Raw genomic sequence first — 59,952 nt, 5'->3', positions numbered from 1 at the left:
AAAAAAACTTTTTTGAAAATTTGTAAATTCGGTTACAAGCCAAATTATCCAATTTTAAATATGTTCGGTTTATGTAAACGGTCCGGTCGATTGGGAGTCGATAATTGAAACAATCAAATTTGTACATCTACATATAGTCAGTCTGACATTAATATTTCAAATTTGGGATCAAGACCCAGTTGTAAGTTACAAGAACCCTACTAACTCGATAATCTCAAAAATATCATTCTTTTGTTTTTTCATATTTTCAAATATGAAAGTTGAATTTTTTTTTTTATCTACTGGGTTGGGACAACAATTACAATGTATCTATTTTATTATCACTCTCCAACAGATGCTCGATACTAGTCTGTCTTCTTCCATAATCTCCTTCAATCTTGTCGGAGGATTCTCGATAATGCTCCAACCTCTGTCGTGTTCAAAGAATGTCGATGCCAAGAAGTCTACTGCTATGTTCTCCTCTCTATAGATATGATGTACTTTTAACTTCCTATTCTTTAGCAAATAGGTTCTTGCATCTTGATACTAAGTTGAGCGATGACGAACATGGTGTCACTGCACTTTGTATCCATTTCACGACTATCTCTGAATCACACTGTAGCACTAACTTTTTGTGTCCTAATTCCCAAGCTATTTCAAGTCTTTTGCACACAGCCCATAGTTCTGCTTCCTCGCTGGTACAAATGCCAATGTTATGGACCAAATTCGCTTGGTCCAAAGAACTTGGGCTATTGGACTTTGAATATACGGCCCATATTCATTATACCCATGTGGGTCCATTTTTTGGCCCACAAACCTCCTCGTTCCCAATCTCGTTCTTCACCTCAACTTCCAAGCCGATGCTGCTTCTGCCCCTATTCTTTCCAAATCTTTTCAGCCCTCATCTGAGTATTTAATGAATCCTTGATTGACGAGTGAAGACGAACGAAGAGTTATTTCCTGGTTTGGATTGGGATATTTTACCCGCGAAAGTGAGTTATGATTTGGTTGAATTTTGTTACTATGTGAATTGTATGGTTTATGTTTGAGCTAAATTGCCTTCACTGGTGTTTCTGTAGATTTTCTTGATTCATGGGTCATCATCTTCTTTGTTGAGTCCTTCTGTAAATTGTCTCCTGTACTTTATTATATTGAGATTCTGCGTTACGGTGAAGAGTGTCAGCCGTCGTGGTCTTTTTGTAGTTTTTACTTCACATGATTTCACGTCGTGGGGACAAAATAATCATCGTGGGATATTGTTTGCTGTAAGAATGCCTTGAGTAAATGGATTGTATAATGAACATATGTTATTGAATGTAAGCAGCAGACTGATTCTGGAGCATTAATGTGTAAATGTGAAATTGGTGGAACTCAAACCCATGTATCTCTATGTATGTATATGAAGGACTGCAAACGGGGTGATAAACAAATTAATAAGCTTGCCTTAAGTTAATGTAAAAAGTTAAAGGACCAACAAGATCTTCCGATGTGTTTTATTGAACTCGAAAGTGAGAAATGGGTATCAAGAAACAGGGTGGGTTTTGCTGTTTAATTGTATCGTGTGGCATTCTGAGGAGACAGATTTCATTTTCTTTCATTTGCAGTTAAATTTGTTCTGAACTAAATACAGACGAGTTGCTGTTTCAAATGTCCAAGGTTGGTGTTTCTCGACTATTGCGCATGTTTGCTACTGTTGCGGCTGCGGGTCTTGGTGGATCTTTTGCTATTGGTTTTCTGACCTCTTCCATGTCTGAACAAGCTACCTTGCGTAGAAAGGTTGAAACTGCTGGGATGGAGTGATACTCTAACTACCTTTTTCCTTTAGAACTCGCCTCTAAAAGGATTTCCGTTCTATATTCGAACAGGGCATCAAAATCTCTGGTGTCTTCGACTCTTCCCATCATATCAAGTTCTGAGTTTTTCGTTATTTTTTTGCTGCTGCTGCTTCACAATTGTAATCTATTTTAGCTCAACAAAAATAATAGGTACTGCATTTCTTTCCAAGCTATATTGTCATACAGGTTTACTTTTGCAGAAGAAATATGGAAAGCCTTGTGGGAGTTGTAAAGGAGTGGGATTTTACACTTGCAAGCTTTGCAAAACAAATGGTACAATAAAATGGTCTCCTCTCTATGATCCTTTGGTTATACATCCATGTGTTTGCCCTACTTGTGATGGATTCAAGTAAGTGGTTTCCGATTAAAAAGCTATTCATCTTGATTAAATCTGCGAGACAATGAGACTGCAGAACTGTTATTCTTCGTTTCTTGTTATTGTAGGGTTCAGCGTTGTCTCAACTGCTTGGGAGGCGGCATCCAAGGCTAGGACGTCCATATGTTTTTTCTTACCTTCCTGTTTGTAGGATGCAAGGGATATGAAATCTGCCTGTATACTACTAACTCATCATGTTTCAAACATTAATTTCATTTTGTTTTTGTTATGTAAATTATTAACACAGTAGTTTTTTTAAGAGAAAAACAGCACATAATAGTTTTAAGAAATGAAAAAAAAAAATTTATTTAGTTATTTCCTCCCTAAAGATTGATATCTAAGCTTCCCAAGGTTGGAATGTAATTTGGTCGAAATATATAGATTATTCAAACCGTACACACCAAAAAATAAATACAAAAAGTATGGAGATCTCATCCATTGCCAAACAAGACATCAAATATCTAACATACGAGTTTAGTCTATATACAACAAAAGTGGTTCTCCTCTACTCCAATATCATTAGATCATGTCGATTAACCATATTTTTATGAATGTTGACATATATGTTGATGATCTAAGGAATAAAATTTGACCACGTAATAGATAGATAAATATTATAATCCTAACATATGGCACTGATATCAATTCACAGCCTATATTTCAACGGACAAATTCTAGAAAACTTACAATATAATTCTTGCTACCCAAGATGTATCAAATTTATATATTTCCCGATTCAATTTATCACACTCTTGTCAAATTAAGTTTCATGTCCTTATTAAAAAAAAAGACAATATCAGAATAATTTTCCTTTAAGTTTTTTAGTATTAATGTCTAATATCCTTTTCCTATCAGTTGCATGAAAAATTAAGGTAACATAAAAATGATTTAAAATTTTCCATATATATTATTTTAATTTCAATCAAAAATATTTTTTTTAAAGAAAATTTTTATCCAAGTATAGTTTTTAAGGAACAATTGATATGTATTTTTGATATTTTTGCAATTAATAAAATGTCGGGTTAAATGAGAATTAAAAGATTTTTTTTATAGAATAATTGTTCAAATATCTTCTTAATTATTTTTAATTATAAAATTATTTTTTAAAATAGTTTTCCAAACATCTTTTCAAATCTAAAAACAATTCATAAAAATAAGTTGTGAAAGTGTTTAGATAAAATAAGATAACCGAGATAAATCTAATATTATATTTGAGTACGAGGACTTAAAATATCTCAAGATGTAGGATAGTTTAGTTTCATATTAAAGGAATTTAATCCAAGAAGAATTCATCCCATTTGTTTAGACACTCTTGAAATTCATGGAACCAAAAAATTCTTATAAAATAAAATCATTTAAAATCTATATCATAAACCTTCCAGCACGTACTGCAAATTCGATATAATTAATCAATCAACCAATTCAAACGCCCAAAAATTTCATCATGTGGATTTATATCGCGCTCGGATCGATGTATTTGATTTGGATAATGAATTTGATGGATGGATGTGAAATAACACTCATTTTGAATAAATTCATCGCAAAGATTATTGAAAATTACATAATTTTATATACATGAAATTTCAAATCTATTTTAATTGCGTTGTCAAAATAAGTTTTGAAATCGATGAATTTAAAACCCATCCATTCAAACATCTTCACTTAGATGATGATCCATCAATCCAAGCATCCAAGCAAGTCAAGACCAACTCCCTTGTTTCTTCTTCATATATGCATAGATTTTACTCTAAAAATCTGCAAATTCGATAAAAATTGATTTTTCTAAATCAGCTTAAAATTTATTCTTAAGACACAATCGTATTATATTTAAGCATCCTCAGTGTATATCATGTTATCGTATTATGTAGAGTGATTGGATCATGTGGATCTCACATAAGATCCACTTGATCCAACGACCACTAACTCCAAATATAATATTATGATTTTATGGATCTCACACAAGTAATAAAAGTGATTTTCTTTGAATATGTTAAATATAATATTATAATTTAATGTGACATTATTGAGTATCATTTTCTCCTTGTTTGATCTATTTTAAAAAAATTATAAATATTTATTAGTATCTCCAATCATAATTATACAAAAGTTACATAATATTATTATATATGAAATATGCACGATCAATTTAATTAGTGGTGATGTGTGTGTGATACAACACGTGAATCATATTTTGCATGTATGTATTCAAATGTTACTTTTAAAATGATATGATTTTATTACAATGTCCTATTTGATCGACGAGATTGGCTCAACAATTATGATTTATTAGCTTTCATCGTTTCAAATTTAAAGTTTGTATTTGCTTTTGTTTTTGTCTCGATGTAGTTTTCGTTCATACATATTATTTTCTTTATTTGTTCTCTATCTATTTCTATTATTAAATACATTTTAACATTTTTTTATTATATTAAAAGATACATTTAATAAAGATAACATAAAAAAATTCCTTCATAAAATTNTGTAAATATATCATTTATAATTATATAAAAAATACGATAATTGTAAGACGATTTTATAAATTTATATATGTAACATTGATCGATTTGATTAATAATTCTTCTATTACTCATACTTCTTCACCACCGTCCACCTCACTATTATATAAATCAAACCAAATAATCACTTCCAATATAAAAATAAAAANTATATAGATGTCCCATCCTCTTTCGTTGAATCGATGCATTTTCATTTCGTTAAGTGATCCATTGATTGATTCATCGACTGAGCAGTTCAGCAGAAATGATTTCGATTTCCTCAGTCAACCCTGCCGCCGCCGCCGCAGCCACTTCCGCCGTCCTGCCCTCCCTTCAACCTCTCCGCCACCAAAAACGACTGTTATCGTCGCCTCCCCAGAGCCACCATTCCCGCCGCTGCACACGATGTCTTACAGTCCGGGCAATCGATGCTGCCCAGCCGTACGACTACGAAGCCCAACTCAACCACCGATTCACCCAGTCAACCAAGCTCAGAATTGCCATAGTCGGGTTCGGCAACTTCGGTCAATTCCTGGCGAAGGCTTTCATTCGACAGGGGCACACGGTCTACGCCTTCTCTCGATCCAATTACTTCTCGATCGCGCAATCGATGGGTGCAGTTTACTTCTCCGATGTGCACGATCTCTGCGAGAATCACCCTGATGTGATACTCATGTGTACTTCCATACTTTCGACGGAGCAAGTGCTCAAATCGTTACCCCTGCAGCGACTTCGGAGGAATACTCTGTTTGTAGATGTTTTGTCTGTCAAAGAATTTCCCAAGAACATTTTCCTCCAGGTTCTCCCCACCCACTTCGATATACTCTGCACACACCCCATGTTTGGCCCCGAAAGTGGGAAATACAGCTGGCAGGATCTGCCATTTGTGTATGATAAAGTGAGGATTGGGGATGAAGATTCTAGATTAAAAAGGGTTGATAATTTCTTGGATATTTTCAAGAAAGAAGGTTGCAGAATGGAGGAGATGTCGTGCTCGAAGCACGATAGGTATGCTGCCGGATCGCAGTTTATTACCCATACAATGGGGAGAATTCTTGAAAAGTTGGAGCTGGAAGATACTCCGATTAACACCAGAGGCTACGAAACCTTGTTGGATTTGGTGGAAAATACTTCTAGTGATAGCTTTGATTTGTACTATGGGCTATTTATGTACAATAAGAATGCAATGGAACAGATAGAGAGACTGGACTTGGCGTTTGAGGCATTGAAGAAAGAGTTGTTTGGGCACATACATGAAGTCCTGAGGAAACAGTTGTTTGGGAAATCCGAGGAGGGAGGTGTTCAAAAACCGACGCTGGCGAAACTTCCCAAGAATAATGGGACTCCATTGTTGCCATCTCCATCGGAGAGAGTTAGCGGCGGAGGCAACAGCTGTTAGGATGGCAATTCTTTGCTATGTTTGCCTGTTCTTTTTAACGTTGTTTCTGGTGTGAAATGGTTTCTAATAAATTATGACCAACGGCATAAATCTCCTATTTTGATGTCAAGAATGGAACTTGGAATCTCCTGTTTATGTCACTGCCTTTTAAACGAATGGGACATTTTTCTTGAGGATCGGATTTGCATAATAATAAGAAAGATTGTATGGAAAAATTTGGTCCAACTAGTTTGATCACATGAACTTTATTTCCATTCTTGTGCTCTCTTTAGTTTGATCAGATATTGTCTAGATTGCATCATTGAAAAAGATAGCAATGTTCCCATGCTCAATTTAATGGCCTTTAGTTATGCTTATTAGAACTTTCTAGCACTACTAAGGATAGGGGTGTCACAAGAAACATATACATACACAAATATATACATGTGTATCCTTTTTTGATTGTTGATCACACCATTTATGTTGTTATCATATTATCAAAATTGCAATTTTGATAATTTATACTTTGACTTTTTTGTGATCTTGACACCTAAATTTGTCAAATATCAATGTTAATATGCTTTATTTGTTTGTTTGTTGAGTAGCTCTGTTGTGATACGATCTTACAATCTATATTCGTAAGATGAATCGACATGTTTCATACATATAGTGATTAGTGAAATATAATATTTTTTTACTTTTAGAAGTAATATTTTTGTCATAAAAAATATTACTTTTTATGGATCAGATTGGACAAGAGACACGTATCACAAAACTGATATGCAATACATTTTATAAAAAGTTTGTATTGCTTTTTAAACTTTAGTAACTTTATCAGATGAAATTGATACGACGGTAATGTGATATTGATGTGTCTAATATTGCATAATAAGCACTTCAAAAGAAAAAAGGATTAAATTTTCAAAACAAATCACAAAGTCAGCGTATTACGTATCGCCACAAATAAACACGGAGGTGGCTATCGACTTACATTTTGACCGAGTTAGCGAAAACCAATTTTTAGAGCCTCTTTTCTTACATGATTTTGCTTTTTAAAAACCAAAACTATTTTCTTTAATTAACAAGGAGTCCATTATTGCTAGGATATAAATTTATAGAGTAAGTTTCTTATGAGACGATCTAATGGATTTATATTTGTGAGATGGTTCGATCTGGTACATATTTACAATGAAAAGTAGTATTTTTTCATTAGTCGAAAATCCGTTCTGGTAAAATTAATTGGTATTTATCATAATAGATTGAGCTTAAAATATATATTATATTATAGTTACAATACTTTGATTATGAAGTGATACAGCAAATTATGCATAAATAAATGGAATAAAATAAATGTTTATTTCGTTGGATGCACATGATAAATTAGGCCATGTGCCTTCCGAATTTGCCAGCAAGTTTTAAATCAAACTCTGTACCTTTACATTATTATTTTAAAACAAAAATTTGTGTGAGACGATCTTACGAGTCGTATTATGTGAGACGGATATCTTATTTGGGTCATCCATGAAAAAGTATTATTTTTTATTTGCACCAAAAATTTTATGCTTAGAGTATTACTTTTTATTGTGAATATCGGTAGGGTTGACTCGTCTCACAGATAAAGATTCGTGATACCGTCTCACAGTAGACCTCCTCTTCTTTTAAAGTGGTTACCGTTTGTTGGTACTTTTCGAATATATTGTAAACTACTTAAGATTACATACATATGTGTTCATAAACTGCTTTGCAAAAAACTCCAAGAAAAATAATAAATAAAAAAAATCAAACATATTAAAATAGTACAAATAATTGAGTTGGTATCATGTGAGACGGTTTCACGAATCTATACTCATCAGAAAGGTCGATCTTGTGTATATATAGAGTGAAAATCAATAATTTCTGCATAAAAATAATATTTTTCATGAATCAGGTCGGATAAGAGATCTGTTTCAGAAAATTGATATGTGAGACTATCTAATAAAATTTTTGGTGCAAATAAATATGGTAATTTATACATGACTTTTCCCCCACCTTTAGGTAGCGATGTAATCGAGCCGAACATAAATGAGCTTAATAAATAAATTATAAATTTAAANCATAAACAAGCTTAATAAATATTAATTATATTTTCGTTAAATTCATTAAAAAATAAATTATATATTTAGAGAAAAATATAATATTCTTATTAAAATTTGTAAATTTATTTTAATAAATACATTTAATAGACTTTTTTTATATATATTTTCATAAATAAAGTGTACAGTTGTTAAAGTTGGCGCTTGATTTGTTTATCTTAACGAACTAATGAGTCGAATATTGTAAAGTTGAAGTTTGATTCGTTTATCTCAATGAATCGCATCAAACGGATTCACTCCCACAGCCCATTAGCAACATTTTCTTTCTTTAAAAAAAATTAATTTAATTTTTATTTATTTTTTGTTTTTTTATATTCTAATAATTCTTCCAGTTTTCTTCTTTTTTTTTTTTGAAAAAATATTTTCTCCTAGTTTTTATCTTCTCAAATTTTCTTTTGTTATAATTTATACTTCTATACTATATAATCATACACCAAATCTATAGAGTACTCTTCATATCTATTTTTTTATTTTAAAAAAATAATGTATTTTTGATTTAACATAAATTATTTCTTCGTAAAATTTGGTAACAATATGAAGAAGAGTGGGGCTCATGTGAGACCGTCTAACGGATCTTAATCTGTGAGACGGGTCAACCATACCCATATTCACAATAAAAAGTAATACTTTTAGCATAAAAAGTAATACTTTTTAATGGATGACCAAAATAAAAGATCCGTCTCACAAATACGACCCGTGAGACCGTCTCATACAAGTTTTTGCCTATGAAGAAAACTGAACATATAAAATATCAAGAAAATCGAACTTATATATTCGAGCTTTCCCCACTATTGTATATTTTAAAAAAATTGAATGGAAGAAAAAAAAAACAAAAAACGGACGAACCGCAAAAATATACAAAGGCACAAAATCAAAAGCAGAATACAAATCCAATTAAAGGTTAACAAATTTTTAAGCATTTTTCAACAAGATTTATGACTTGAAATTTCATTTTTACATAGCTATCTATTAATTGTTTAATTACTTTATTGTTCCAAACTGACCATTAAAGATTGACACAAAAACTCTTGTGAGACGGTTTCACGGATCAATTTCGTGAGTCGAATCTCTTATTTGAGTCATCCATGAAAAAGTATTACTTTTTATGCTAAGAATATTATTTTTTAATGTAAATATCGGTAAGGTTGACTCGTCTCGCAAATAAAAATTCGTGAGACCGTCTCACGAGAGACTTACTCAAAAATTGATACATAAGGTACCTATCCACAAGATAGGAACGCCCTTTTAATTTAACCTAACCCCAATAGCTAATTATTCACACTAACAGGTAGATTAAATTTTCATTATTCAAGAATAAATATTCTTAATCAGGAAAAAATCAAGGTTTTCGAAAATGATTTGAAATTTGAATATAACATAGAAAACTTAAATATATAGAAGTTTCATGTTTTGTGTTTTGAAAAATTTGATCGTTTGACTGGTCTAAAGGGATATACCGATGTTAAAAATATTAAATATTATATATTATATTATATATTAATATAATATTTTTTTAAAAAAAATATTGAGGCGGTGGAATTGAATTGAAATTCAATTTTAAAGAAAATTTGAGGCGGTCAATTTCACTGCAACAGAAGATATTTAGACAAAGAGGTGAGGCGGAGAGAAGAAAGAAAGAAAGAAAGAAAAAATACACTTCTGAATTTTCTTTTTGATTTTACGACTTATCGGTTTATCCAATTGACGAACCGACTTCAGTTTTGGAATCGTTGATGCGAGATCTTCGATTTGATGTATAAATTTTATATTTTTTAAGATGTTTGAAATTCGCCGATTTCTGGAATAAATCCGATAAATTGTTAAATCATACAAAAATTGAAGATTGTTGGATAGTGTACGATCTTAACGAAGTAGAGAATATTAAAGTGACGTTGTTTTAAATTATTCCTAATTTGTTATAATTAAGAATTTTAATCATTGAATTGAAGCTGAAGAGTTGTTTGCCAGATGTTATTAATTCATATTATATATTCGGAGTATATGAAGTATATGATAGATGATGATATAAAGTTTTTTTTTGTAGTTTAACAGATGTTGTAAAATAACCTATTATTTGAAGATAATTTATTAGAGTGCATTTGATGTTATTATTGATAAATAAATACACCGGAATACTAATTGTTGAAAGATGAAGATGTATAATCGAGTTTTATATTTTTTATTGAATTGATAGTTGTTGGACTATTTAATGTTATATATTGAGCCTGTTATGATTGTGTTGATATGGTGACAATGATCTGATAATTGTTGTTGAATTATTTTGATACATCACAAGCCTCAGGATTAAAGAAATAACCAGATTTTATATATACGAGCATATGTTGTTATTGTTTAGTATTGATAAATACTATTGTGTTGAACGATGGTAAATCACCAGAATTGGGTGATTTGATATCATATTTGTTGTTGTTTATTATTGTTGATGTTGTTGGCTGTCGTTGTTGGGAGACGTATCGTTGCTGTTGTTCGATCGATGATATTGTTGTCGCCGGAGTAAGGGTGCGACGTATCGTTGATGTAGTTCGATCGACGATATTGTTGTCGCCTGAGTAGGGGTGCGACGTATCGTTGATATCTCTTGATCGACCATATTGCTGTCTTCGAAGTAGAGGTGCGACGTATCGTGATATTGTTCGATCGACGATATTGTTGTCGCCAGAGTAGGGGTGAGACGTATCGTTGATGTTGTTGAAGTAGAATGTGAGTTATTGAGCATATTGTTGATGGTTTTATTGTTCAGAAACAACAAAACGGGTATTTATGTTATGATTTCGGTTATATTTCATGTTTTTATTAATATAACTGTTATGCATTACGATGATGATTGTTGTATATGATAACCCTTCAGGGGATGTTTTGTAGGACATGTTACAGAACTATGACGTGAGACAGAATAGAGGTGAATGACTATGTGTGTCTAGTCAAATAGTTTTGTAGTTGATAGTGTATAGATATAATATAGCTTATTGTCTTATTTGAGTTATGTGTATATTTTTTATACTGTTTCTGCTATACTAATATAGATAGTGTGATGATTGCACTATTTTGTCGTATATGCATTATATTATTATGTCGTTGAAAAGAAATTTTATATGCATATGACGTCACATGTTGTATGATTATGTGGCAAGGTTTGGGGCGTCACATTGAGTGTCAGAGTGGCCATGTCGTAAACTCTTCTGGCGTCCCACTGATTTTTTTTTGTTTGAGTTTGTGCAGATTATCTGACCCGAGCTCATCCTACCGGATCAAGAGTGCTCGCATTACAGGCCATGCCACTCAAGCTCACTCTACCCTGTTGAGTACTCACAGTGCAAGTCAGACCATCCGGGCTCAGCCCATCAGGTCAAAAATCTATACATGAAATGTACACATCTCTGCCCGATATATTACTCACCCAGCTCACTCAATCGACCAGATCATCATCAATGACGCTGTATGTGGGAATCAGATCTGTAGACTCAGATAAGATTTCCACTCGAAACTCAACTCAGAGGGATCCCTCCGGAAAGGAGACCACAGACTCAAGGGTCCCTAGGGTAATCCACTCTCTGGTGACCCTCAACCAATCATCATCGTTGCTCTGAAAGAACTGGCCTAGTGGATAGCAGTGGCTGTTCAAGAGGCAACGTCAGACATGCTCCCTCCTCATTGAAAGCATCCACATGATTCAGCTCGAGAAAACAACCAAAATATCCCTGGAGTCATGACGTTTGGTATGATTTTCATTTCAATAAATATAATGCTTAGTTCTTGTATACAACATTTGATTATCAATAAAAATTCATTTTATTATTTTTAATATGAATGGAAGTCATTTATCTAAATCCATGAGATATGAAGCCCCCACACTTGATTCAAGCCTGAGATACATGAGGTCTCGATACTTTATGTAAGCCCGGGAGCATAAGGTCCCTACACCTTATTTAAGCCCGAGAGAGATGATGCCCCGACACTTTATCTAAGCTTGAGAGACATGATGCTCCTACACCTTATTCAAGCTTGGAAGACATGATGTCCTGACATCTTATCTAAACCTGAGAGACATGGCCCCGACACCTTATGCATGCCCAGGAGAAATAAGACCTCGACACCTCAGTTAAACACATGAGGTATGAGGTTCCGACATTTTATTCAAGACTGGGAATCATTAGACATCGATTAGTTTTCAACAGTTAAAAATTTTTACAAAGTATTAGGGCCACTTAGTCCTCTATCAATGATCAAGAACCAGCATTTAGCCCGACTAACTAGCAAAAATTCAAGAAAAAAATGACTTCACTAGAAAATTTGGGACGATATTCTAAAAAAAAAAAAAAAACAGGGGAGTGAAAATTCGAACCTTACACCGAGGACGCATCCATCGACCTAGTGGACTACCGCCTACACCAAGGTCGGGTCGAATTTATCTTCAGTGGAGCATTCATTGGAAATTTTGGTTCCAAATACGAAGCTATGATTATGAAGATGCTCGGGTTTTGAGATCAACCGAACAGGCGAGATGCTTCGAAGGAAGCCTACAAAAATAGAGGTCAAAGTTGAAGACAAAGAGGAACTCGAAGAAGCACGCAAGCGAGCCGCCGCCGCCGCATCTTCATCCTCCTCTGCAGCCACCACCTCGTCCTCCTCCCTCCTTCACCACTTCGACCGCTCCTCCCTCGATCCCTCCTCCAAATCCCATCGTATCGGCCTCTAGTGACACCCCAGATCATATACCCACATCATTTTCTCGTCGTTTTCTTTAAAAAAATAAATTGGTTATTTTTCAGTCAATAAGGCATCGTTACTGAGAAACTTAATGGAGATTGAAGTTAAGCTGCGACTACTGAACAAGGCCTCCTATCAGAATCTGCTCTCGTTGATTTCTCCATTTCATGTCATCACCCATCATCAGCACAATACATTCTTTGACGGCTCGGCTTCTGAGTTGAGCTCACGCCGAGCCATATTCCGTCTTCGGTTCCACGAGCAAACTCACCTCCCCAAATGCTTCGCTTGCCTCAAGGCTAAAGCAATTATCATCAACGGCGTGAGCCGTGTTGAGGAAGACGAGGAGGAGGTGGACCCTAACATAGGGAGAGCTTGCTTTGAGGACCCTGGGAAGCTAACGGAAATGGATTCAAGGGTTCTGAGGAGAGTAAAAGAAGAATTTGGCGTATCAGGTTTCGTGGGGTTGGGAGGGTTTAAGAATGTGAGGAACGTTTATGAGTGGAATGAGGTGAAATTGGAGGTGGATGAGACTAAGTATGAATTCGGGGATTTGTACGAGGTGGAGTGCGAGAGCGTGGAGCCTGAGAGAGTTAAGGGAATGATCGAGGAGTTCTTTAAAGAAAATGGAATTGACCACTCTGATTCAGTTATGTCAAAGTTCGCAATCTTCCGGGCTGGAAATTTGCCATCCTAGTAAGTATTTCTTGTTGGCTGTTGGTTGGTATATTAAGGTGTTTTGTCATGTTCTTGTTTGCGGTTACTTATCTTCGTAGTAGATTTTAGTGTCATCATCTGAAATGATGCCTGTTTGTTTATTGAGTTCGAATATGACATTGTTATTGCAATGTTTGCTAAAATTTATTTTTTGTTTCTGAATTGTCAATTGTTCTTTATCTACTTATAATGCAGCGAACTTTGTTATTAATAGATAATGTATTGCTATTGCATCTGTTTTGTATCTGATCAGATCCTTTGATCAAAAGGATTTTCAAGTAATAACTTATAAGCAACAGTAGGTTCGTTTAGTTATAAAATTTTAGAGTTCTTAGCTCTATGTCTTGAACGGTGCACATATGTTTGTGCGTAATGGATTTGTTATATAGGGATCCGGAAAGCAACACAAGACAAGATTTAGCATTTAAATTATGTGCGACTTTGATATTTTATCCAACATTGTTATGATTCTCAAGATTTTTCATGCTGCAGAATTCATCTGTGATATGGTGAATAATCCATTATCAGTATTTTTTCAACTTAGCTTATCAACCATAGTTCAGGTGTGTTTGATCTTTGTTTTTCCATTCTCCGAATATGCAGTTTCGACTTTCACAACGCATTAATACGATACGCATTGACTTGCAAGAAAGAGATTGTGCTTATGATGTTGACTCCATAAATTTGAATATCCAAGGGTTTTACATCATGTTATGATTGATGGGACTAGTCATGCATTAGTTGCTGGTATAGCTAAGCATTGATGGGGTAAATAGGCTGGTGTTTCCTCTGTCTTCGTTAGTGAAGGCGCTAAGTTAATACTCAAATCACAAATTTGTGTTTTGGGGTTGAAAACTCAAAATTGCCATTCTAGTAAGCATACAACAGTCTGGATTAAGGGGACATGATCACATGATGATCATCGCTTAGCAACTCTATCAGAAATAAATATTTAAGTTGTGAAACACCCAGTGCAAGGTTTACTAACAAATCTTATCATATATAATAAACCTAAATAAATCACATAACATTGACTTACTTATTTCAAGTTTCTAAATTTTCCAAGTGTCCTTAACCCAAAACACTTCAAGAACAGTATAAGATCCAACTTTTCTTCAAATGATTTCTCTTCTATGAGCTAAAGGATTCCAATGTTTTCCTTTAATTTATTTTTTCCTGGAGTTTTTATTTGTTTGCATAATGGAAACAATAAATGTACAAAATCTGAAAACCTCCTGATAAGTAATTTGCAGGTCAGAGTAGGCCATAGACCCCTTTGAGTACTACTGTTTGTTCAGGAATGCTCGTGATTGAGTTTGGTGTTACAGTTCTTCAATGTTAACTGATCGCATTTTGTTAAGAGTCACATATAATTAGGGTCGGGTTGAGTATTTTTGGGTCAGGTACCTGACCAGTCGGTAGTCATTTTGACTACCCGAGCCCGACCCGAAATTTATCAGTACCCGAAAAATTCAGGTAATTTCAGTTAATATACATACTGGTACCCAGAATTTTTATTTAATTGATTCTGGCTAGAAGATCATTGCAACATGTATGCTTAGAAGATCCATCTCAAACCATAAAAACTCACGGTACAAATTCAATAGAACTATAGAAGCATTGAAAAGCATCAAGATTTAAGCATCGTAGATCTGAAGAGGGAAACAATAAATAGAAATTAAGTTTAGTGGCTCCATAGCAGCTTTCCCTAATTAATCTGTTAGTGTGTTTTTCTTCCACATCTCCAGGTACGAGCCTCCTCCCCCATTTGCAACATCGATTCTTGAAATTCTCATAGTCTTGTTCTTGCTTCGTAGTATGTTTTTGACTGGAAATGTGTATCTTTAGTAAAAATGAAAATGGGGCTACTGAGTTTGATGCAGATTCATTGAATCAAAATTTCAGGGAAAAGAAAACATAATGATTTCCGTGGAATTGAAGGAAAGTAGTGATTCTACATTTTAAAGAATTTGACTTAAGTGCCAGTAGTTTTAGTTTTTAAATTTAACTTTATGGTGTAGCCAGTTTATGCGTACGTGGATAAACTCGAAGGCTAAGGATGTTTATGTGCTCTTTGTTCACGGCCTAACTTATATTGAGTGTATCAGAAGATGGTGACAATCAGATACTTTTTTATTCAACCGCATAAAGCTTTCTTTTATTACATGTTCTAAAAATGGTAACAATCAGGTTGTAACCTTAAGATGATGTTTCGACCAATTTTAAATTTGAACATTCAAGTAAATTATTGTAGAAAAGGTTCATATGCCACCAAGATCAATTAGTATCATGCTTGTTCTTGAACTATGTGCCTATGTTTCCTAGAATTTATAAGTTGCTATTTTTGTTGGACAAAAATAGAATAAGAAGGGATCTGTACAAATGAAATTTACCTCTAGAGTTTCCTTGTTCCCTAAACTATCATGTGGAGGTTTAGTTTTTTTACGCGTTTATTAGTTAGTGCTCCATGGTTAACGCGGTCTATTAAAGTTTTAGTAAATAACACGTACAACTATTGTTATCTGGGTTAGGTTGGGGGATTCGGATTTGGATCAATGGGGCACGTTCTTTGTTGTTCATAAATGATGGTTGATGTGGCAGTCCACGACAAAGGGAGCAAGACTTTACCAATTGGGTGATAAAGTAAGGGCTTATATGTTAAATATTAATTGAAAGGAAAAATATGAAAAATTCCCTTCTCAAGACATATAATAAAGGAGGGTAGAATGATTGTTTTCTGGTTTAAAACAGTAAGTTGAGAATCATCCTTGTCCCTTACTTGAAAGCATGCTAATTTCCTTGTGCGTTTTCTTACCAAGTAAACGAGGCATTTTGATTTCATGATTCAGGATATTCGAACGGTGGATATAGAGCCATGGTAGAAGCAAAGGAGGGATGACAAAGAAGTTCCTTTTGCGCAACTGGTTCAGCGGCAATACTTCTACTTCACAACATTTAGTGGTTGAGATATCTTATAAACTTACAGCTACTTGTGGGTGCCTATTTTCTCTGTTCTACATCATGTCCGAGAAAACTGCTGTTTCTTCTCTTTTTCGTCAGCACATTTTCTTGAAATTTCAAATCCTCTCGATTTCATGTCGACATTTTTTTAAAATGATGTGAGAACCTACAATTGTTAGCCACCTTTCAGAACGGATTGAGTAAATTCTTGAACTAATACAATAGTCTACAAATCACGTTAATCAAACAAATTATAGTAGATAAACCCTGTATGATATGTTCATCTGGGAAAGTGTAAGAGGAATCACATGTTGCGTTGTCTCAGCAGTTGGTTTAACTGTGATATAAAACCTCAACTTTAGATTTACACTTTAATTATTGTTAAACACATTAAAATTAAGTAAATCTAAACCAAAATAAAACAACCATCGATTTCTTTTAAATTAATTGACATAGTTAACCGCATATATTGCTAGTTTTAAAAGTATTAATCAGTTCAAGTACAAATTTTTTTAAAAAAAATAGAAACGACTTCTATCAATATTAAGTATGAAAAAAAGAGAGTCATTATCGTAATAAGAAAATGAAATAAAATGAATTTATATATTTTTTAAAATTAGTACTGCAATAAAAAAAAATTAATTAGATCTGAACCAATTTAAATCAATATCAACGACATCGGTAGGAGTGAAAATAAGTGATTGACATAAAAGATTTATAAAAAATAACTTGCTAGACCTTCAGGCCTGAAATATAAATCTATATAGTAATTAACAAGTGCAGATGCGGATTATGACTTAAGCTAGGGATGTTTGTAATATTATATATATAAGATTTGTCGTATAGAGAATATTTCTGACTCGGAAAGATATTCTAGGTGACCTCTCTCCCATCGACATATTTCAACCACCCTTCTGGTTCTACATATCTGTCACTAGATTTGACGGTGAAGTTACACATTTTTTATGCATGGCGTTTTGATTTATCTATGATGAACATGCAGGTTTGGAGAGAGTGCTGATGAGACAATAGAGAATGCACTTGCAAATGAAGGGCATTGTGCAGGAGCTGCTTGGAATGTATTTGGACAATTATTTTATAAATTTCTTTTAATTTTTGTTTGATTTGTGTTATTCCATTCTAAAAACATTTAAAAAAAGGCAAAAACTTGTGTGAGACGGTCTCACGGGTCTTATTTGTGAGACGGATCTCTTATTTGGGTCATCCATGAAAAAAGTATTACTTTTTACGCTAAGAGTATTACTTTTTATTGTGAATATGATTATGGTTGACCCGTCTCACAGATTAAGATCCGTGAGACGGTCTCACATGAGACCCACTCTTAAAAAAAACACACAATCTTAATTGTTATTTAAAAAGTATACTTGGAATACACATTAAAAAAATATTTAAAAAATGTTTTACAAAATATTATCAAAACACATACTTTAAGTTTTTTTCACTTACAAAATACCGTCGTTTTTAAAGTGTGTTAAGTTTTTAATTTTTTCCATTCGTTTCTATATTAATAATCATATGATACCTAAAAAGTCACAGAAAATATAAGTGATTTTAGAATTTCAATTGAAATAGAAACATGAGAAGAAAGAAGAATACCAGGGAAATAAAAGTATGAGAAAGAGGTTGAGGGGGAAACCATTGTCTTTGTGAATGACAGGCACTTTGTTGTATGAGTGTGATATTCAACCCGTACTTGCAATAACTAACCTTGTGAAGAGGTGGTTTTCACCCCTATTTCCGACAATATCAGATCATATGTATCCTTCGTACTTCTACGAAGAATCATAAATACATCGGAGATTCAAAAGATCCTTTATATCTTTTTGTAAAGGATTATACATACATCAGAAATGCAGAAGGCAGGCTGTCGGAGACACTCGTGGAATGGCAAAGACAATACCATAGTAAACTTTTTACATGGCTGTTGGAAGTTATCCAAACAAATCGAGATCTTTTAATTTTGATATTAGGATTAAAAATTGCACAAGCTCCAAAATATGTTCTCTCTATGAACTTGTATGATGTTTCAAATGAAAGTTGCCCGTATCGTTCATAAGCCACTTCCAAAAAGGCTATCTCCGAGTGGCAATAAATAGTGTGGAACTTTTCCGAATGCAGGAAGGATGATATATTTGACCAACTTCAATATCAGAATGATACACAATCCCATGCCTTGTTAAGACACATCGTTGTCGATGCATAACCCTCATCGAAAACGACTGACGAATCGGGAAAATAAATTATAGAACTTGTACCCGAGTCACCACGTGCTGGATACAATCCATGGAAATGAACTAGCGACCAAGTAATTTCAAACAGGCAACTTACTATTCTAAACACAAATATGGCATTAATAAATCATACAACTAACATAAGATCCAGAATTATCATCTCTCCACAAAAGGGAGCAGATGAAATTCTATCAAATAACAAAACATAGTTTAACCCAAACAAGTACGATCAATTTCCTACTCGCTTATAACAAACAGAGCTAAATTATCCTCATTCTCTTAAGCACAGCCAACCAAGAAAAAAGGAACTAAAGAAATATCATCTGCAGCTACTTCACTTCCTCTTCTTGGCCGGTGGTTGATCCTCCTCTTCCTCCTCTTCCTCATCTCCCTCATCCTCATCGCCGTCCTCATCATCATCCCCATCATCATCATCCTCCTCCTCATCATCACCACTACCTCCGTTACCATTCGCTTCTGGTTCGTCTTCTGGATCCCCTTCCTCATCATCTCCACCTTCTTCGCCAGCCGAGAAATCTTCGTCACCAGCATCATCATCATCGTCCAGCTCATCAGCATCATCGTCCAGCTCATCATCCTCTGTGTCGGATGCATCTTTGTTTTCTGGTCCAGGCTTTTCCAATCTATGAAGATCGTCAATCGGGAACCTGCCAATGCTCAACATTTATTCACTTCATACACGGTATTTTTTTTGGTAAGAAATATTGTAGCGAAGAAAACAAATATTACCTTTTCTCCGTCAAGTCAGGTAGCACATCAATGTTGTTCAACAGAGCTCCCATCTACAGAAATCATTTAGTTAATTAAGAAAGTACATTGTTTCACTCATTTCACTAGATCAGCTCCATGCTTAAAAAACACAAAACTGGAAATAGTGTGATTCAAGATAACAACAGACATAAACTGTAAGTAGAGGCCATACAGCCACAATACTCAGCGAGAATGCTAGGAAACAGTCAATCGGAAGATATTTCAAAATGAACATATATTTACTTGAAAGAATTACTGAAGTACAAAGCAAGGGTTTTGAAGTAAACTGTAAATTACGAATGAGTACCACATCCAAGGACAAAACCAAAAAAAAAACAAAAACAAAATTTTCCTTCCAGAGAGCGGCTTTGTCCAGCCTTTCCTATCCAGACCCCCTGAATTTGTTTTCTAGGGTAATAAAAATTCACTCGAGTCAGCAATATCGCCGAAACTGTGGTGTGATGTTTACCAGTTTGGATGTAAACCTCCAGAGAAGTGTTCAAACTCCATATATAGTTTAGTCACTGGAATGTGACAGCAAAGTAATTTACTTAATTCGAATATATTAACCATATCTAGACTGTAAAAATCCTCAAAAAACAGATTACACGTGGCAACAAATATCTTTTTTAGAATAAACCAGCCCAAGGAAAGACATCCTAAACGTAAACACAATAAAACTTGCAGACAAATTCAATAGTCACAAAACCAAATCTTGAGTTGCAGTGTTCCTGTCACAGCCGTGGCTCAAGAAAGTCCGCTTTCAGGTTTAACTCAGACAAAAAACAACAAAATAAGAAGGGATTAACAACATATCAAACCAAAGCAAAACAGTCAAGTCAAGCTCTTTACGAAAAAGGATTCCATAATTCGACAAGAAAAAAAGATTCAGACACCATATACAGAGAATACAAAAGATACTAAAAAGGGAAACAAAAGGGAAAACATAGACTCGGCCATTTAGCTAAAAGAAAACACACAAGAACAGCACCACCGAATCTCAAAATTCAAAACTAAAGCAAAGTTTCAGAAACCCAAAGCACCAAATCCGAAATCCAAAATAGGAAAAAAAAATGCAAATCAAACTTTAACTAAAAAAAAAGATCAGAGTACCAGCAAAAGCAAGCAAGCAAGGGACTTTTGAGCAGCCAAGATAGTTTGAAGCGCTGCAGCCTCAGCAAATCTGCACACTACGTCAGAACTCACCACCTCCATGTGACCAAATAAAAGAAACTCCCCCTAAAAAAAGTCACTGAAAAAAGTTAGAAGAACAATGGAGAGAAGTGCAAGTTCCAAGAACGAAAGAGAAGGAAAACAAACGGCTATCGAACCAGGAAGTAGACGCAGACAGTGAGTGCTTCCTCTGTCTAGGGTTGAATTTGGCTGTCCAAAAGTAAGTCGATCACATAAAAGTACTAAATACGTTTGACTAGGGTTTTGGTGTGATGACTCTAGGGTTTTGTCAATTGGGGGTGTCGTTGATATTTTATCACTTTAAGGGGTTGATTTGTAATTATTTGAAAAAATTTCATTAAATGAGAGGGGGTGCGTGGGGGGGTTGTTATAACTTTATCCAATTGTGGATGGAAGAGACTTTGAGCAATCATTGATGAATGAGGATAATTGCAATTGGGTCCTCCATGTTTCTACTTTAGTCAATAGTGGAATCTATTTAAAGAGTGTGTGTGTGTGTGTTTTTTTTTACATAAAGTAAAAAATGCATGATACTATGTGTATAATAATTCTTACAAAATATAAACATATAAATCCAAGACCGGAAGGCGCTATGTTGGGTGCAATAATTGTCCTTGCTTGGTAGAGCGATCGAACCGTGGTGCTTGAGATGCTGTACGGTTTAAACGATTTGAGTTGCACCATTACTACTAGCTATAGCTTTTGGTAAAGCGGCAAGCGCTCGGTCCTACACGCTATGGGGTGATCTCGTAGTTCTTATGGGTGGAGATTATTGGCTTAGTATGTGGATTTTCTTTTCTTTTCATTCGATGCTTCTTTTTTCGTACTCTTGTTACAATAGATCGATATTTTTTTGGATAATTCGTCCAACAAAAGACAACAATAATATATTGGTGCAGAATGAATGTCTATACGAACGTTTATTTCGAGTTCTGAGATTATGAAAACGATTCGATTTTCTCACTTGTTTCCTTTCCATATGTGTGAAATAATATTTGTACTTTTCGAGAGTGTTGTTGAGTGATAAAAAAAAAAGTTATAATTGAGGTTTTGAAGTTTAGAATCTAACCCCCACATTACCATTTTTTAAGCTAAAAACATTTCTCAAGGTAAAAATATATAAAAGGATGTCATATTTTTATAAGAATTTTCATAGATTCAAATCAAGGAAATAATATAATATTTTAAAAATTTAGCCAAGGAGCACATTTTACAATAGAAAAATTTTGTAATAATTTATACGCCAAATTTCCCTTTTTTAACCCAATAAAAAATCTCTAAAACCTTACACAAAATTTCTCTGGACAAGTTAATTAGGTGCTTAATTAGGTTAAAAACTCACTCGCCACTATTTAATTCTATATTCACGAGCACTGCTATACATATCTTATTGATTATTTTAAATATTTTGAGAGTGAATTTTTAAATTTGGTTTGATATGATACATGTATGGCTTAATGTTATTTAAAACAATGGAAATAAATTTATTCAATTGCACAAATTAGATTTTTAACTTTTTTAATGCTTTTTTTTTTAAAAAAAATATAATTTTACGGTTTCAGCTCTCAAAGAAAAAACAAAAACTTGTGTGAGACTGTCTGGTCGTATTTTATGAGACATATCTCTTATCTGAGTCATCCATGAAAAAATATTACTTTTTATGATAACAATATTACTTTTTATTGTGAATATCGGTAGGATTGATCCGTCTCACAGATAAAAATTTATGAGACCGTCTCACGAGTGACCTATTCTAAAGAAAAATGTATGGAACCAGATTGTAACAAATTTTTTTTTAATCAAACAGATGAATTAATTGTAATGACACAACGTACCGTCCAATTAATGATGATGGTAGGGAAGAATAGTGAAAACCAAGGAATGTCATTTTTGTTTTCACTTGTTTCCTTTTATCAGATGCAGAAGATGCAAGATTCGATTTTAAGCTATGCATTGTACTACCTTTAAACAAAGTGAGTTTATGTCATATAGATGGTTCTGCTCTCGATCTGTTTGTATAAGATGATCGACCAATCATTTCATTATAAAATAAAAAAAGTATTAATATAGCCCATATTTTTGTTTTTAAGTTAGATGATCAGCCGATCATCTTATACAAAACAAAAATCGAGATATCTACTTCCTATATAGAATAAACTCACCTCTATGAACAATTGAATTCTGTAATCCAATGTATAAGTTATCAATGCCAATGGATTTTAAGCGATTACTCGTATGAAACGGTCTTCTGATCTTTTAAAAGAGGGGTAAATACAAATCTTATTGTAAAAATCCAAAAATAAAACCTCGTGGTATTAAAAAAAAAGCATTGTAAATGGAGTAAATATACCTGATTTTTAAAAATACATGGTCTAAAAAACATTTAATTTTAAATTACGTCTTTTATACTCTTTATAAATTAAATTTATTTCGAAATAGCTACTCTTATCATAGCATGAATTTCTCTCCAATTTTTTTTTAAAGGCTATGAGTAATGTGTTTATATAATATATTTCATAAAAATAAATTGCATTTATAATTAATTATCTTCATCGATAAAAACTTGGCCTTACAGGTCATCCGTAATACATATTTTATTTAAAGTCAATTTCAATTTTCAAATAATACCAGCTGTAAACTAAATCAAATAAATTAGCTCTTTTGAATTCAGAAGTTATTTAAAACTCAGCTCTTTTTAAAATCATAATTAAAGTACAAAAATTCCCACAAAAATAGATTTTTTTAAAAAAAAATTATTTCCTAACTCAACCAACCACCAAAATTGAGAAAAAAAATATGTTGACTTTATTTTTATTTTTTGACACAAAAAAAATTATGAAAAAAATAAAAAAAAACCATCATAGTTCTATCTCTCTTTTAAAAGAAATCGAGATTTTGTCCGTCCTTCTCTCGTTCTCGAGATCAATGATAACAAATTATGATCATCGACCAGCTAAGAACAAAAAAAACTTCAAGAGAATGCTTGAGTTAGTGAAGTAAGTGAACATATATAATTACGAGTTAAAATTTTTTTTTATCAATATTTTCTATTTTTCGAATACAAAACTAGTAATAAAAAAAAAAAAATGACATCCGAGGGCCGTACAGGCTACAGCCTAACCTTCCAAGAAAAACCTTATAATTGGCAGAGAAAACCTTGTGATAATTGGTCAACAAACGACGCCTTAACACGCATTGTTGATCAATTCGTTATATTGAATCCAACCGATTTCCGATTGCGCAATTCGATTTGCAAATGGCATCGGAGATCGAGGTGGTGGAGGAGGTGGAATCCGGAGATATTTCCTCGAATGGTGGGAAGACGGCGGCTGTGGTTGTGGAAGATGAGAGCTTGAGGAACGACGTGTATACGGCGGCCGCTTATGGTGACATGGAGAAGCTGCAGCGGCTGGTCGAGAGCGAGGGTTGCTCGGTTTCGGAGCCCGATAGCTTAGGTTATTATGCACTTCAATGGGCGGCACTCAATAATCGGACTGCCGCCGCGCAATACATCATAGAGGTATTGGAGGTTTTGTGCGCGTTTTTGTTTTTTGGGGTTTGATTTGCAATTATTTCGACCTTGTAAATTTTTGTTAAGAGTTCAATTGGTATTTTGGTATTGGTTTTGCATCATTAGACTGTTGGATATGGTTATTCACAATAAATATGAGGAAATGATTTGATGAAGTAATGGGTTGACTTTGCTTGGTATAGTGAGTTTGGGAAACTGTTTTCGAGGATGTGAAATGTGCTAGTTATTTGATTATGAGAAGGTATATACCTTTGCGGGGAGCCTGAGGCATGTTTAAAATCATGATTCGGCCTTTCTGTCTATTTGCATTGATTGCAAGAGTGTCTGTAAGAACTTGAGGCGTTCTGATGATTTTTTGTGGTGTGATTGACAGCATGGAGCTGATATTAATGCCCGTGATAATACGGGCCAAACTGCTCTGCACTGGAGTGCTGTTAGGGGTGCAATCCAGGTTGCTGAACTTCTGTTGCAGGAGGGTGCTCGGGTCAATTCAGTTGATTTTAATGGCTATCAGGTGTACTTTGAATCTCGTGGTTTTCATTGCAAGTATTTATTGGTTAATTTGTTTGAATAGTTATTATGAAGGGTTGTTCAGGCATCAAAATATTTGTCACAGGAAGTCTTCACATCCTAGAAACATTTGGAATTACTTCCACATACCAATGTCTTTATCTTTTATTTTTTAGAAAGTGGTCTTCAGAAGAATTTATAATGGTTGACGTGTCAATTATGATGAGAGTCTAGTATACAAGTGAGAACTTTTAAGGCACACTTTCTGCAAATTATTCAAGGCGATGAAAGAACTAGAACATATTTTCCAAATCGAGATGTGGTTTTTCCTGAATATTTGACTATTGGAAATTTGCCTGATTTATGCGCTAGTGGGTTGAATATTGTATTGGATTTGGTCTTGTTAGTCTGATCCTTTTGTTTATATTATTTATGCTATTTTTCCAAATAAATTTGTTCTTTTCTAGCTCTCAACCTTTTCCCGTGTATTATGTGCACTTTCTGTATTTGCAGACAACACATGTTGCTGCACAATATGGTCAGACGGCTTTTCTTTATCACATAGTCACAAAGTGGAATGCTGATCCTGATATTCCTGATAACGATGGAAGAAGCCCTTTACACTGGTACTTGACAAATGTAATTGTTATTCTTTTGTTTCAGCAAATATTTGGTTTTACTTTTTTCTTCCCTTTTATGTTATCTCAATCATCCAACTCAATTATCCAACATTTGATATAATTTGTTCAATGGAACATGATGTCTGAGAAGACCACAATTAATTTATGGGGGAAAGTATGTTGTTTGCTTCAATTTTGTAGATCCTGGATTTGATTTCTGTGAACCAATTTTGGTTGTTGAAAGTTTAACATATATTTTACTCTTTTTAAGTCTTTTTATGCTGTAGTTATTTTTAGTTCTAGCAAGCGATTGGTTTCTACGCAACAGATTTTTCTCCTGAACTAGACCCTTTAAAAACACAACTAGATGGAACTTCGAGCCTTGTTTGGTAACAAAGGTACGAGGTACCTAATGATCCCCTTCAGATTATAAACTTGAATATGGTTTACTAACAATCCTAGCTATTGCTTTTATTTTTTTTCTTTGCTTTCTTCTATGTTATTATATGGTTTAATTGTAAGCAGCGACTGTTGGATTAATTTAAGGATTGTGTGGGGTGATGGTCCTAAAGCTCATTTTGAATGTCATTCATCATATCTTAATGTTTCCCTCTCTAACTCTTGTGCCGTTAAGATTTATTTGTAATGTTAAGATGCTAAAATAGCTACATGTAATTATTCTCTAATTCCCCATCTAGTTTTATACAAGCTAATGTTAGTGTGTTTGAATTTGATTGACCTGATTTTTGAGGAATTAATCAATTTTGGACTTCTTAATTTTTTTGGCACAACTATAGGGCAGCTTACAAGGGCTTTGCAGATTGCATACGTCTTTTGCTATTTCTAAATGCATACAGGGGACGACAGGATAAAGAAGGTCAATTGAAATGATTCACATGCTGGTGTCGTTTTATGTTTTTTCCATTTTTCTTGTAGTGCTACAAGCACATTATCCTGATTAAAAATATTTTGATGCTTATAGGTTGCACCCCCCTTCACTGGGCTGCCATTAGGGGTAATTTAGAAGCATGCACTGTTTTGGTGCAGGCTGGGAAGAAGGAAGAATTGATGGTTACTGATAATACTGGTCTTACACCTGCTCAGCTAGCTGCTGATAAGAATCACAGACAAGTCGCGTTTTTTCTTGTAGGTATTTCGCAAACTATTTAATCATGTTTTGTTTCGTCAATGCTAATTGTTGAGATATTGATGATGAAATTAATGATTTTGACTTAGTTCAAAAGTTCTCTCTCTAAAAGTAAGATAATTATGAGAATTTTAATCATTTGGGCATCAGTTCATGAATGTAGTCTGTACGGGTAAACAATGTGATTTTCCCTTCTTTTTTTTCTTACTACCTATTTTCAATTTAAGCTTTAACATTCAGGATTTTTGTTTATATTCATGCTTCGGCATATTCTTATCAATTGCTTGAGTTTGATTTGCAGGGAAATGCTAGAAAGTTGCTTGACAAAAAGTGGGACAGCAATAGCTTCCTTGGCAAACTTTCAAAATTAGGACTTGCTCCATTACTTTGGTGTGTAATCTTTTTGCTGCTTGTGACATATATCCACTCAGTTGTTACAGGTATTTCTCCTGAATTGTATTACCACCTGGATCATTGCCCTTTTGTATGTAATTATTCTTTAAAAAAAAAGTTTGTGTTCACAGCTTCTAATTTGCCAAGATTAACTGCTGGTTTTGGTCTCTTTGCTTGGATGGGTGTATTCTTGGCAACCTTTGGACTAGTTCTCTTTTATAGATGTAGCAGGTAACTCTTCAGTTATATGGAATGTTTAAATTTATCAAGATAGTTTTCTAAACATTTTTAATTAACAATATCGGAGAAGTAGTTGACACGCGTAATGAAATTGTTTGTTTAGTTTATTAATTCGGGCATGGGTGGAAACTGGTCCATTTTGCTTACCAACTGCAATATTTGAAATTTGATGCAACAATTAGTAGTTTCATGATAATATAAACCCTAATGGATGAAATTATACAAGTATTGAACCTTCATTAGTTGTGTTGTGTACCATAATTGGTGAGAGAGAAATGATATTGTTTAGAAAGCTTTGATTGGTTGACGAATTTTTGGGCAGTAGTTGTTGTATAAGTTTGCGGAACCTTGTGATCATAAATATATTTTATGTTGGTGCTAAAAAAATTATATAGTTAATTCGTTGTTGACGTGCAGCCCGAAGCTGTTGATTTTGTGTAACTATTTCTTGTTTATCCATGTAAAATTCGAGTCAGTATCCTTTTAGAAGTCATTGTAAACATTTTCGTCGATTGAACTTTTAATCTTGCATTCTTTGTTTAGATGTAGCTTGCGATTTCCATTTGACTGAAATTTTTTAAGTATTCATGTTTCCTTGATAGTTATTGTTTAGTCTGTTTTACCGCGAAAGACAGTCAAACGTGATCATTCTAATTCTAATATGTATTATGTATGGGGTTTGTCCAATAGCGTAACTCTGTTTGGACTTTGTAATTGTAGCAAGGATCCCGGGTTTATCAAAATGAATAGATATGATCAAGAAAACATGAAAGATGATGTAAGTTGCTCCATGTTCAGTTTTAATATCTTTCAAATTACTTCTTGTTCTCTAAATTAGCAAATATTTGAATACATCTCATTGATTTTGTAGGAACCTTTGTTGAAGGTTGAGGTAAATAATCCTGCTTTGCTTGCTGGGAATTGGTCACAACTTTGCTCAACCTGCAAGGTACTATTTCTTTCTTTCTGACTGCGATGCTGCGTAACCCTCCATTAATGAGTCCCTGTATAAATTATTTATATGCTCTATCATACCTTTTTTTCCTTTATTAGATTGTTCGTCCTCTTCGTGCAAAGCATTGTTCCACCTGTGATCGTTGCGTTGAACAATTTGACCATCATTGCCCATGGGTGTCTAATTGCATTGGCAAGGTGCTTCAACACTTTCTTAACTCTGTTTTATGCTACTGTTGTGAATACATCTATGAATTTCTTGTTTGTGGGGTCAAATCATATTGGCACACTTTAATGGAGTGATTGATGGCGAGATTTCGGGTCATTATCTTTATCATTGCAGCTTCTAGTCTCATAACTGCTTATACATAAATGCATTAATTTACATTTCACATGTAGTTCTGTGCTCGTTACATTAATAAGAGAGAGTGGGAAACAAGGTGAGAATTTACTTGTCATGGCCTTACCCATTTTTTATTTCTTGAACAGAAAAACAAATGGGACTTCTTCTTGTTTCTTGTTCTGGAAGTTGTTGCAATGCTGATTACCGGAGTAGTTGCACTTATAAGTAAGATTTTAATTTAAGCTTCTTTTCCCAGTTAGCCGTAATAGACATTATATGCGGCTGTCTCGTTTATGCCTTTTTATCCACTTCTAGCATTTTCTTATCATTGCAGGAGTGTTGACTGATCCAACGGCTCCATCTACCTTTGGCGCATGGTTAAGCCATGCTGGTAATCAGCATGTTGGTGCTTTATTATTTTTGGTTGCAGACTTTTTCCTCCTTTCTGGTGTGGCAGTCTTGACTGTTGTACAGGCCTCTCAGGTACACTTCTGGAGCTGCTTGTGTTTGATGTTTTGCTTGTCAGTCGTTTTTCTCATGTTGCCTTCTTCTCCATACACATCTGCATGGTCAGCATCTTTGTCGTGCACTCTGCAGACTTCAGGATCAACAGATATGCATTGTCTAGTTCATATATTGTGTGTTTACATTTTTTTTCAGTTGCATGGGGATTGTCTTGATTGCTATGTTGATAGCAATTGTTTGTCCTTCGTTGTACTTATTTCATATGCATTTTCTCTAATTCCCGCTTTCTTGCATAAAAGCCACGTTTACCTGATAGATAAAAGTTTGTATTTCTGCAAATTTCCACGTTGCCTTACCTTACATGCCCTAGGAATGCCAATTCTTTTCTTACAATCTGACAAGAGGTAGTTAACTTCAGATACAGCCTATAGTCGACTCCTAAATGATTCACTTTCCTGATATAGATTTCTCGCAATATTACAACAAATGAAATGGCAAACATGATGCGGTACAGCTACCTAAGAGAACCAGGTGGTAGATTCCGTAACCCGTACGATCACGGGTGTAAGAGGAACTGCACAGATTTCTTGATAAATGGCTACAATGAAGATATCGAGCGGCGCCCTGAAGAATCGGTGATTGAATCTGAAGGAATTGGGATGATGCACATGACACGAAATGCCATCCATTCAAATGGATCCATCGATCATGCTAGTCGAGCAAATGGAAATGGCCAAGTAGTAATTGATGTGAACAATACCTCAAACTCGCTTCATGGTCATGTCCATTCTTCTCATTGTAGCCATGGCCGTAATCACAATAGAAAAACCGATTCGATTCCTTTAGGTTTGGGAGTTGGTTTAGGGCGAAATGCTGCCCATTCTGCAGCGGTTTCATGATGGAACTTCGTTGTAATAGTCTCAAAAGCTGTATGGGGCAAAAAGGATCAATCTTTGCTAGTACATTACATTAGAAAAATACGAGCTGCCCAGTATGTAAACGGTGATTTTGTTATCTTTGAAGTTTCTTGTATTTCTTATTTCCTTTCTTGTACGAGAATGTGTACAAGGTTAAATTTATGTGCGCTGTGGCTATGTTTGGGAGATGAGAAAGCACGTTTCTATATTTTTCCTTTTTGGGACTATTCGCTAGGATTTGTCGCTTTTTCACCTTTAGTTGAATTTTAAACATCAAAATATGGAATGCTCCTAAACCAATCACGCTTCGGTTAATATAGTTTGTATTATCCACAAGATCTAATTTTCGAAAAGCTAGGACAACATGCTTAAATGTCTTTTGTGTTTGTACTAAACTGGTCACTCGTCAAAAAGTATAATGAACAATTACATTAAACATTTATATATATAAAAAAGAGTATTTCCCTTAAACTTTTCAGACAAATCCGTCTTTTCAAAATTTCATGGTACCACGCCATTCTTGCGTTGGACAAAAACATAAGACATTAACCACATTCTAGTAAATCAAATGATGCTACCATGGAAGTGTTCCGCCTACTAAAAATTACTTGATGTTCATTTGATAAATTCAAATCTAGAGAAAAAACAATGAATAAAAGGACAACCTAAGTCCATGATAACATGAAACAAATGATAACTAAATGCTTCTATCCATTGACAAATATTAAACTGACTTAAAAACCAAATCACGATTACATCAATCTCACAGGCAAAACACTATACATATAAGTCCTTAAAAAAAAAAGAAGTGCAAAGCAAAAATTAATTTATAGCAAAAACAACATACATTCATGTTCTAAAAAATTACAGTGATGGGGAGATGCTAAGATGACGCAGAGATTTGCTCCCTCGAAACTCATCTCATGAAACTTGTAATCAGTTGATTGGTTTTCCAGTGTAATTCATCACAAAATGCCCTGCCAGAAGAAGGAAACCTGCAAAGAGATATATTATCATCTAAACTTTGTCGGTAACAACTGAACAAGAATACAGGAGATTTCCACATAAACCAAAGCCTGTTATGTTTTATGTGTATCTAGTTGCATCCAATTGCTCATTCAAATATTGCATGTTTACGAGCTTTTGTAAAAATATATGATTTAACAAGCACGTTGAATTTAGGTGAACACAAAAATTCACTTTTGATCCAATTCCCTCAAGCTTATAGTTTTCATCATCCTTTCAATTGTGGTCGAAAGCAGACAATTAATAAGACATCCCACATAGAATGAAGCACATAAATCTGAAAAGCCACATTTCTACTATGACTTTCACTATAGGCATTTGAACCACGAGATCAATTGATGGATCAATCGTCATATAAAGTTTTCCCCTTATCATTATATGTTTAATCGTGGCACGGTGCCTTGAAGCTTAACATTCACAAGCTTAAAATTACATCGGAACTAACTTTAGCACAACTTATTACCTACTTCAGATTCGCCATCTAAGCTATATTACAATTTACAAATAACTGGTAGGCATTAGTGATCATTCTAGATCGTTTGAACAAATTTCTGGTTTCCTTAACCAAAGCTGTGGTAAATCCATGAGGTCACATGTCATGTAAATCTTTAACCAATAGAGAACTCAGGTCATTTATACTATTCTTACAGTTGGGATCCAACAGAAAAATCATATTATTAGATCATAATGGCCAATATTTTTATCATACTTACCAGATTGCAATAAGCACAAATTCTTGCCAAGGGATTCTCCATAGTAGGCTTCGATTTCTCTATGATACATCGACCTGAGCTGCTACGCATGTTCAAGAGCATAATAAAGTTTTGAAGCTCTTCTTCGAAGTAGTGGCTCTAATCGGAAACAAGGAATGCTTCTCTGCCACGTTTTAGCTTCATACATCTCATTCCATGCCTGAACAATCTCATCGATATTGAATCCCAAGCCTGAAACCACATTTTGATGTTAGAAGACTTTCAAGTAATTATTTTAATTCAAAATATCCAACATCCTGAGATGCTAAGTCTATGCATCACCTTTCGATGTAGTGTCTATGGAGCAGTGATTCTTTATCATAACAGCAATATCAGTCGGAGAAGCTCCAGCAAGTTCAAATTTTTCAACAGCAACCTCCAAACATTCTTGCCACACAGGAAGTCCTAATTTGAATTCCATAATGGATCTTTCGTAAAGCATGGTACCCCAAAGCACAAATATCTGTGATCTAACGTTTGAAGCCTGTTCCGAGGCCTCATTTGCAGAAATATGTTCGAACAAGTTATCCAGTTTCATTTTCTGCAACAAGGTTTCAACTTTCTTTGGCTTGGACAGTTCATTGACACGGCGTTCTTCCGCATCTTCCCACATGAGCATACCCTTTTCCATGTTTTCCTCAGCATTGTTGTAAAGCTGAAGAACTTCTGTTGAAGGCCATGATTCTAGATCAGTATTAGTACCGACTGCATAATACCAGGAAAGTTTGGCCTGCTCAAACTGTTGCTGCCCACAAGCTAGAACAGCTTCATAGAAATTTGGTTTAATTTTCAGAGCCTCTTCATATTTTTTCCCAGCTTCTACGTACTCCTTCTGTGCCCAATCATACGCGCACTTGATCTGCATAAGAACAGATTCTCTGGAAGAATCATCAGTAAAATAAACCTTCTTTCTTGCCCTGGACATGTGAACATTACCCCAATTAAACAAAGCCAAAGCTGCCAGCTCTTGGAATGTATCTGCCGCAGTGCTGAAAAGGTCTTGAGCCTCTTCACTCGTGATCGCCTCCTCCATAGCTTCAGAATAGAGTTTCATTCCAACCTCATGGAGATCTAGGTAAGCATCAATATCGAACCCAGCATAGTTCTTGAAGAAACGAGCAAACTCAATGATCCAATCACTGATACAAGATGACTCACTCCTTACCTCTTTTCTTCTTCCCACATGCCCATTTTCAGTAACATGCTTCGTGCCAAGCTGGGCTTCTGTTTGAACCCTTTTAACCTTTTGACGCAAGGGATCTTGATCTGGATTAACTTCAACAATATATAGTTTAACAGAACCATGTCCTGAAGCCGCTTCTGCCCACCTCAGTTCTTGTGCCGTGGCAATTGTGACCAGATCACCTTCTTCATCTCTATACTTGACATGAACAGCTTTGGAGCTGGGAAACCGATCAGAAATAATTTCTCTAAGCTTCAACATGTTGCAGTTGACTGGAATCTGAGCCCATCTTATGTCTTCTCCAAATACCAATTTCACAGTTCTTTTAGGCTCTTCACCCACACCATTACTAATTTTCTCTTCCTCCACGACTAATTTGTCCTCAGCCTTCTTTTCATCAATCCGTTCATCATACTTCCTTGTCATAACAACATCATCATTGTTTCTTTCTTCAATTTTTCCTTTCATTTCCTCCTTGTCACTTTCTTTCCCATCCTTATTTTCTTTCATCTTGTCGTCAGCTATCTTTTCCACTACATTGTTGCTTTTCTTTTTCTTAGTCTTCTCTTTGGATGCCTTAATTGGAGGCGAAGGAGGAGGAGGCTCCACGTATTCAGGTAAAGGAATCAAGTCTATAGGAATTTCATTTGCTCTTGAGCCTTGTCTCTCTAGAGTGTTTTTCACCCTTTCTGCAATTTCACTTGCCATGATATTATTTTGTTCCGTCTTCAATACTGTCCCAACATCTCTTAGTGCCAAATCAAGCTTATTCAATGCTTCATAACACCGAGCTCTCTTCAAGAGTGCCTTACTGTATTTTGGCGTGACCTCAAGGGCTAAATTGCATTCGTGGATCGCCCTTGGATACTCACTAATGCCTAACTGCATATAGCAAGCAGCCATATTACTCCGTAGACAGGATACATCTATATGGTTTCTTGGAAGCAATTTTATGGCTTTCTCATACTTTAGCATTGCGCCCTCATAGTCCCTCCTCTGAAACAATATATTGCCATCGTTCTTTAATTCTTGTGACATAGAAATAAATATGGCAGTGTCCTTATCATAAGCTCTCGGACTATTCTCACTAGCTTTAGTTTGCCTCAAATTGGATTCCCCTGATTTATCTCCCAATGTTTTCTTGTTTGTTCCTCCATGTTTCCCCATATTAAAATTCAAGATTTCAAACTACCAAAAGCTTGAATTTTAAAATCTGACACCTATCTTACCCGTAAAGTTATACGAGCTTAATCCCAATCGAATTTCTAAGAATAATAATTTGCTTGAGGTTTCCTATTAAAGAAGGATATTAAAACGAAATCAATCTGACAAAATCTGAAGACTAATTTAGCAATCTAATCCAAGCTTTATATTTCAGACCAAAAACCACATTCAATAACACCTACACACCAATTTATATCCCAAAAAACGAGAAACAGATGAAAGGCAAACCAAATCTTCACCCACAAAGCTCAGATAAAAGCTTCACAATCCCACAAACTACTAACACAAATACGAAGAAATGAACGATCCCACCAAAAAGTATTTCTTTCCCCCCCTCAAATCCCAATCTAGAAATGGTACAGATGTAGAATAAACCTTAATTCAGCTGCAAGCAAAGATTGAGGATTGTAGCCTTTTTTCTTTTTAAAGGATACAAAAAGATTGAAATGATTTGATTGGATGACGCAACTTCTGAAAGGGTCGATCTTCGTTCAAAATATTCTTGACTTTTCCCAGGAAAAAAAAAATCAAGAATTTGGATTGCAGATGAACGGCCCCGGTGGAAACCAATGACATTAACCAAGAACAAGCAAAGAGCTCAGGAGCTGGCATAAAAACCACAAAATGTAAAAGGAATCATCAATAAATTATAACATTATACCATATCAATACATTGGAAAAGAATGAAAAAGGAGGCCTGCAGCATTTGTTTTTCGCCATAAATTACTTCAAATCGAAAGTGGGATTCTTGATATTTGTTTATGGGGAAATTTCAAGAAAATATTTTTGTAACGAGAGACGACAAATAGTACCGACGGGTTTCCGTGTATTCCAAGATTTGTGGGTGAGTTTTGTTGGCAACTGTCAGGTTTCATTTGACTCTCCCTTCACTTGTCAAACACTCCTCCTCTTAAAGGGCCTCACCAGCTTTTTCACCTCTCTCTCATCACTTGCCACCTTTTTTCATAGGAAAGAATTAAAGCAATAATAAATTAAGCCATCAGAATCAAATATCTGGAATAAATGATTCCATTTAATAATAAACATCGGGTTAATTAATTGCACCAACTTTCAAGTGAAAAATAAAAAAATGTACAATTTTCTAATATAATATTAATAATTTGATATATCTTTTATTTTTTAAAAAGTCAAATACATTTAACATAAACTCAGACACATTTAAGTTTAACACATCTGAAAGAGTGTTTTCTGTTTTAGTTTTAAAAAAAAGTTGATATTTATATTTCGTTTATGAATAAATCTGACACATATTTTACGTATGAAATAAAATCTAGATAACACAAAATGAAGTCTAAATATCAACTCTCGTTTAAAAAACACAAGATCTAAAATGCCATTAATTTTATATAAATTGTTTTTTTTTTCAATTTGATACACAAGTTAACACATATGGTAGGGTGTTTTACACATTTCAGGACGTATCTTCAATACTCAAATATTCAAAGAGTAGGTTTCTTGTGAGACGGTCTTACGAATCTTTATGTGTGAGATCGGTCAATCCAACCGATATTCACAATAAAAAGTAATATTTTTTCATGGATGACCTAAATAAGAGATCAGTCTCACAAAATACGACCCGTGAGAACGTCTCATCCAAATTTTTGCCATCTTCAAAACGATAAAGATGTGTTCCACCCTACATTGGAATATATTTTCCAACTTTAATCATTTCATTTCTTACATTTTGATGCACATTTTGATATAATCAAATTTATATATAAATGTATGAAATAGATGAGCGAGTTGGAAAGAGATGGGGTCGACCTATCTATAGTTGAGGATGATACAACTCAAATTTTATTAAAGGTTTACTGATTTATTTATTGGATGATTGGAAAGTAAATTATTAAATCGAGTTTTCTATTACCAAACGAATACGTTTGTAAAAAGAATTTCAATTTGAAATGAATATAGATTCTCTCTTATTTGCTAATGATTTTTTTTTCTAACTAATTTTTTAGAACTTTTGAACATAAAATGGATACGTTTTTGTTTGATACACTTGTTAAGATGTTTGGTTAAACTTATTTAAAATAACTTGTAAACTTCTATATATCTTATAAATTGTTTTAGGAACTTATAATTTGTATAATCTTATTTAAAATAAGATATTAAATTGTTTTGATAAAATAAGATAATGAAGTTTAAAATTATTGATGTGTTTTATATTATAAAATTTTTTGTTACGATAATTAGCAAAAAGTAGAAAAAGTAAGAAATTGTGATCGGATTGCATATCTTGTAAGCCAACTATTCATATGTGCTCTTTTTATCTTTTCGTGTCCTTTTATTTTCTAAATTAATTAAAGTTTGTACCATCTTTCCAATTCTACGTAACATTAATTTTTTGTTTTAAAAAGCAATTCTACAAAAAAAAAAAAATTTTTTTTGACAATTTATTTACAAATACCCTTAATTTTTATATTAGTCAGTTACTATTTAATAATTGTATTTTGCTTTTATCACATTAGTCCATTGTCATTTTTTCAATAAATCAATAAATCAAACAATATTATATTTTTTTTATCATTGAATTTATGAAAAAAATAATATAAACTAATTTAGCTCAGTTATGATCAGGTTAGCCCAAATCAAAATTGGTATACATCAGGTTTGGTCCAATTTTGTTCATTTTAATGTATGGAAATAAAATAGAATAAATTGAATTTATCAAAAAAATAATCATTTTCTAAAATAATCAAAAAATATTAAAATTTTAAAAAAAATGTAGGAAATGAAATTTTCTATAAAAAGTTGGGAATTTAATTTTTAAAAACATTTAACCATTTATGAAATTTATGTGAGAACTTTTTCCACATTTTCTGCAGAATCTAACAATGATGGCCAAGTACTCGTTTATCGCCTCACCTTCTATCGTAACTTCAATATCATAGCAAGAACACGCATCTGTATTGTGCAGTTCTTTTGTAAGCTAGTTCATATCCGAACCTTAAAATCGTGGTCGAGCTGCTGCCTATGGTTTTCTGCCTCATCGGCATTCTTTGGTGGAACAGAAGGATTTACATCTGTTGTAATCGGGGCGTAGCCAAGAAATTTTTTCATCCTGACTCTGATTCAACGGAGCTAGGCTGAAGCTTGAAAGAACAATAAATATTTGGGTTATTAATGGATTTTACAAAAATTTAACCTACTCTATGACTAAAATACATAATAATCATATTTTCTTTTTATTTTTTTTATCATGAATTGGAGCCCACCTCACCCTATGGGGTGGCTCCGTCCCTGGTTGTAGTTATGCATCCGTGGTACTTCCATCGGGTTGATGGTTTAGTGCCTGATCTTCATCGCTAAACTTGCAAAGAATATAAAATATTAGAGAACAAAAAAACAATATATTTTTATGAAAGTTGATATATATATATATATATATTATGACCAAAAACTTAACATTTTATCACATCATAAATTGAAGAAATATGATAGAATATTCCAAATTTATTAAAATTAAAAATTTAGTTAAAATCTATATTTTATCCTTTATATTTAATCCATTTATTTCAGTTCTTTACCCTGTATCATTTGTTTTACATTCGATACTTTTATTATTTCTCGACGATTAAAAGTTGTGGACATATTATTTTATTTCATTACCGGTAATTAATTAAATATTAAAAATGTTCATTGGAATATTTTCGGTATTATGACCAAATAATAATAACCGATTGCAGCAATTAAATAATTCCGGCAGCTGCGAATTGTGGGCTCGCCGTTCACCCACCACTCAGAGTGCCATCAACACCGCGCACCGCCGTAACAAGAATGGCTACCTCCGGCGGAGGCACAGCGAGAACCACCAAGAGATGCCGGAAAAGGAAATACAAGAAGCTAGCCGAAGCCAAGACTGAGTTCATCAAACCCGAAATCACCGACCGTAAACACCTCTCCGATATAATTCCTCTCCTGAGCTCTGCTACCTCCGCCGCGCACTTCTTCCTTCTCCGGAACGATCTCCATCTCCTTCCCTCTCAATCCCTTTCCTTGGAATCCCTCCTCTCCTCCACCTCCCGCTCTCTTAGCCATTTACTCTCCCTCGTCTCCCTTCCCATACCTTCCACCGTCCCGCTCCCACAGCCTCAAACCAATTGGTTCGACCGATTCCTATCTTCTTCTTCTAATTGCGACCCCAGATGGGTTCATTTCTTTAACCTTTCCGGGTCTTCTTTCACTCTCCTGCTGCGCCTCCTTACAGCCTCTTTGACCTCATCTCTTCATCCCTTACCTCCTAATGTCGCCCTAGCTGCAACACTTTTTCGATTGTCTCACGCTGCATCGTTCTCCGCAGTCGCGCGCCGGTTCGGTCTTGACTCTTCTACTGCATGTCGAGCGTTTTACTCCGTCTGCAAGGCCATTGTGGAGAATCTTGGCCATTTGTTTGAACTCAGCTCTGATATCAATCGGATTATCGTTGGGTTTGGCTGGATTTCTTTGCCTAACTGTTGTGGTGTTATGGGGATTGAGAAGTTTGAGTTAGAGGGCCCTTCTGTTGGTGAAAATGGTTTTTTATTAGTTCAGGCTTTGGTGGACTCTGAAGGTAGATTCTTGGATGTATCTGCTGGCTGGCCTGGTTGCAAGAAACCAGAAGATGTGCTGAAAAGTACGAAGCTCTTTTCAGGGGTTGAATGCTCCAAAGAGTACTTACATGGACCGTCTTTCGAATTAAGTACTGGCAGTTCGATCCCACAGTATATTTTGGGTGACTCGTTCTATCCTCTTTTACCTTGGCTTTTGACTCCCTTTAACAAGACGAATGGAGAATTGTCTTCTTCAGAGCAAGCCTTTAATGAGGTGCATTGCAGAGGGATGGAGTTCATTAGAGTGGCTTTCGGTAAGGTCAAAAAAAGATGGAAGCTTGTTGGGGGTAAATGGAAAGGACAGTGTTTTGAAGCTTTTCCTTTTGTTATTGTTGCATGCTGTTTGCTGCACAATTTTCTCATCAAGTGCAGTGAGAAAATGTCTGAGGAGAAAGTAGAAATTTCTAGGGACAGAGAGTTTCCGTTGTTTGATGGACTTGATGATGATTGTGCAAAAAGAAATAGAGACGCACTCGCTTTACACTTGAGCGGGTGAGTTTCAGATGAAAATGTTGTAGAATCTTTAATGAACGTAGTGGTAATGTTCTTAATTTGAATGAGTCTCATTTTCAATAGTATTTCCGGTTTGGCTTCTATATTTTATCCCTTTGTCTTTGATCATTACTCGTTCCAACTTCATGATATGAGAATCGGAAAATTTTCCTTCTCACGGCTCTATCATTCCTTAGTAAAGGGAGTTTGCTGAAGGAGGTGAATTTTGAAGAGACAGTTAACTCTGTTATCTTGTAGTAGATTATTCAGTTCATATGTGACTGAGTTGTCCAAGGATGAAAACCCAAACTTATTATTAATACTAAAAAATTTACTGATTGACCACATGTACAGTGTTGGTTTCCCATCAGAGTTTGTGTGGAAAATTGTGTTTAATCGTTACCGAAAGATAATCTTAGAGACTCGAAGAGAACATTGTCAGTCTGCTGGATGTCATCCTTCTTGCATTTTGTTAGATTAATGTCCGTTTGCAATGGCAACCCCCTTTTGTTGATCGGATATCTACCAAGTAACTGATTACACATGATATGCAAGCCCTTTCAGTTTCTTTTATTTGAGAGTTGAGACTGCTACTTAAATATTGAGCTAGATTCAGTCCAGTGATTTTAACCGTACAAGTTCTCGTGGTTTATTACCAATGAACAGGTCGAGAGAAAGGTCGTGATCTGATGTAAGAAATCTTCACTTGTGTGTTCGAGGCTTTCCGAGAACGCTTCATATGTGTCTTCAAGGCTATTTTCATCGAAATCTAGTTTTTATGAAACAGATGATTATGGTACAGAATATCCATTGTATCTTTCCTTTCTTTGGTGACATGTTTTCACTTGCTATTAATTTCACGCAGTCGTTTGCAGACGCAGATATCTATATCTAAATTTGTTCTAATATTAAGCCATCTCTCTTTCAAAATGATTGCCTTTCTAGTAAAAAGATGTTATCCTTTAAGTGTGGAGATCCATTTTCATGTTAGACCATGGAAATTACTTCCATCACCTGTCTCAATAGGTATAGTTCTCATGTGAAGCTCGAGTCATGGTACCGGTTAGCTTGTTTCTTTATCACAACAAAGACATTCCATGTTGGATGGCCTGAAGGGGGTGCATGGAGGGCCCTGCAAATTAGTCTGTTTACTCCAGGTAACAAAAGTTTAATGAGTTTTGAGAAAGAATGGGCATGCAAGTTAAACGATGATTTCGTTTCCGGAGCGGAAAAATGGTGTTTTGAAAATAAAATCTCACATAAGCTAGGAATTCAGATTTGGATGGTGATGGCTTTACTTTACTTTCTCTGCTTGAGCTCTAATTATTTTACCCATCCATCTCAATATTATGCTTGGTGTCCTTAACCTATAAGAAAAACTTGGGTATGAATTGTTCAAATCCATTTTCAAAACTCCAGCTTAGGTATTTTTTGTGAGGATTGTTTGATATATTTAGGTTAGTACGAGACATGGAAACCGGTCGAGTTCTTTTCCAATGATCCAGAGTTGATTTGAACATGTCCATAGGTGTGAGGGTCCGTTATCTTAATCACGATTTATTAACATACGATAATGATTAATCAATAAACAACGGAAACGTGAATTAAAAATTTGCGTTTTGGCATATAAAAAATTCGGCATGACAGGGTATCAGAGCCAGTTTGTGTGGACGACGCACGTTATGATGTGTTTTAAAGTCGTGAGGTTACGGACCAAAACGGACAATATCACAAGTGAGTTGGACCGTTACAGTATGTAATAACCAAATTAAATTTGCATAATCTTGTACGAGGTTATTTTTTTTTCGACTCATGGACACCAATGGAGCTACATGACATCTATGTTCAGGCAAAAAAAAAACCCATCTGAAAAATAACATATACCAGCATATTAAACTGTTAAAACCTCAAAAAAGCTTGTTTTTAAATAATATTTTAATTTAAAATAAATGTCGATTACAAAGTAGAAACAAAAGATATCGTTGAGTTATACCCCCACCAAAATTTGAGGGGTCGAAGCAGTTGGGGAATAAATGAAATTAATTGCACAAATATAGTTGAAATTTTTATTCCAATCCACTTTTTAAGGAATTTAATACAATGTAAGAATATAAAAAATAATATCATATTAGCCTCTCTCGTATTTTTATGTAGTAAAAGTTGCCCATTTCAGAAAGTGATATCTGCAGACCAAATACTGAGGCAAACTTCCATAATTTAACGAGATTCAATGCGATTTTAGTTGGTCTATTAAAATTCACACCAAACAATTAGGCCCGCATTAAAACCCATTGATCTATTCGTTATAACAAGAAAATTAATAGTCATTGAAGTATATTTCAAAAGGACAAATTGCCCATGATCCTTCCAACGACCTTTTTCCATCTCATAAAGTGAGAAGAGCAAAGAAATTTTAAGTAATCATCTGTATCATCTTACCCACCACATTCATGTAAACAGTTCCAAGCACTTCTCCACCCTAAAAAACCTGAATTTTGTCAAAAGCTTATAACTTTTTAGTTAAATTCACATCGGTATCACGATTCTAAACTTGGAACTCAGTAATTTTTGTGTGACGAATCTATAACTTGACTCAACTCATGAAAAAATATTATTTTTTATGGTAGTTTTGATGATAATTATTGATGAATCGACTCGTCTAACATTTATAAATCCGTAAGACCGTCTCACAAAAAACATACTCAACTTCGAAACATATGGTTTCGATTCTTGATAGTAACGACTTGGTTGTAATTCTTATTGATGTTAAATCGGAATCTACCGTTTTCAAAGCTAAGGACAGATGGATATATGAAGTTGTTAAACTATCTAACTAATAAATTGAATTCGAGGAGACTTTTGAGTTGATTAGTCTATATTAATGACCTCATAAATTATTTAAATCTTTTTAGCACGAGATAAGTATATCATCTTGTTAGAATCAATTCTTTAATTCACAAAGCAATATTCTTGAGCCTCCCAATTAAAAGCCACTATGTTTCCACTCGTAAATCTTTTTTCCCCATTTCTTCTTGTATATAATATGAGCCTCAAACTTGAACACTAGTTGACAAAATTTAACCCAAAAAGAAAAGGAAAAGGAATCCACAAAAGAAGTGGAAAATAGCTCAGCTGTAATATCCATGGATTGGCGCTCTTGGTTATCGAAATCAAGCCTTGAACCCACACTAGTGTACGAATATGCTCTAAACTTCACCCGAAATGAGCTTCAAGAAGATGATCTAGCCTACTTCAACCATGAGTTCCTTCAAAGCATCGGCATCAACGTTGCGAAACACCGTCTCGAAATAATAAAGCTCGCTCTAAAAGAGTTGAGAGGGAAGCCAAATGGGATCTCGAGGATCATTTTGGCCATGAAAAATGCTAAGAATCTCTTCACAAGCAACATTGTGAAGTGGGGTTCTCACAAAAACCCGCAGCAGTATCCGGTCTCCGGGTTCTCGCCTTATCGAACTCCGTGTAACCGTTCAAACCGGAGGATCAACGGTGGAAAAGAGAAGGGAAGAATCCACATGAATATCATGAGATCAGGTCCTTTGGAAAGGAGGGTGCAAGAGAAGTTCTTGGTGACAAGCAAGAGTATGAGTGGATCTGGGCCGATAAATGGCAAGATTCAGGAGAAGCTTTGGTACCCAAATTGTAGCCCAATTGTTACCAGGCATATGGAGGATAAAGGTAGAGAGAGAATGAGCTTTATCTGCAGAAGCCCCGCTGTTTCTGGTCCGATAGATAGGTTCGGGCTGAGCCCGAAAGTGAGCCCCTTTAATGCATATGATAACAGTGAGAACCTTGGTGTTGAATATGGGGATCAATCACTATGGTATCTAATGTTTCAAGATATCAAACCAACTTGAAGTGGAACATAATCTATCAAGAATCAATCAAAGTGTGAGCGATTTACGAGCTTTGGCGCTTGAATGAACTTCAATCAACAACTCGTTGTTTTCTCATATTAGTTTAGTGTTCTATTCGATTTTTTGTTGCTAAGTTTGTTTAAGGTTATTGCTTCTAAGGATATGTTCTGTGTTATGGTGGTGATATATAGATTTTTCCTATATATCCTCATTTAAGGGCCATATAGAAAAACTTGAAGTTCATGCGACCAAGTTTCTTTAACATTTGCTTCAACTTTGTTTCTTTATGCTGTATACACTTCTATTCAAGTTCACAATGGCCTTGGCCCTCGAGAAAATTGTGTAGGTTGTTTCGTAAAATGGAGATGGATGCGAATTAATTGTTAACACAACGAATCTAGTCGGCCCGCCTTATCTTATATGGACGAAAGCCAGTTTCTAACAGAAAACATGACAGAAATGTAGGAGGCAGTGGGTTAATCACATGGTTGATATACAAATGTGTAGGATTGAGCAAAAATCTGTTGTCGGAGAACAACTATTAGCGAGCATACAGCACATTAACATCATGAGTAAAAGAGACCAATCCTATCTGATGGAACATCTCGACGGGGACCCTCCCCCCATAAAATTATTATTACGTCCGTCCAAGAAGGCCAGTTTGCAAAGAATATGATCTTGATGGGGACCCCTCCCACATAAAGTTGTCATTATGTTTGTCCAAGAAGGCCCAGTTTGCTCAGCCACTATACTTTAATCACGGTTTTTAGGCAATTGTCTGCCGAGCCCACCTTTAGCCTCGACCATGAGTTCATATATTCGACCAAACATGGCCCCTACCGAGCTCCTAGGCCTGCCAAGAAACCGAGGAGCCGGGGTTTTAGCGGAGCCAGAAACCTTGTCGTTTAACATCACCTCGACATTCATGCTGTCGTGTATTAGCTGACTTGAGAAGATACATTTTCTTGGGAATGATCAGGTGAGCGTTCATTCTCGTTACATCAACATTGCAGTCGGCTATCCATTTTATGTTTTACAATAAAATGATATATTTGTATTTTGTTAGTATTGATTCCATTTGCTGAGTTTTATACTTATTTCAGTTATGTTAATATGATGCAGGCACAGGTAAGAAAGACTGATCATCCCGGAGTTGTCGAAGCAAGAGAAAGACATATGCCAAACTGATTGGATGAAATTTGTGATATGTTAAGCTTTTCACGTTCAATATGCTTAGAGCGAGTATTGACATAAAATTTCTCCCAAGCTAACAATACATGTCCTCGAGAAATCTTGAACGACCCCGTAATCCCTACCACACATGATGAAGCCAGACTCTCACTTCTCTGGCGCCCCGCGTACTCGAGATATACTGACTTACCCCGCACAAGATACCATATTTCCTAAAACTACTTCTTACGAGTACTTTTGGTCTCTTTTACAAACTCATCGACATCGAATTTGAACCAAAGACGGAGCTGATTTATTGCAAACGTAAGGAACACAAGGAGTTTCAGAGAGCAGTTTTTGAAAAACTTACTGCTAATTCATGCACAACATCACTGCGCAAATCATAGCCTTTCAAGTATACTCACTATCATACAAGCATTACTATTTTTTATGCCAACCATAACATCCAACACAGATAGCTATAATCAGTATTCGCATACAAGGGGGGAATGGTTTTAAACTTTTAGATATGTTGCCAATATTGATGTTTCAGCGGTACTTTTGTTGACACCAACCGAGTAACACCGTTTTCTTTTATAATTTGTAGACCCAAATTTTAGGCTCTATTTTTTTACATATTACACTAGTAGAATTTCCTTGATTTACTTCGCATATTAAATGAAGTAATAGGTAGATAATTGCCGAAGTAGACGCACGTGAAGTAATAGGGTATCATTTTACTTCGCATTATCACCGAAGTCATATCCAAGAAATTAGCGAAGTCTTTGGCCGGTTCAATGAGGGAAAACCGGTCCGGAATTAGACCGATGCCGAAGTAAAACAACGTCTTTTACTTCATCGATTTCGTAAAGTGCAGAAGTAATAGCTTATATATAACTGCATAGTTTACATTGAATGACGAAGTAAATGTGTTGTTTAACTTCACAGGTTTGTATTTTGGTGAAGTAATTGATGCGAACGACTTCGATGCTTTGGAACTATGATGAAGTAGATATAATCTATAACTTCACCATAATTTTTATTTGTTGAAGTATTTGATCTTTTTTTACTTCACAATTTACGAACGTCATACACTTTGATTAACAATCATTCCAATTCATTTTAATTACTGATTCATCTTTCATAATCTCTAAAAAAATCTTAAATGTCACCAAATTTTAGGTTCGTTTTTTCGTTCAATGTTTGTCGATCGTTCAATTGTTTTATAATTTTTTGCTTTTTTCCAATCGATAATGAAATTCATGCTTATTTTTCGAACGTATATTTTATATTTTATATCATATTTTGTTTTGATTTTAGATTTTGTACACGCTGTTGTTCGTCATTTTTCTGACGTTTTCCCATCAATTATCAATGCTACTGACTGTGCGTAACTTGTGTTCAAGCTTTATGACACATTATTTCTAGTTGTCGATTAATTAGTGCTTTTTTTTTTGTTTTATTAATTATAATATATTGTTGCCTACACTGAATCAAGATCATGGCTCCGCCGTCAGACTGAAGCATTTTAATGAAAAAATGTGCACACTACACTATCAAAAATAAGAACTTTTCACCAAGCAAGACACATTAATTATAACATGATCACGTTAGACTGAAATATTTCAAGTAAAAATGAACAATATCACATATAAGGTTGATTCGATGCTATCCTCATGACAATGCCCGTTGATGAAACGACATACATCGAGTCAACGTGAAAAATCACATGTGATCAAACGTAAACTATTGTATGAATCCTTAGAGCATTACCTTAAGAGTAGCATCGAATAAACCCGCACATAATAATCACATTAGTTCCAATAGGTCATATTGCAATTTTTAGGCTCATGTATGTTAAACAAAATCTTTAAAATGATTTTTCATTGTAATTTGATTAATTTAATCAAAATTATATAAATTTATTATTTATTACTTTCTCCACCTGGAGTTATTATAACCACACACCTTTACCCTAGTAGGACATGTCATGTGGTCTATGTGAATATATGTTTACCCGGGAATGATCTTCTACTGTGTTAAAAACACAGCATCAAGTGTTGTGCATTTTTTACACGAGATGATCACATGATCATCTATCACACCATATGAGATAAATTTAAAAAGTTGTCAGATTAAACGAGGTGATCATGTGATCATCTCGTGTAAAAAATGCACAACACATAATGCTGTGTTTTCAACACAGCAGAGGATCCAAATCCTGTTTATGTCGACAAAAAGACTTTTCAAAATGGGTTGGCAGGGACAACGTGTTAAATAAGAATACGCGTTTTTAACGCGTATTCACACTGACAGGGGCTCTATAAATAGAGCTCCCCCTTCATTCTGAAATCATCCATTCTTCGAGTTTTCTCTCATCTTATAATATTTTATAATATTTGTGAGGTGTTTGTTCTCTTGTATTAAGAGAGTGTGTGTTCTCTTTAGAAACACAGTGAGTGAGTTGTACACCACAAAATATTATAATGGAAATTCTTTTCATCTTGCCCGTGGTTTTTACCCTAATAATTTTTAAAGGTTTTCCACGTGAATCTCGGTGTCCAGTTTATTTTTTATTTTCGGGTTTATTATCTCAAATTACCGCATGTGGTGACCAACAAGTGGTATCAGAGCCTTGTTTAAAATTTCTTAAAATTCTGAGTATGCTCTGTGGTTGCAGCCTAGACTGATCTTCCACATCAGAAAAGATTTTTTGAGATTTTTTATTTAAGGCGAGATTATTTTGTCCAGTCTACTAAAATTGTTGTAGACATAAAGACGGGCAGGTACGAGATAGCAAAGTTCAACGGAAGCAATTTTATGCCGTTGAAAATAAAGATACAAGCAGTTTTAAGAAAGGAGAATTGCTTGGCGGCTGTTGGAGATAGACCGGTGGAAATTACGGATGATGGAAAGTGGAATGAGATGAATGACAATGATGTTGCCAATTTACACTTTGCTATAGCAGACAAAGTTTTGTCAAGTATCTCTGAGATAAAAACAACAAAAATTATCTGGTATACTCTGACAAAGATGTACGAGGTTAAGTCGCTACACAACATGATTTTCCTGAAGAGAAGCCTTTATACTCTTCGAATGGCGGAATCCTCATCGATGACCGACCATATCAACACACTAAATATCCTATTTGCCCAACTCACTTCCATGAGGCATAAAATAGGAGAAAATGAACGTGCGGAGCTTCTACTTCAAAGTCTACCAGATTCATATGATCAACTTATCATCAACATTACCAATAATATTCTTATGGGCTTTCTAAGATTTGACGATGTTTTAACTGCGATTCTCGGAGAAGAAAGTCGGCGCAAGAATAAGGAAGATAGGTTCGTGACATCGAAGCAGACAGAGGCCTTACCGATGATAAGAGGAAGATTTATGGACCGTGACTCCAGTGGGAGCCAAAGACGAGATAGATCAAAGTCGAGAAGTAAGAAGAAAAATATTTACTGCTTTAAATGTGGCGGTAAAGGGCAGTTCAAGAAAGAGTGTACGAGTATCGAGAAGAGTTCTCAAAGAAATGTGGCCAGTACTTCAGGCAGTGGTGAAATATTATTCAGCGAAGCAACAACAGTTGCAGAAGGCAGACACAAATTTTGTGACACATGGATTATGGTTCAGGAGCGACGTGGCACATGACGTCTCGGAGAGAATGGTTTGATCATTATGAACCAGTCTCAGGAGGATCTGTATTCATAGAAAATGATCATGCCTTGAAAAACGCTGGGGTCGATACTATCAAAATTACAATGTTTGATGGCACCATTCGCACCATACAGGAGGTACGACATGTGAAAGGACTGACGAAAAATCTTTTATCCTTGGGGCAATTGGATGACATCGGGTGCAAAACTCGTATCGAGAATGAGATCATGAAAATTGTGAAAGGCGCGCTTGTGGTTATGAAGGCGGAAAAGGTTGCTACAAATCTGTATGTACTTTTGGGAGAAACACGCAAAAAAGCAGAACTAGCTGTTGCATCAATTGGTTCAGGAGAAGAATTAACGGTGTTATGGCATAGAAAGCTCAGGCATATGTCAGAATGGGGGTTGAAAATTCTCTCAGAACGGAAGCTGCTGCCGGGTCTTACAAAAGTGTCATTACCCTTTTGTGAGCACTGTGTTACCAGTAAACAACGCAGATTAAAGTTTGACACTTCTACTGCCAGGAGCAAAAGCATGTTGGAGCTGATTCATTCGGATGTTTGGCAAGCACCGGTTGTATCACTAGGAGGAGCGATATACTTTGTCTCGTTCATTGATGATTTCTCTAGGAGATGGTGGGTGTATCAAATCAAGAAGAAATCAGATGTTTTCCAGGTCTTCAAAGATTTCAAAGCGCGGGTTGAACTTGATTCAGAAAAGAAAATCAAGTGTCTAAGGACTGACAATGGAGGAGGATATACCAGTGACGAGTTTGATGCATATTGTCAACATGAAGGCATCAAAAGACAGTTTACAACGGCTTACACACCTCAACAGAATGGAGTGGCGGAGCGGATGAACAGGACCTTGTTGGACAGAACAAGAGCTATGTTGAGGACTTTGGGTCTAGACAAGTCATTTTGGGCAGAAGCAGTCAAAACCGCTTGTTATATTATCAATCGTTCTCCTTCAGTGGCGATTGATCTGAAGACTCCGATGGAGATATGGACTGGGAAGCCGACAGATTATTCTCATTTGTATACATTTGAAAGTCCCGTGTACGTTCTGTACAATGAGCAAGAAAGATCGAAGTTGGATTCAAAATCCAAAAAATGTATCTTCTTGGGTTATGCTGATGGAGTAAAGGGGTTTCGCTTGTGGGATCCTACTGTTCACAAGCTTGTCATCAGTAGGGATGTTATTTTCGAGGAAGATAAAGTAAAGGGAGACAACGGCACACAGAATTCAGAAACTACTATTTTTCAGGTGGAAAATAAGACGGACGAAGGTCAAGTTTCTTGTGAAGCAGTGCAAGAGCACGAAGAACAAGAACATGTTGAGTCTGAAGTTTCCAATGTGAGGCAGTCAACTCAAGACAGAAAGACCACCAGATTGGCTTTCAGATTATGTCACTGAAAGCAATATTGCATATTGTCTACTATCAGAGGATGGTGAGCCATCGAGTTTCCACGAGGCTACTCAAAGCACGGATGTATCCGTGTGGATGATAGCAATGCAAGAATCGTTGGAGGCATTAGACAAGAATAAAACTTGTGATCTTGTTACACTACCACGAAGAAGGAAAGCCATTGGAAACAGATGAGTATATAAGATCAAGCGTGATGGCAATAACCAAGTGGAGCGGTATCGTGTTAGATTGTTGGTAAAAGGGTATGCTCAGAAAGAAGGTATTGACTTCAATGAGATATTTTCTCCTGTGGTTCGGCTTACAATAGTCAGAGTAGTGTTGGTATTGTGTGCGGTGTTTGACTTACATCTAGAACAGCTAGATGTGAAAACATCGTTTCTTCATGGAGATCTTGAAGAAAAAATTTATATGCTCCAGCCAGAAGGTTTTGCGGAAAAAAGGCTAAGAGAACTTAGTTTGCAGGTTGAACAAATCTCTGTACGGTCTCAAACAGGCGCCGAGGTGTTGGTACAAGAGATTTGATTCTTATATCACGAGCCTTGGATACAACAGACTGAGTGCAGACCCTTGTACGTATTTCAAGAGGTCTGGTGATGGTTATATCATTTTTCTGTTGTATGTGGACGACATGTTGGTAGCAGGCCCCAACAAAGATCAGGTCCAAGGGTTGAAGGCACAGTTGGCTAGGGAATTTGATATGAAGGACTTGGGACCAGCAAACAAGATTCTAGGGATGCAAGATCATCGAGACAAAAGTAACAGAAAGATTTGGCTTTCCTAGAAAAATTATCTGAAGAAAGTCTTGCAACGCTTCAACATGCAAGATAGTAAGTCAATTTTGACCCCTCTTCCTGTTAACTTCAAGTTATCCTTCGAGATGTATCCTAGTAGTGAAGCAGAGAGGATGGAGATGTCTCGAGTACCATATGCATCAGCAGTGGAAATTTTGATGTTCGCTATGATCTGTACAAGACCGGACATTGCTCAAGCAGTGGGAGCAGTTAGTCGGTATATGGCGAATCCTGGAAGAGAGCATTTGAGCACTGTTAAGAGGATCCTTAAATACATTAAATGTACCTCGAATGCTGCATTATGTTATGGAGGATCGGATTTTACACTCAGGGGCTATGTCGATTCAGATTATGCAGGTGATCCTGATAAGAGGAAATCTACTACTGGTTATGTGTTTACACTTGCAGGAGGAGCAGTAAGCTGGGTTTCAAAACTGCAGACAGTTGTGGTGTTATTTACAACAGAGGCAGAATACATGACAGCTACTCAAGCTTGCAAGGAGGCAATATGGATTAAAAGGTTATTGGAGGAGATCAGACACAAACAAGAAAATGGTTCCTTGTTTTGTGACAGTCAGAGTGCCTTGCACATTGCAAGAAATCCAGCCTTTCATTCCAGGACGAAACACATTGGAGTACAATTTCACTTTGTGCGGGAAGTAGTTGAAGAAGAAAGCGTGGATATGCAGAAGATCCATACGAAGGACAACATAGCTGATTTTCTGACCAAGCCAGTGAACACTGATAAGTTTGAGTGGTGTAGATCCTCAAGTGGTCTAGCGGAAACGTAAGCAGCAGGGAATGACAAGATTGAAAGGATATGTTAAGATGTGTTTGATTCTCAATCAAATCTCCAAGTGGGAGAAATGTCGTCAAAAAGACTTTTCAAAATGGGTTGGCAGGGACAACATGTTGAATGGGTTGGCAGGGACAATGTGTTGAATAAGAATACGAGTCAAAAACGCGTATTCACAGTGACAGAGGCTCTATAAATAGAGCTCTCCCTTCATTCTGAAATCATCCATTCCTCGAGTTTTCTCTCATCTTATAATATTCTATAATATTTGTGAGGTTCTTGTTCTCCTGTATTAAGAGAGTGTGTGTTCTGTTTGAAAACACAGTGAGTGAGTTGTACACCACAAAATATTATAGTGTAAATTCTTTTCATCTTACCCGTTGTTTTTATCTTGATAATTTTTATGGGTTTTCCACGTAAATCTCGGTGTCTAGTTTATTTTTTATTTTCGAATTTATTATCTCAAATTACCGTAAGTGAGACTAACAGTTTACTCCAACCATATTTTCTACCTTAATTTTGCTTTCTATTTGTTCTTATCAGCAACCGATGACTGATTTGACCCTTTTTTGTAATTATTGATTAAAGAATTTATTGTTATGATAATCACGAAATTTGATAAATATCTACATTTCAGGCTGCCTAACGCGACTTTTATAGGCCCAATAGCTTCTACGATTGATACATAAAGTGGTCCGTAAATAAAAATCAAACACCCATTTTTGTATTATAATTAAATTTAACAAAAATCCAAAAATTAAATTATGAACTATATAGAATTATTTAATCGTTAACTAATTATAGTTACTTGTCTTTTCTTTTGAAATATAAGTATCGATGGAGTGACACTTGAATATGATAAATTTGTTTACGAATTTGAATTGTTTTGTTTATTTCTTGTCATCGGATTGGACATTAGTTTCATAAAGTCCACATCGACGAGTGGCAGATACACGCATTTATATGTATAGATCAGTAGCACATGGCTTGTCTAAGCGGGGCCGGAGAGCTAAGATATAAAGATAGAAAAAAACTGCATTATAATATTTCTGTCTACACTTAGTTTCTTAGTATTCAGATAAAAAATTGTGTGAGACGATTTTATGGGTCGTATTTTGTGAGAAAAATATCTTATTTGGGTTATCTATGAAAAAATATTATTTTTTATGTTAAGAGTATTATTTTTTATTGTAAATATCGGTATGGTTAACCCGTCTCGCAGATAAAGATTAGTGACACCGTCTCACAAGAGACATACTCTAGTATTCAATAAGGATGCAATATTCAAATAGTGGACCGACTTATTGTAACAAAACTTGGCTGGATTATTATATTGGTCAGTTCTAAATTTGAGATTGTATTTGGATGAAAAGATTTGAAGTTGTTAGATTTTAAATCAATTTGATTGATTAGATGAATTTATGTTAGACGAATTTCAAATATATCACATGCTAATCTATACAGATACAATGTTAGTTATGGTGTATTTGAAATTACACCGAGATCACTAATCTTGAGTGTATTTCAAATCCATTATTCAAATCTTTATCTAAATCGAATCTTTCTTTTCAAAGCAAACCATCTCATCCAAACCTAACCAGACACCCCTACGATTATGCAAGCAGCAAGTTCCCTATGTAACTAAAACGAAATGGCAAACTTTCAACATTGTTAACTTGCAAAGTTGGAAAATAAGCCACATTGCAATGCTCATCAAGTAAAAGCCACAATGAAGTATTGGATAGTCAGATTTAATTATACATAAACGTTGTATATATGTATATACGACTACACTTCATCTTGATCTTAACAAGAACGATACTAAAGTACAATTATACAACGAATTGTTCGAAAATATACGGGTCGCTTTAATTAATTTATAGATACATGTTTTAAAATTAGTGACTCCAAAAAATATGGATATGACCATAAATAAATGATATAAATCTTTTGTGAAACTGTCTCACGTGTCTATAACTATAAGACAGATTAATCGATCTATAACCATCATGAGGGATGAAATCACAACTATACATATTTATTTCATTCAACGTTTGATTCAAGTTATAAAAAATATCAGAGTTATATATAATTTCGACATCCATAAACCATATATTATAATACATTATATCATCTCACGAACCTAATCATGTTTATTATGTAACATTAAACAAGATCATTAAAATAAAATTGATAATATGTTGTATAATATTCTACTTCGGATTGGGGATGCAAACTTCTAAATAAATTTTTAAGGAGGTGAAAATAATTTTTATAGAAAAAGAAATTAAATAATTTTCAATTTGAAGAATGGCCATGAGATTTGTTAAGATTGGAACTTGGACTTAACTCAACCTCAAAAGCTAGCTCAAGAGGAGAGAATTGTCAAAGTCCATGTATGCAACTCTCAGGGATTTTATCTAACCGATGTGGGACAACTAACACACCCCCTTCACGCTCAGGAATGAACATCTGGAGCGTGAAGTTTTACAAATGACCCAATTCTGGGCAGAACGAGTATCCCAACTATGGACAATCCAACACATAACGGTAGAACCTGAGCTCTGATACCATATTAAGATTGAAACTTGAACCTAACTTAACCCCAAAAGCTAGCTCAAGAGAGGAGTATTGTCGAAGTCTATATATATAATTTTCATAGATTTTATTTAACCTATATGGGACAACTAACATGAGGGCTAGACTCAATATTAAAATAGTAAAATTCATTTATATGAGAGGAAAGTTGGGATTCATTTTATCTTTATTGCAAGTTGTAATTTAGTAGACATCACGAGTAAGCAGAATCGACTTTTATAATTTAATTACGCTTTCATTTTTTCATCTTCCATTCCCCTTGTTTATTTTGATTCTCTTCACCAATATTTATTTTTACACCCTTTAGTTTTCACCTCGCCAAAATTTAATATTAATTCACAAAAATAATAATCATATATTAGAATAATTTATGATATGAATTTGGTACATGCCATCACCACGAGGTAGATTATTATAAGATTTGATAACCAAAAACCTGATGTATAAAATATTGATGTTACACTACACACGTCAACGTCATATTAATATCACATCTTCATTTCATCAGTGATATGAATAGATCAAAATCGTAAAGAAATAAATAAGGGTAACAGATATACAATTTTTTTCATATAAATATAATGTCAAAATAACTTAAATGTGAGAAAATTAATGAGGAGATTAACAGCAAAGTAGAGTAAGCATACAATCCTATCTGCTTAGCCACTTAAGGCCCCAACCTCTCATTGTCAACCTTATCAACAACATAAAGTTTTATTATTTATTCGAAATAGGAGTCCGAAGAAAATGACTAGTGGCCCATATTTTCAGGAAAGGCCATTATTTCATAGTGCTTTATTTTATAATCGAATTGTTCTATCTTATTAAAATAATTTAATTGATTGAAGAATCATTCGATCAAACAATCAACTGTATAAAATAATAAAACATATTTTTTTTAAAAAAATATGATAAAATAATCAAATTCTAAAAAATTTAAAAATTTTAAAAGTAACAAACCAGTCGGATTGATTTTTTATTGGTTCACATATTCTTGATCAGTTTTGATCGGAAAAACGATTTTTAGACTAGGTCTGGACCAGACCCGTGGCATGTTCTCTGTCGAACCGCCTGCTCTGGTCCGGCTTTAAAATAATGCAGCATTAATAGATTCTTCCTATTTTTTGTTTTTATTTTTAAAGATATACTCACCATATTCTAATATGTGTGATAATAATTATAAATAAATGAGTTTAAATGAATGAGTGCTGGTCAAAGTGCACGAAAAGCTAAAATGTATCTTCGGTAGATCAATTAATAAGGTATGGTTTGTCATAAAAATTTTAGTTAACGAGAGGTATTATTTGTATGGTTGATAGAATATATTATTGATTGTTTCATTCATTCATCGTTAACATTAGGGATGGAAAAAAATACCGAATTTTCGGTATACCAAGATTACCGTACCGAAAAATACAGGATTTATCGAAATTTTCGGTACGGTATGGTACCGATACCAAAATTTTCGGTATAGTAATGGTATGAAATTTGAACTTTTCGGTATATACCGAAATAATATATATAAATTAAAAAATATATTTTTTTGGTATAAAACGATATATATATCGATACCGTACCAAAATAAAGAATTTAACTTCTGTTTGGACTCATCATGTTGGAATAGTCCAAATCAAAATTCAGTGAATCAACTCGACTCATAGTTGAGAATTTAAACTGTTGAGAAGTCTTATTTCTGTAGCCTAACCTTACAGCTAGCTAGAGGACTGGATGTTGTGCCTTGACTTGTTGAAAAGCTGACATGCTTCAGAAATCACAGGACCTCAGATATTGTTGCAAAGATAGAGGATGAAGAAGTCACACATGTTGCGGTTAAAGTTTATTGGTGTTCATTGGTGTCTTGGATCTCCAGACACATGTTGCGGTTGGTGTTTATTGTCTTTATGAATTTGTTTTGTATATATCTTTCATGGTCTCTTTGACTGTCTTGATGAATTTGTTTAGTATTGCTAATCATTGGCCTTGGAATTACAAGAGAATAAATTTTTTTATATATACTTTCGATATGACTGTATTTTACCGATACCGTACCGAATTTTCGGTTCGGTATACCGAAAAGTTGATAAGATAACGGTATCATTTTTATTATACCGATACTTTTGATATAATATACTGTATCCGAAATTTCGATACGGTATTCCGTACCGACCACATCTAGTTAACATGACGACGAGTAATATATTACATAAATGATACATTATATATATCAACCAATTTTTTTTAAAATCACTAATAATATACGTCAACTAATCAATATCTTTTCATCATCACGTACCAAGTATCAAACAATACGAAAATTCTAATACTACAAACTTCGAGTTTCAGCAAAACTTTAAATGTTTAGAAACCTAAAATTTTTTTGTTTAGAAACTCTTGGAAGTTGGAATAGGGGATAAACATTTTCGGTATTACATAAACTAATATTGATTGATGTTTTATTCGCCAATCCTTGATCAAAGTAGTTCAATGATGTTATATATTGTTTTATCTGAGATTTGAAAATATAAATTATATATTTTTTTTAAAATGATCCATTTAAAAACAAAAGCTGGATCAAAATAGATTTTTTTGTAAATGTATTTATAAAAAGCCAGCTGGAATAGGAAATGAATTAAACATGCATTAACAAAAGCAAAAATAGAAAAAATATAATTTTTTTTTATTAGAAACGATCTCACGAATCTTTATATATGAAACGAGTCAATTTTACCAATATTCACTATAAAAAATAATACTCTTAACATAATAAATAATATTTTTCCATAAATGACCCAAATAAAATTGATAAATTTTGATATGTCATGCATCAATGAAATAACACTAATTTATTAAATATGATCAAATATATTTAAATTATACATCCAATAAATGAAAATCATTTCGTTATAGGTCAACAAAATTGACACGGTAAATAAAGCTTTTGAAAAAAAAAAAGAAGGTAATTATAACGTAAATACGTATCGGTCTCAGATATTCATCCAATTTAATAAAAAAAATTAGAAATAAATGAAGTTGATAATCAGATTGAAATAATTAAAGTGGTAATAGTGAATAATATATATTTTTTTAACACAAATGCCCAGATGTTAAAAGGGTCGCTATTTCTTGTAAAACAAAATATATTATTTAATTTAATTTACAAAATTTTACTTTGATTTGATTAAAGTTGGAAAAAGTACAATCCCTGTAATTTAATTTTAAAAATTATAGAAATATTATTTTTATTCACATAACATCCAAATCTAATATCTCGGATCGTATGTGTGTTCAGAGGGGGCCGGCAATTCGAAGGGTCAGAACTCGCCGTGTCGTGACGTCACCGGGACATGCGAGAGAGGCGGCTAGCGCACGGCTTGAACTGGTTACGGCGCCGCTGCTGATGCGACGACGGCCGGATCAAAGCCGCGAGGGCTCTCCTCACCAAATCCCCTTCCACGGTTCCGATTCGAACCAGAGAGTTGGTCATGGCGGAAAGCCTCATGCTCAGCCTGGTAGAGGTGGCGTACGACGCCGTTTTCGAGCTCCTCGATACATTGTTGCTGCTGAACCCGGCTTTGTGAAGGCTACACCGGAACGAGCCGGGGTGGTTCGTTGGCGAGCACATACACGTCCTCCTCTGAACCGCAGGGGGAGACACGGAGATGCGGCGGTTCGGGGTAATGGGCCGGTCCAGAGAGAAGCGCACGGCTGGGGATGTCGAGCGAAACGACGGTGTACGGGTGGAAAATTGCCGGTTAGACGGAGGTGGGGTCGACCGGAGCGCCGGACCGCTGGATTTCCGAGCAGAATAAGTTGCCATTTTGACAGTGATATAATATTAATATTAAGATTATTTACTAATTTTATTTAAAAATTGGGAATTTGAGTATTGAAATTGGCAAACAGAACTTAACTCTGGCCGTATATTTATAGGAGGAGTTTCTTGTAATCGCATATTGGCCCCCTCAAAGTTAAGAATATTAATTAACCCATTTATGTTAAATTAGTTGTAAGAATTCTTTTTTTTTATATCCTAATCTAATCTAATTTAGGGGTGGAAAAACTCCAACTTGAGTCAATATATGAGGAATTTCGATGAGATCATTGGACCAAGTCTTCGATGTAAGAACTTGGTTTGAAAAATATTGGGTTGATAAATTATGACAACTTATTCAATTATGATAATTTAATACATAATTATTATCATTCAATATACATATATTGAGTGAACGAATATATCATCCATATAATTAATGAGATATTTTGTTTTTTAATATTAATTAATTATTTATTTAAAAAAATGGTGTATTTTTTCATTAATTAATTAACATATGTCAAGCCAAGAATAATTGGGCCGCCTGCTACGTATGCATATGTAGATTAGTCACACAGTCTGTATAGATCCCACGTATTGTGTCTGTCTGCTTTATTTTGTTATTATTATATTATTATATTATTATTATTATTATATGATGTACTAGTGGTATTCAACACTTGACCTAACGAGCTGACACATTTTAAAATATAATTTTTTTAAAAAAATATATAAATTAATGATCAAATTTACAATCTAATAGATAATAATGCACTTCTTTGGGAATTTTGGGAAAATATGTGAGATAAAAGTTGAAATAGCGAGTAGCGGAAAATGGCGAGTCAATGGAGATGAGGTACATAAGTTTTGTTCAATGGTCATGAGATATGTCTAAACAAGTCCCATTAGATCGTCCAACTCGCAATTGATCACCAGGTAAGGCATGCGACCAAGCTAGATTGTTTTGATGGGTCGTTGAAATTATCAACGCAACACACGTATTTTAAGTGGTGAGGTGGTCAGACTTGCAGATCTAGCCACTTGTATGTCTGTTGTAGCATTTTGGGATGAGACAAGCTCAATCGACATCTCTAGATCATTTTGACATATTTAAGTGAATCCCATAACTTTTGGTCATATATATATATATATATATCAATATTTTATATTAATTTTAAGTGTAAACTTTCGATTTCAATATTTTATATTATCAAATTGCGATACGGCAAGTATGGTATATCAAAACGATTGGTATGTTTTCTCACCTCTACGTGTGATATGATATGATCGTTCTGTTTGCACAATAATTTTAGCCATGAAAATTTTGAATTCGATGGTCTATATCATGTTTGAAAGCGGTTTGAATCAATCAATTTGTAGCTCTAAAATTGGAATCCAGGTTTTTTTGGTGATCATTTTAAGAATCTTTGATCTTATTATTTAATTATAATAAAAAGTATTTGAATATTGTGTATTTTTTATTTTTTTATATTCTTTTTAATGTATTGATTTAATTCGAAAAAGTTGATGTGAAACTAAAAAAACTCAGGTAACCGGGGCAAGTGGCATTGAAGAGGTATTGGGCAGTCCAATTTTAAGAAGGTCGGCCCCATAATTCCATCTCGATATGCACTTACCATCTACTCTTAGTATTAATTGGTTGTCGTTGACCAAGTCTTTGATTGGTTGGGGTCAAAATTTTCCTAAAAAATTAATGCCAACTCCACGACTCGGACTAATTTTTTTTTTTTTTTTAATTACAACTCACGCGAGTAGAGGGATCGAATCCGGGAAAATCGACTATTCTGACAGGGGGTGAGATCACTAGGCTACAAGCCCGGTCTCACAACTTGGACTAATTAATTTTACAAGACTTTGAATCAGTAGAAAATAATTTAATTAGGCTCGTATAAATAATGAGTTAGGGTATCTGATTTTGGCGACACTTCTCGTTTTGAACATTCGGAATCACATAAGCATGAGTTATAGTTCATTTAACACCGATATCTCTATTTAGGGACCGAGCATCGGTTCAAAACGTAATATAACAAATTAATTTTCGAACCTAAAAAAATCTCATCGACACCCAATGTGAAAATTTAAGAAAACGAAAAACTATATGTGTAAAATCAACTAGTTTTTATATCCTTGTGTTTTTAAAAATTAGAAATAAAACTCCATGGTTGATTGTTAATTAATATAGGGGTGGAAAAACCTATTTGTAACATGAGTTTTTTTTTTTTTAAAAAAATAAATTTCACGAAAATGTAAAATGCAATTTCCCCATTTTTTAATCCTTAAATACATAATTAGGATATTATCTTAAGGAGGATTGTTTAGTATTTATAGTTTTCAAATTTAATGATAGAATTTAATTCTCTGATCATGCATCCTCTTGGATTTCTGGTTGTAGAAAATATTGCTCATTTGACTACTATTACACCTTGCATATTTCCCAAAATACATAGACCGGACTTCGGCCTAAGTAGTTTCACCCACTTTTTCTATGTAAGTGGCTGAAATTCGAGCCCTCCCCACCCTATAGTTTAGGAAATATCCAGAATACAAGTTGTCCTTCCAATTATCATAAA

The 59,952-nt window shown here is 34.6% G+C and overlaps 9 protein-coding genes across 19 annotated transcripts; 6 read left to right on the top strand and 3 right to left on the bottom strand.

Annotated features, from left to right (window-relative positions):
- Positions 1–792: 792 nt before the first annotated feature.
- LOC140962371 (uncharacterized) lies at positions 793–2,344 on the top strand. Its single transcript, XM_073421238.1, has 4 exons — positions 793–971; positions 1,584–1,755; positions 2,015–2,163; positions 2,259–2,344. The coding sequence occupies exons 2-4, from the start codon at positions 1,627–1,629 to the stop codon at positions 2,302–2,304; spliced, it is 324 nt and encodes a 107-aa protein (XP_073277339.1). The 5' UTR covers positions 793–971; positions 1,584–1,626; the 3' UTR covers positions 2,305–2,344.
- Positions 2,345–4,864: 2,520 nt separating this feature from the next.
- LOC140963590 (arogenate dehydrogenase 2, chloroplastic-like) lies at positions 4,865–6,254 on the top strand. Its single transcript, XM_073422971.1, has one exon. The coding sequence runs from the start codon at positions 4,951–4,953 to the stop codon at positions 6,082–6,084; it is 1,134 nt and encodes a 377-aa protein (XP_073279072.1). The 5' UTR covers positions 4,865–4,950; the 3' UTR covers positions 6,085–6,254.
- A 6,276-nt stretch (positions 6,255–12,530) lies between these two features.
- Positions 12,531–16,742, top strand: LOC140963198 (triphosphate tunnel metalloenzyme 3-like). Of its 8 annotated transcripts, none has more exons than XR_012172673.1 (3): positions 12,532–13,619; positions 15,044–15,116; positions 16,490–16,742. XR_012172673.1 is itself a non-coding variant. In XM_073422488.1 (2 exons), the coding sequence occupies exons 1-2, from the start codon at positions 13,015–13,017 to the stop codon at positions 14,320–14,322; spliced, it is 684 nt and encodes a 227-aa protein (XP_073278589.1). In that variant the 5' UTR covers positions 12,531–13,014; the 3' UTR covers positions 14,323–14,863. The 8 variants fall into 8 exon arrangements, 6 of the variants coding, with proteins under 6 accessions (XP_073278589.1, XP_073278594.1, XP_073278593.1 ...); XR_012172672.1 differs by having other exon boundaries at positions 12,533–13,643; XM_073422488.1 differs by lacking the exons at positions 15,044–15,116; positions 16,490–16,742 and adding an exon at positions 14,244–14,863 and having other exon boundaries at positions 12,531–13,619.
- A 2,204-nt stretch (positions 16,743–18,946) lies between these two features.
- On the bottom strand, positions 18,947–21,114 carry LOC140963576 (uncharacterized). Its single transcript, XM_073422954.1, has 4 exons — positions 20,956–21,114; positions 20,738–20,863; positions 19,604–19,656; positions 18,947–19,521 (listed from the first exon to the last, which is right to left on the bottom strand). Exons 2-4 carry the CDS (start codon positions 20,837–20,839, stop codon positions 19,188–19,190), a joined length of 489 nt encoding a protein of 162 aa, XP_073279055.1. The 5' UTR covers positions 20,840–20,863; positions 20,956–21,114; the 3' UTR covers positions 18,947–19,187.
- A 2,796-nt stretch (positions 21,115–23,910) lies between these two features.
- LOC140962853 (protein S-acyltransferase 24-like) lies at positions 23,911–30,147 on the top strand. The gene is made up of 13 exons (XM_073421894.1): positions 23,911–24,338; positions 24,724–24,864; positions 25,374–25,486; positions 26,278–26,357; positions 26,463–26,626; positions 26,929–27,067; positions 27,152–27,251; positions 27,981–28,038; positions 28,132–28,209; positions 28,314–28,412; positions 28,704–28,782; positions 28,892–29,040; positions 29,487–30,147. Exons 1-13 carry the CDS (start codon positions 24,075–24,077, stop codon positions 29,919–29,921), a joined length of 1,899 nt encoding a protein of 632 aa, XP_073277995.1. The 5' UTR covers positions 23,911–24,074; the 3' UTR covers positions 29,922–30,147.
- A 471-nt stretch (positions 30,148–30,618) lies between these two features.
- On the bottom strand, positions 30,619–35,098 carry LOC140962957 (protein PHOX1-like). 3 transcript variants are annotated; one of them, XM_073422092.1, is made up of 4 exons: positions 34,852–35,097; positions 32,000–34,729; positions 31,679–31,909; positions 30,619–30,934 (listed from the first exon to the last, which is right to left on the bottom strand). In XM_073422092.1, exons 2-3 carry the CDS (start codon positions 34,065–34,067, stop codon positions 31,761–31,763), a joined length of 2,217 nt encoding a protein of 738 aa, XP_073278193.1. In that variant the 5' UTR covers positions 34,068–34,729; positions 34,852–35,097; the 3' UTR covers positions 30,619–30,934; positions 31,679–31,760. The 3 variants fall into 3 exon arrangements, with proteins under 3 accessions (XP_073278193.1, XP_073278194.1, XP_073278192.1); XM_073422093.1 differs by having other exon boundaries at positions 30,619–30,916; positions 32,000–35,098; XM_073422091.1 differs by having other exon boundaries at positions 32,000–35,097.
- A 2,665-nt stretch (positions 35,099–37,763) lies between these two features.
- LOC140963639 (protein ALP1-like) lies at positions 37,764–40,119 on the top strand. Of its 2 annotated transcripts, none has more exons than XM_073423034.1 (2): positions 37,764–39,229; positions 39,896–40,119. In XM_073423034.1, exons 1-2 carry the CDS (start codon positions 37,926–37,928, stop codon positions 39,912–39,914), a joined length of 1,323 nt encoding a protein of 440 aa, XP_073279135.1. In that variant the 5' UTR covers positions 37,764–37,925; the 3' UTR covers positions 39,915–40,119. The 2 variants fall into 2 exon arrangements, with proteins under 2 accessions (XP_073279135.1, XP_073279134.1); XM_073423033.1 differs by having other exon boundaries at positions 39,601–40,119.
- A 2,253-nt stretch (positions 40,120–42,372) lies between these two features.
- Positions 42,373–43,104, top strand: LOC140963302 (uncharacterized). Its single transcript, XM_073422584.1, has one exon. The coding sequence runs from the start codon at positions 42,373–42,375 to the stop codon at positions 43,102–43,104; it is 732 nt and encodes a 243-aa protein (XP_073278685.1).
- Positions 43,105–56,688: 13,584 nt separating this feature from the next.
- On the bottom strand, positions 56,689–57,463 carry LOC140963047 (uncharacterized). Its single transcript, XM_073422261.1, has one exon. The coding sequence runs from the start codon at positions 57,365–57,367 to the stop codon at positions 56,885–56,887; it is 483 nt and encodes a 160-aa protein (XP_073278362.1). The 5' UTR covers positions 57,368–57,463; the 3' UTR covers positions 56,689–56,884.
- Between the last annotated feature and the right edge of the window lie 2,489 nt (positions 57,464–59,952).

This window comes from Primulina huaijiensis, chromosome 17 (genome assembly GCF_012295235.1).
Source record: "Primulina huaijiensis isolate GDHJ02 chromosome 17, ASM1229523v2, whole genome shotgun sequence".
NCBI classification, from domain to species: Eukaryota; Viridiplantae; Streptophyta; class Magnoliopsida; order Lamiales; family Gesneriaceae; genus Primulina; species Primulina huaijiensis.
Note: the sequence above shows the minus strand (reverse complement) of the source record. Positions and strands in the feature narration are given on the sequence as shown.

Coding starts and splice junctions, on each gene's coding strand:
- LOC140962371 (XM_073421238.1), top strand. CDS start 1,627: ATGTCCAAGGTTGGTGTTTCTCGACTATTGCGCATGTTTGCTACTGTT. Junction 1,756..2,014: donor AAGCTACCTTGCGTAGAAAG/GTTGAAACTGCT, acceptor TTACTTTTGCAG/AAGAAATATGGAAAGCCTTG. Junction 2,164..2,258: donor CCTACTTGTGATGGATTCAA/GTAAGTGGTTTC, acceptor TTGTTATTGTAG/GGTTCAGCGTTGTCTCAACT.
- LOC140963590 (XM_073422971.1), top strand. CDS start 4,951: ATGATTTCGATTTCCTCAGTCAACCCTGCCGCCGCCGCCGCAGCCACT.
- LOC140963198 (XM_073422488.1), top strand. CDS start 13,015: ATGGAGATTGAAGTTAAGCTGCGACTACTGAACAAGGCCTCCTATCAG. Junction 13,620..14,243: donor GCTGGAAATTTGCCATCCTA/GTAAGTATTTCT, acceptor CCGAATATGCAG/TTTCGACTTTCACAACGCAT.
- LOC140963576 (XM_073422954.1), bottom strand. CDS start 20,839: ATGGAGGTGGTGAGTTCTGACGTAGTGTGCAGATTTGCTGAGGCTGCA. Junction 19,657..20,737: donor TTGCTTGCTTGCTTTTGCTG/GTACTCTGATCT, acceptor TGATTTCTGTAG/ATGGGAGCTCTGTTGAACAA. Junction 19,522..19,603: donor CCTGACTTGACGGAGAAAAG/GTAATATTTGTT, acceptor GAGCATTGGCAG/GTTCCCGATTGACGATCTTC.
- LOC140962853 (XM_073421894.1), top strand. CDS start 24,075: ATGGCATCGGAGATCGAGGTGGTGGAGGAGGTGGAATCCGGAGATATT. Junction 25,487..26,277: donor GGAAGAAGCCCTTTACACTG/GTACTTGACAAA, acceptor GCACAACTATAG/GGCAGCTTACAAGGGCTTTG. Junction 26,358..26,462: donor GGGACGACAGGATAAAGAAG/GTCAATTGAAAT, acceptor TGATGCTTATAG/GTTGCACCCCCCTTCACTGG.
- LOC140962957 (XM_073422093.1), bottom strand. CDS start 34,067: ATGGGGAAACATGGAGGAACAAACAAGAAAACATTGGGAGATAAATCA. Junction 31,910..31,999: donor CATAGACACTACATCGAAAG/GTGATGCATAGA, acceptor ATGTGGTTTCAG/GCTTGGGATTCAATATCGAT.
- LOC140963639 (XM_073423033.1), top strand. CDS start 37,926: ATGGCTACCTCCGGCGGAGGCACAGCGAGAACCACCAAGAGATGCCGG. Junction 39,230..39,600: donor CTCGCTTTACACTTGAGCGG/GTGAGTTTCAGA, acceptor GTTTCCCATCAG/AGTTTGTGTGGAAAATTGTG.
- LOC140963302 (XM_073422584.1), top strand. CDS start 42,373: ATGGATTGGCGCTCTTGGTTATCGAAATCAAGCCTTGAACCCACACTA.
- LOC140963047 (XM_073422261.1), bottom strand. CDS start 57,367: ATGGCAACTTATTCTGCTCGGAAATCCAGCGGTCCGGCGCTCCGGTCG.